Source organism: Mustela nivalis (assembly GCF_964662115.1).
Source record: "Mustela nivalis genome assembly, chromosome: 3".
In the NCBI taxonomy this organism is placed as follows: Eukaryota; Metazoa; Chordata; class Mammalia; order Carnivora; family Mustelidae; genus Mustela; species Mustela nivalis.
In genome coordinates, this window is record NC_139022.1 from 25,797,507 (window position 1) to 25,869,595 (window position 72,089).

The following is a 72,089-nucleotide window of genomic DNA, read 5'->3' on the forward strand; positions in this document are numbered from 1 at the left end:
GCCCCCTTCTGAACACTTTGTTAATAAAAAGCTTTTTTTTTTTTTTTTCCGGCTATGGTAAATGTGGAACAATCATGAGGTATTTCAAAGAGGTGAACCACAGATAAATTTCTCTAAGGGTGGGGTGAGGGTTACTCAAAAAGGAACTTGACAAGGCTTTTAAAGATATCGACAATCATTATAACATAACGTGAATGATTGTTACCGTGCTCTTAACTGGGCAACCACTTGTTGGCTTCCAAGAAAGACTAATATAGTTGAGATGGTTCTAGCGGCCTTCTAGCACAGGGTCTCATGAGGCAGGGATTCTAGCCACTGGCTGTGCAAGGCATGAGGCCTGTTAGTGATTCTATTTTTTCCTCTGCAGAATAGGTCTTTCTACATTCCACGTCCTTTCTACCCCAATAAATAATGTGGCGATTCTCTCAGTGAGTTGTACTATTGGTTTAAACAGCCAACTGTCTCTTTAAAAGGACTTTTGTTTAAATTCCTTTAAAAAAAAGTCCTTTCAAAAAAATCTTTTTTCTTTATTTTTTATTTTTTATCCCATATGTTTACTCTGATCGTGGAACTTTGTCATTTTGACCTTCTCTGCTGGTTAAAATATTCTTCATCATCAGCACCTACTGCTCTCCTCTCCTGGTGGTCTCTCCGGAAGGGGTCTTCTCTAGCTCTTCTAGCAGGTGATGGGCACTTCCCCTCTACCCCTGTTGCCAGACCAGCCTTACCTATCCTGCAGGGTCAGGTCGGCCTGGCCCTTTATCTGTTGTTCTCCTCTGAGTGGTTAGATTTTCATAGATCCCGTGCTTTGCTTTTGTCAGGATTTACCTGGATTATCAAAACCCTTTTCTTGTGCCAGTGAAGCCTAAGAAACAGTCCTAATGAGAGAACCAGGAACTCAAACAGATCATATTTATCCTGAATGTTCTGTCCAAAATGAAAAATTCATTTCAGAGGAGCCTCAAGATCTCTGAGAAGGGAAGTTTCACCAACTCTGTCATGTAGGGGCATCAATTCCGATTCGGTGTCAATTTTCCTACTTTCCCAGCTAGTAATTCTCTCCATCAGAAAGCCCACTCTCAACCGTTTCCTCTTTCAAAGGCAGTTGCTCCTAGAGTCTGCACATGGCACTTGGGGCCTGCTGGTCGTTGGCTACTGCCCTCTGTACCTTGGGTCTAACAGCTGCGGGGCATCAAGATGAGCACGTCTCTTGTTCTAGGACTTAATAGAGTTTGGGGCACATGGTAAGCAATAATCACTTCTTTAGTTGATCCAAGTGTTGGATCTTTCTTAATTATTCTACTACCACAATTTACTTGTTCTAAGATTTGTCCCCTCCCCCCATTTTAATATCTCTTAAGGTGGCACTCACCTTGCACTTGATGACATATCCTACTTTAACTGACAGCATTTCTCTTTCTTAGTCGAACATAAACTATAGTGCATCTTACCCTTGATGAAAGCTAGGATGCAATTAAATACTCTATTACGGTTACGATTCTGATATTTGAAATCCTCCGGTAGCTCCCTGGGCCCCCACAGTGTAGTACCTCACCTCCTCGCCATAGTATACAAACCTTCTCACCCCCAGTGTTAACCCCGGGGCTCAGCCTCCATCCCCAGGTGATGCTGCCAGATCAGCTCTCGGTTGTCATGAACTTGCTGTAGTTTCCCGAATGCACTGTGCTGTCTCCTGGCACTTTGAAACTTGACACACTCATCCTCATTCTTCGCTTTGCCCTTGTCTATCACCTACCCTGAAAATCTGTTCCTAAGTGGCTTTTCCCAGCTCCCACCTACCCTTGGCAGTCTTTTATCTCCCTGTGGTAAAGCCTGTCACACTGCATCATGAACATGCCCGTTGTCCCCCTGAGAAGAGAAAAGGGACAATGAGGGACCCAGCATTTGCAGCTCTAGTGCAGAGCCCCATGCCTGGCTTGCAGGAAATGCCAGATCATGAAGACAAACGGAGATCATCTTCTGGCTAAAACCAGCTCTTCTTTGCCTATCGCAGGATCTGGTCAATAAAGAGCAGCCCGTTATTATTGCTGTTTTTCTAGGGATTTTTACCCCATATATTTCCCAGGTCTTTACTCTTTTTGTAGCACTTTAAATCAGGCTTCAACCACTTCCTAGTTAGATCAGGTGAAATCATTTTCCTTCCCATACCCTCGATGTATTTCACATCTAGTAATTCTTTTTTTTAAGATCTTATTTACCCATTTGACAGACAGATCACAAGTAGGTAGAGAGGGAGGCAGAGAGAGAGGGGGGAAGCAGGCTCCCCGCTGAGCAGAGATCCCAATGTGGGGCTCCATCCCAGGACCCTGAAATCATGACCTGAGCCGAAGGCAGACGCCTAAACCACTGAGCCACCCAAGAGCCCCAATATCTGGTAATTTTTAACCAACGTGGATTTGCTGCATCAAATAGTTCCTTCTTCTTCAAATATAAATATATATATAAAGTGATCAAGTCACTCGCATGTCTTAGGAGAATGTCATACCTTTAGTAGCAATCTTAAAATCGTGGCCATTGGTTTTGATTTTTGTTTTGGTTAGATGTGGTTCGGTTTTTGTCATTTTAAAAATCCCTCTAGCCCTTGGCTCTGTCTGACCTGACTGCTTTCAGCTGTTTCTGCAACAAAATTGTCCCTGCAGCGAAAACTCTCATTGTTTACAGAGGCGCCCCCTTCTGAACACTTTGTTAATAAAAAGCTTTTTTTTTTTTTTTTTCCGGCTATGGTAAATGTGGAACAACCATGAGGTATTTCAAAGAGGTGAACCACAGATAAATTTCTCTAAGGGTGGGGTGAGGGTTACTCAAAAAGGAACTTGACAAGGCTTTTAAAGATATCGACATCATTATAACATAACGTGAATGATTGTTACCGTGCTCTTAACTGGGCAAACACTTGTTGGCTTCCAAGAAAGACTAACATAGTTGTGATGGTTCTAGCGGCCTTCTAGCACAGGGTCTCATGAGGCAGGGATTCTAGCCACTGGCTGTGCAAGGCATGAGGCCTGTTAGTGATTCTATTTTTTCCTCTGCAGAATAGGTCTTTCTACATTCCACGTCCTTTCTACCCCAATAAATAATGTGGCGATTCTCTCAGTGAGTTGTACTATTGGTTTAAACAGCCAACTGTCTCTTTAAAAGGACTTTTGTTTAAATTCCTTTAAAAAAAAGTCCTTTCAAAAAAATCTTTTTTCTTTATTTTTTATTTTTTATCCCATATGTTTACTCTGATCGTGGAACTTTGTCATTTTGACCTTCTCTGCTGGTTAAAATATTCTTCATCATCAGCACCTACTGCTCTCCTCTCCTGGTGGTCTCTCCGGAAGGGGTCTTCTCTAGCTCTTCTAGCAGGTGATGGGCACTTCCCCTCTACCCCTGTTGCCAGACCAGCCTTACCTATCCTGCAGGGTCAGGTCGGCCTGGCCCTTTATCTGTTGTTCTCCTCTGAGTGGTTAGATTTTCATAGATCCCGTGCTTTGCTTTTGTCAGGATTTACCTGGATTATCAAAACCCTTTTCTTGTGCCAGTGAAGCCTAAGAAACAGTCCTAATGAGAGAACCAGGAACTCAAACAGATCATATTTATCCTGAATGTTCTGTCCAAAATGAAAAATTCATTTCAGAGGAGCCTCAAGATCTCTGAGAAGGGAAGTTTCACCAACTCTGTCATGTAGGGGCATCAATTCCGATTCGGTGTCAATTTTCCTACTTTCCCAGCTAGTAATTCTCTCCATCAGAAAGCCCACTCTCAACCGTTTCCTCTTTCAAAGGCAGTTGCTCCTAGAGTCTGCACATGGCACTTGGGGCCTGCTGGTCGTTGGCTACTGCCCTCTGTACCTTGGGTCTAACAGCTGCGGGGCATCAAGATGAGCACGTCTCTTGTTCTAGGACTTAATAGAGTTTGGGGCACATGGTAAGCAATAATCACTTCTTTAGTTGATCCAAGTGTTGGATCTTTCTTAATTATTCTACTACCACAATTTACTTGTTCTAAGATTTGTCCCCTCCCCCCATTTTAATATCTCTTAAGGTGGCACTCACCTTGCACTTGATGACATATCCTACTTTAACTGACAGCATTTCTCTTTCTTTGTCGAACATAAACTATAGTGCATCTTACCCTTGATGAAAGCTAGGATGCAATTAAATACTCTATTACGGTTACGATTCTGATATTTGAAATCCTCCGGTAGCTCCCTGGGCCCCCACAGTGTAGTACCTCACCTCCTCGCCATAGTATACAAACCTTCTCACCCCCAGTGTTAACCCCGGGGCTCAGGCTCCATCCCCAGGTGATGCTGCCAGATCAGCTCTCGGTTGTCATGAACTTGCTGTAGTTTCCCGAATGCACTGTGCTGTCTCCTGGCACTTTGAAACTTGACACACTCATCCTCATTCTTCGCTTTGCCCTTGTCTATCACCTACCCTGAAAATCTGTTCCTAAGTGGCTTTTCCCAGCTCCCACCTACACTTGGCAGTCTTTTCTCTCCCTGTGGTAAAGCCTGTCACACTGTATCATAGACATGCCCGTTGTCCCCCTGAGAATAGAAAAGGGACAATGAGGGACCCAGCATTTGCAGCTCTAGTGCAGAGCCCCATGCCTGGCTTGCAGGAAATGCCAGAACATGAAGACAAACGGAGATCATCTTCTGGCTAAAACCAGCTCTTCTTTGCCTATCGCAGGATCTGGTCAATAAAGAGCAGCCCGTTATTATTGCTGTTTTTCTAGGGATTTTTACCCCATATATTTCCCAGGTCTTTACTCTTTTTGTAGCACTTTAATTCAGGCTTCAACCACTTCCTAGTCAGATCAGGTGAAATCATTTTCCTTCCCATACCCTCGATGTATTTCACATCTAGTAATTCTTTTTTTTAAGATCTTATTTACCCATTTGACAGACAGATCACAAGTAGGTAGAGAGGGAGGCAGAGAGAGAGGGGGGAAGCAGGCTCCCCGCTGAGCAGAGATCCCAATGTGGGGCTCCATCCCAGGACCCTGAAATCATGACCTGAGCCGAAGGCAGACGCCTAAACCACTGAGCCACCCAGGAGCCCCCATATCTGGTAATTTTTAACCAACGTGGATTTGCTGCATCAAATAGTTCCTTCTTCTTCAAATATAAATATATAAATAAAGTGATCAAGTCACTCGCATGTCTTAGGAGAATGTCATAATTTTAGTAGCAATCTTGAAATCGTGGCCATTGGTTTTGATTTTGGTTTTGATTAGATGTGGTTCGGTTTTTGTCATTTTAAAAATCCCTCTAGCCCTTGGCTCTGTCTGACCTGATTGCTTTCAGCTGTTTCTGCAACAAAATTGTCCCTGCAGCGAAAACTCTCATTGTTTACAGTGGCGCCCCCTTCTGAACACTTTGTTAATAAAAAGCTTTTTTTTTTTTTTTTCCCGGCTATGGTAAATGTGGAACAACCATGAGGTATTTCAAAGAGGTGAACCACAGATAAATTTCTCTAAGGGTGGGGTGAGGGTTACTCAAAAAGGAACTTGACAAGGCTTTTAAAGATATCGACAATCATTATAACATAACGTGAATGATTGTTACCGTGCTCTTAACTGGGCAAACACTTGTTGGCTTCCAAGAAAGACTAACATAGTTGAGATGGTTCTAGCGGCCTTCTAGCACAGGGTCTCATGAGGCAGGGATTCTAGCCACTGGCTGTGCAAGGCATGAGGCCTGTTAGTGATTCTATTTTTTCCTCTGCAGAATAGGTCTTTCTACATTCCACGTTCTTTCTACCCCAATAAATAATGTGGCGATTCTCTCAGTGAGTTGTACTATTGGTTTAAACAGCCAACTGTCTCTTTAAAAAGACTTTTGTTTAAATTCCTTTAAAAAAAAGTCCTTTCAAAAAAATCTTTTTTCTTTATTTTTTATTTTTTATCCCATATGTTTACTCTGATCGTGGAACTTTGTCATTTTGACCTTCTCTGCTGGTTAAAATATTCTTCATCTTCAGCACCTACTGCTCTCCTCTCCTGGTGGTCTCTCCGGAAAGGGTCTTCTCTAGCTCTTCTAGCAGGTGATGGGCACTTCCCCTCTACCCCTGTTGCCAGACCAGCCTTACCTATCCTGCAGGGTCAGGTCGGCCTGGCCCTTTATCTGTTGTTCTCCTCTGAGTGGTTAGATTTTCATAGATCCCGTGCTTTGCTTTTGTCAGGATTTACCTGGATTATCAAAACCCTTTTCTTGTGCCAGTGAAGCCTAAGAAACAGTCCTAATGAGAGAACCAGGAACTCAAACAGATCATATTTATCCTGAATGTTCTGTCCAAAATGAAAAATTCATTTCAGAGGAGCCTCAAGATCTCTGAGAAGGGAAGTTTCACCAAATCTGTCATGTAGGGGCATCAATTCCGAATTGGTGTCAATTTTCCTACTTTCCCAGCTAGTAATTCTCTCCATCAGAAAGCCCACTCTCAACCGTTTCCTCTTTCAAAGGCAGTTGCTCCTAGAGTCTGCACATGGCACTTGGGGCCTGCTGGTCGTTGGCTACTGCCCTCTGTACCTTGGGTCTAACAGCTGCGGGGCATCAAGATGAGCACGTCTCTTGTTCTAGGACTTAATATAGTTTGGGGCACATGGTAAGCAATAATCACTTCTTTAGTTGATCCAAGTGTTGGATCTTTCTTAATTATTCTACTACCACAATTTACTTGTTCTAAGATTTGTCCCCTCCCCCCATTTTAATATCTCTTAAGGTGGCACTCACCTTGCACTTGATGACATATCCTACTTTAACTGACAGCATTTCTCTTTCTTAGTCGAACATAAACTATAGTGCATCTTACCCTTGATGAAAGCTAGGATGCAATTAAATACTCTATTACGGTTACGATTCTGATATTTGAAATCCTCCGGTAGCTCCCTGGGCCCCCACAGTGTAGTACCTCACCTCCTCGCCATAGTATACAAACCTTCTCACCCCCAGTGTTAACCCCGGGGCTCAGCCTCCATCCCCAGGTGATGCTGCCAGATCAGCTGTCGGTTGTCATGAACTTGCTGTAGTTTCCCGAATGCACTGTGCTGTCTCCTGGCACTTTGAAACTTGACACACTCATCCTCATTCTTCGCTTTGCCCTTGTCTATCACCTCCCCTGAAAATCTGTTCCTAAGTGGCTTTTCCCAGCTCCCACCTACCCTTGGCAGTCTTTTATCTCCCTGTGGTAAAGCCTGTCACACTGCATCATGAACATGCCCGTTGTCCCCCTGAGAAGAGAAAAGGGACAATGAGGGACCCAGCATTTGCAGCTCTAGTGCAGAGCCCCATGCCTGGCTTGCAGGAAATGCCAGATCATGAAGACAAACGGAGATCATCTTCTGGCTAAAACCAGCTCTTCTTTGCCTATCGCAGGATCTGGTCAATAAAGAGCAGCCCGTTATTATTGCTGTTTTTCTAGGGATTTTTACCCCATATATTTCGCAGGTCTTTACTCTTTTTGTAGCACTTTAAATCAGGCTTCAACCACTTCCTAGTCAGATCAGGTGAAATCATTTTCCTTCCCATACCCTCGATGTATTTCACATCTAGTAATTCTTTTTTTTAAGATCTTATTTACCCATTTGACAGACAGATCACAAGTAGGTAGAGAGGGAGGCAGAGAGAGAGGGGAGAAGCAGGCTCCCCTCTGAGCCGAGATCCCAAATTGGGGCTCCATCCCAGGACCCTGAAATCATGACCTGAGCCGAAGGCAGACGCCTAAACCACTGAGCCACCCAGGAGCCCCCATATCTGGTAATTTTTAACCAACGTGGATTTGCTGCATCAAATAGTTCCTTCTTCTTCAAATATAAATATATATATAAAGTGATCAAGTCACTCGCATGCCTTAGGAGAATGTCATACCTTTAGTAGCAATCTTAAAATCGTGGCCATTGGTTTTGATTTTTGTTTTGGTTAGATGTGGTTCGGTTTTTGTCATTTTAAAAATCCCTCTAGCCCTTGGCTCTGTCTGACCTGATTGCTTTCAGCTGTTTCTGCAACAAAATTGTCCCTGCAGCGAAAACTCTCATTGTTTACAGAGGCGCCCCCTTCTGAACACTTTGTTAATAAAAAGCTTTTTTTTTTTTTTTTCCGGCTATGGTAAATGTGGAACAATCATGAGGTATTTCAAAGAGGTGAACCACAGATAAATTTCTCTAAGGGTGGGGTGAGGGTTACTCAAAAAGGAACTTGACAAGGCTTTTAAAGATATCGACAATCATTATAACATAACGTGAATGATTGTTACCGTGCTCTTAACTGGGCAACCACTTGTTGGCTTCCAAGAAAGACTAATATAGTTGAGATGGTTTTAGCGGCCTTCTAGCACAGGGTCTCATGAGGCAGGGATTCTAGCCACTGGCTGTGCAAGGCATGAGGCCTGTTAGTGATTCTATTTTTTCCTCTGCAGAATAGGTCTTTCTACATTCCAGGTCCTTTCTACCCCAATAAATAATGTGGCGATTCTCTCAGTGAGTTGTACTATTGGTTTAAACAGCCAACTGTCTCTTTAAAAGGACTTTTGTTTAAATTCCTTTAAAAAAAAGTCCTTTCAAAAAAATCTTTTTTCTTTATTTTTTATTTTTTATCCCATATGTTTACTCTGATCGTGGAACTTTGTCATTTTGACCTTCTCTGCTGGTTAAAATATTCTTCATCATCAGCACCTACTGCTCTCCTCTCCTGGTGGTCTCTCCGGAAAGGGTCTTCTCTAGCTCTTCTAGCAGGTGATGGGCACTTCCCCTCTACCCCTGTTGCCAGACCAGCCTTACCTATCCTGCAGGGTCAGGTCGGCCTGGCCCTTTATCTGTTGTTCTCCTCTGAGTGGTTAGATTTTCATAGATCCCGTGCTTTGCTTTTGTCAGGATTTACCTGGATTATCAAAACCCTTTTCTTGTGCCAGTGAAGCCTAAGAAACAGTCCTAATGAGAGAACCAGGAACTCAAACAGATCATATTTATCCTGAATGTTCTGTCCAAAATGAAAAATTCATTTCAGAGGAGCCTCAAGATCTCTGAGAAGGGAAGTTTCACCAACTCTGTCATGTAGGGGCATCAATTCCGATTCGGTGTCAATTTTCCTACTTTCCCAGCTAGTAATCCTCTCCATCAGAAAGCCCACTCTCAACCGTTTCCTCTTTCAAAGGCAGTTGCTCCTAGAGTCTGCACATGGCACTTGGGGCCTGCTGGTCGTTGGCTACTGCCCTCTGTACCTTGGGTCTAACAGCTGCGGGGCATCAAGATGAGCACGTCTCTTGTTCTAGGACTTAATATAGTTTGGGGCACATGGTAAGCAATAATCACTTCTTTAGTTGATCCAAGTGTTGGATCTTTCTTAATTATTCTACTACCACAATTTACTTGTTCTAAGATTTGTCCCCTCCCCCCATTTTAATATCTCTTAAGGTGGCACTCACCTTGCACTTGATGACATATCCTACTTTAACTGACAGCATTTCTCTTTCTTAGTCGAACATAAACTATAGTGCATCTTACCCTTGATGAAAGCTAGGATGCAATTAAATACTCTATTACGGTTACGATTCTGATATTTGAAATCCTCCGGTAGCTCCCTGGGCCCCCACAGTGTAGTACCTCACCTCCTCACCATAGTATACAAACCTTCTCACCCCCAGTGTTAACCCCGGGGCTCAGCCTCCATCCCCAGGTGATGCTGCCAGATCAGCTGTCGGTTATCATGAACTTGCTGTAGTTTCCCGAATGCACTGGGCTGTCTCCTGGCACTTTGAAACTTGACACACTCATCCTCATTCTTCGCTTTGCCCTTGTCTATCACCTCCCCTGAAAATCTGTTCCTAAGTGGCTTTTCCCAGCTCCCACCTACCCTTGGCAGTCTTTTATCTCCCTGTGGTAAAGCCTGTCACACTGCATCATGGACATGCCCGTTGTCCCCCTGAGAAGAGAAAAGGGACAATGAGGGACCCAGCATTTGCAGCTCTAGTGCAGAGCCCCATGCCTGGCTTGCAGGAAATGCCAGATCATGAAGACAAACGGAGATCATCTTCTGGCTAAAACCAGCTCTTCTTTGCCTATCGCAGGATCTGGTCAATAAAGAGCAGCCAGTTATTATTGCTGTTTTTCTAGGGATTTTTACCCCATATATTTCCTAGGTCTTTACTCTTTTTGTAGCACTTTAATTCAGGCTTCAACCACTTCCTAGTCAGATCAGGTGAAATCATTTTCCTTCCCATACCCTCGATGTATTTCACATCTAGTAATTCTTTTTTTTAAGATCTTATTTACCCATTTGACAGACAGATCACAAGTAGGTAGAGAGGGAGACAGAGAGAGAGGGGGGAAGCAGGCTCCCCGCTGAGCAGAGATCCCAAATTGGGGCTCCATCCCAGGACCCTGAAATCATGACCTGAGCCGAAGGCAGACGCCTAAACCACTGAGCCACCCAGGAGCCCCCATATCTGGTAATTTTTAACCAACGTGGATTTGCTGCATCAAATAGTTCCTTCTTCTTCAAATATAAATATATATATAAAGTGATCAAGTCACTCGCATGCCTTAGGAGAATGTCATACCTTTAGTAGCAATCTTAAAATCGTGGCCATTGGTTTTGATTTTTGTTTTGGTTAGATGTGGTTCGGTTTTTGTCATTTTAAAAATCCCTCTAGCCCTTGGCTCTGTCTGACCTGATTGCTTTCAGCTGTTTCTGCAACAAAATTGTCCCTGCAGCAAAAACTCTCATTGTTTACAGAGGCGCCCCCTTCTGAACACTTTGTTAATAAAAAGCTTTTTTTTTTTTTTTTTTCCCGGCTATGGTAAATGTGGAACAATCATGAGGTATTTCAAAGAGGTGAACCACAGATAAATTTCTCTAAGGGTGGGGTGAGGGTTACTCAAAAAGGAACTTGACAAGGCTTTTAAAGATATCGACAATCATTATAACATAACGTGAATGATTGTTACCGTGCTCTTAACTGGGCAACCACTTGTTGCCTTCCAAGAAAGACTAATATAGTTGAGATGGTTCTAGCGGCCTTCTAGCACAGGGTCTCATGAGGCAGGGATTCTAGCCACTGGCTGTGCAAGGCATGAGGCCTGTTAGTGATTCTATTTTTTCCTCTGCAGAATAGGTCTTTCTACATTCCAGGTCCTTTCTACCCCAATAAATAATGTGGCGATTCTCTCAGTGAGTTATACTATTGGTTTAAACAGCCAACTGTCTCTTTAAAAGGACTTTTGTTTAAATTCCTTTAAACAAAAGTCCTTTCAAAAAAATCTTTTTTCTTTATTTTTTATTTTTTATCCCATATGTTTACTCTGATCGTGGAACTTTGTCATTTTGACCTTCTCTGCTGGTTAAAATATTCTTCATCATCAGCACCTACTGCTCTCCTCTCCTGGTGGTCTCTCCGGAAAGGGTCTTCTCTAGCTCTTCTAGCAGGTGATGGGCACTTCCCCTCTACCCCTGTTGCCAGACCAGCCTTACCTACCCTGCAGGGTCAGGTGGGCCTGGCCCTTTATCTGTTGTTCTCCTCTGAGTGGTTAGATTTTCATAGATCCCGTGCTTTGCTTTTGTCAGGATTTACCTGGATTATCAAAACCCTTTTCTTGTGCCAGTGAAGCCTAAGAAACAGTCCTAATGAGAGAACCAGGAACTCAAACAGATCATATTTATCCTGAATGTTCTGTCCAAAATGAAAAATTCATTTCAGAGGAGCCTCAAGATCTCTGAGAAGGGAAGTTTCACCAACTCTGTCATGTAGGGGCATCAATTCCGATTCGGTGTCAATTTTCCTACTTTCCCAGCTAGTAATTCTCTCCATCAGAAAGCCCACTCTCAACCGTTTCCTCTTTCAAAGGCAGTTGCTCCTAGAGTCTGCACATGGCACTTGGGGCCTGCTGGTCGTTGGCTACTGCCCTCTGTACCTTGGGTCTAACAGCTGCGGGGCATCAAGATGAGCACGTCTCTTGTTCTAGGACTTAATATAGTTTGGGGCACATGGTAAGCAATAATCACTTCTTTAGTTGATCCAAGTGTTGGATCTTTCTTAATTATTCTACTACCACAATTTACTTGTTCTAAGATTTGTCCCCTCCCCCCATTTTAATATCTCTTAAGGTGGCACTCACCTTGCACTTGATGACATATCCTACTTTAACTGACAGCATTTCTCTTTCTTAGTCGAACATAAACTATAGTGCATCTTACCCTTGATGAAAGCTAGGATGCAATTAAATACTCTATTACGGTTACGATTCTGATATTTGAAATCCTCCGGTAGCTCCCTGGGCCCCCACAGTGTAGTACCTCACCTCCTCGCCATAGTATACAAACCTTCTCACCCCCAGTGTTAACCCCGGGGCTCAGCCTCCATCCCCAGGTGATGCTGCCAGATCAGCTCTCGGTTGTCATGAACTTGCTGTAGTTTCCCGAATGCACTGTGCTGTCTCCTGGCACTTTGAAACTTGACACACTCATCCTCATTCTTCGCTTTGCCCTTGTCTATCACCTACCCTGAAAATCTGTTCCTAAGTGGCTTTTCCCAGCTCCCACCTACCCTTGGCAGTCTTTTATCTCCCTGTGGTAAAGCCTGTCACACTGCATCATGGACATGCCCGTTGTCCCCCTGAGAATAGAAAAGGGACAATGAGGGACCCAGCATTTGCAGCTCTAGTGCAGAGCCCCATGCCTGGCTTGCAGGAAATGCCAGAACATGAAGACAAACGGAGATCATCTTCTGGCTAAAACCAGCTCTTCTTTGCCTATCGCAGGATCTGGTCAATAAAGAGCAGCCCGTTATTATTGCTGTTTTTCTAGGGATTTTTACCCCATATATTTCCCAGGTCTTTACTCTTTTTGTAGCACTTTAATTCAGGCTTCAACCACTTCCTAGTCAGATCAGGTGAAATCAGTTTCCTTCCCATACCCTCGATGTATTTCACATCTAGTAATTCTTTTTTTTAAGATCTTATTTACCCATTTGACAGACAGATCACAAGTAGGTAGAGAGGGAGGCAGAGAGAGAGGGGGGAAGCAGGCTCCCCGCTGAGCAGAGATCCCAATGTGGGGCTCCATCCCAGGACCCTGAAATCATGACCTGAGCCGAAGGCAGAGGCCTAAACCACTGAGCCACCCAGGAGCCCCCATATCTGGTAATTTTTAACCAACGTGGATTTGCTGCATCAAATAGTTCCTTCTTCTTCAAATATAAATATATAAATAAAGTGATCAAGTCACTTGCATGTCTTAGGAGAATGTCATACATTTAGTAGCAATCTTGAAATCGTGGCCATTGGTTTTGATTTTTGTTTTGATTAGATGTGGTTCGGTTTTTGTCATTTTAAAAATCCCTCTAGCCCTTGGCTCTGTCTGACCTGATTGCTTTCAGCTGTTTCTGCAATAAAATTGTCCCTGCAGCGAAAACTCTCATTGTTTACAGTGGCGCCCTCTTCTGAACACTTTGTTAATAAAAAGCTTTTTTTTTTTTTTTCCCGGCTATGGTAAATGTGGAACAACCATGAGGTATTTCAAAGAGGTGAACCACAGATAAATTTCTCTAAGGGTGGGGTGAGGGTTACTCAAAAAGGAACTTGACAAGGCTTTTAAAGATATCGACAATCATTATAACATAACGTGAATGATTGTTACCGTGCTCTTAACTGGGCAAACACTTGTTGGCTTCCAAGAAAGACTAACATAGTTCAGATGGTTCTAGCGGCCTTCTAGCACAGGGTCTCATGAGGCAGGGATTCTAGCCACTGGCTGTGCTAGGCATGAGGCCTGTTTGTGATTCTATTTTTTCCTCTGCAGAATAGGTCTTTCTACATTCCAGGTCCTTTCTACCCCAATAAATAATGTGGCGATTCTCTCAGTGAGTTGTACTATTGGTTTAAACAGCCAACTGTCTCTTTAAAAGGACTTTTGTTTAAATTCCTTTAAAAAAAAGTCCTTTCAAAAAAATCTTTTTTCTTTATTTTTTATTTTTTATCCCATATGTTTACTCTGATCGTGGAACTTTGTCATTTTGACCTTCTCTGCTGGTTAAAATATTCTTCATCATCAGCACCTACTGCTCTCCTCTCCTGGTGGTCTCTCCGGAAGGGGTCTTCTCTAGCTCTTCTAGCAGGTGATGGGCACTTCCCCTCTACCCCTGTTGCCAGACCAGCCTTACCTATCCTGCAGGGTCAGGTCGGCCTGGCCCTTTATCTGTTGTTCTCCTCTGAGTGGTTAGATTTTCATAGATCCCGTGCTTTGCTTTTGTCAGGATTTACCTGGATTATCAAAACCCTTTTCTTGTGCCAGTGAAGCCTAAGAAACAGTCCTAATGAGAGAACCAGGAACTCAAACAGATCATATTTATCCTGAATGTTCTGTCCAAAATGAAAAATTCATTTCAGAGGAGCCTCAAGATCTCTGAGAAGGGAAGTTTCACCAACTCTGTCATGTAGGGGCATCAATTCCGATTCGGTGTCAATTTTCCTACTTTCCCAGCTAGTAATTCTCTCCATCAGAAAGCCCACTCTCAACCGTTTCCTCTTTCAAAGGCAGTTGCTCCTAGAGTCTGCACATGGCACTTGGGGCCTGCTGGTCGTTGGCTACTGCCCTCTGTACCTTGGGTCTAACAGCTGCGGGGCATCAAGATGAGCACGTCTCTTGTTCTAGGACTTAATAGAGTTTGGGGCACATGGTAAGCAATAATCACTTCTTTAGTTGATCCAAGTGTTGGATCTTTCTTAATTATTCTACTACCACAATTTACTTGTTCTAAGATTTGTCCCCTCCCCCCATTTTAATATCTCTTAAGGTGGCACTCACCTTGCACTTGATGACATATCCTACTTTAACTGACAGCATTTCTCTTTCTTAGTCGAACATAAACTATAGTGCATCTTACACTTGATGAAAGCTAGGATGCAATTAAATACTCTATTACGGTTACGATTCTGATATTTGAAATCCTCCGGTAGCTCCCTGGGCCCCCACAGTGTAGTACCTCACCTCCTCGCCATAGTATAAAAACCTTCTCACCCCCAGTGTTAACCCCGGAGCTCAGCCTCCATCCCCAGGTGATGCTGCCAGATCAGCTGTCGGTTGTCATGAACTTGCTGTAGTTTCCCGAATGCACTGGGCTGTCTCCTGGCACTTTGAAACTTGACACACTCATCCTCATTCTTCGCTTTGCCCTTGTCTATCACCTCCCCTGAAAATCTGTTCCTAAGTGGCTTTTCCCAGCTCCCACCTACCCTTGGCAGTCTTTTATCTCCCTGTGGTAAAGCCTGTCACACTGCATCATGGACATGCCCGTTGTCCCCCTGAGAAGAGAAAAGGGACAATGAGGGACCCAGCATTTGCAGCTCTAGTGCAGAGCCCCATGCCTGGCTTGCAGGAAATGCCAGATCATGAAGACAAACGGAGATCATCTTCTGGCTAAAACCAGCTCTTCTTTGCCTATCGCAGGATCTGGTCAATAAAGAGCAGCCAGTTATTATTGCTGTTTTTCTAGGGATTTTTACCCCATATATTTCCTAGGTCTTTACTCTTTTTGTAGCACTTTAATTCAGGCTTCAACCACTTCCTAGTCAGATCAGGTGAAATCATTTTCCTTCCCATACCCTCGATGTATTTCACATCTAGTAATTCTTTTTTTTAAGATCTTATTTACCCATTTGACAGACAGATCACAAGTAGGTAGAGAGGGAGGCAGAGAGAGAGGGGGGAAGCAGGCTCCCCTCTGAGCCGAGATCCCAAATTGGGGCTCCATCCCAGGACCCTGAAATCATGACCTGAGCCGAAGGCAGACGCCTAAACCACTGAGCCACCCAGGAGCCCCCATATCTGGTAATTTTTAACCAACGTGGATTTGCTGCATCAAATAGTTCCTTCTTCTTCAAATATAAATATATATATAAAGTGATCAAGTCACTCGCATGCCTTAGGAGAATGTCATACCTTTAGTAGCAATCTTAAAATCGTGGCCATTGGTTTTGATTTTTGTTTTGGTTAGATGTGGTTCGGTTTTTGTCATTTTAAAAATCCCTCTAGCCCTTGGCTCTGTCTGACCTGATTGCTTTCAGCTGTTTCTGCAACAAAATTGTCCCTGCAGCGAAAACTCTCATTGTTTACAGAGGCGCCCCCTTCTGAACACTTTGTTAATAAAAAGCTTTTTTTTTTTTTTTTTCCGGCTATGGTAAATGTGGAACAATCATGAGGTATTTCAAAGAGGTGAACCACAGATAAATTTCTCTAAGGGTGGGGTGAGGGTTACTCAAAAAGGAACTTGACAAGGCTTTTAAAGATATCGACAATCATTATAACATAACGTGAATGATTCTTACCGTGCTCTTAACTGGGCAACCACTTGTTGGCTTCCAAGAAAGACTAACATAGTTGAGATGGTTCTAGCGGCCTTCTAGCACAGGGTCTCATGAGGCAGGGATTCTAGCCACTGGCTGTGCAAGGCATGAGGCCTGTTAGTGATTCTATTTTTTCCTCTGCAGAATAGGTCTTTCTACATTCCAGGTCCTTTCTACCCCAATAAATAATGTGGCGATTCTCTCAGTGAGTTGTACTATTGGTTTAAACAGCCAACTGTCTCTTTAAAAGGACTTTTGTTTAAATTCCTTTAAAAAAAAGTCCTTTCAAAAAAATCTTTTTTCTTTATTTTTTATTTTTTATCCCATATGTTTACTCTGATCGTGGAACTTTGTCATTTTGACCTTCTCTGCTGGTTAAAATATTCTTCATCATCAGCACCTACTGCTCTCCTCTCCTGGTGGTCTCTCCGGAAGGGGTCTTCTCTAGCTCTTCTAGCAGGTGATGGGCACTTCCCCTCTACCCCTGTTGCCAGACCAGCCTTACCTATCCTGCAGGGTCAGGTCGGCCTGGCCCTTTATCTGTTGTTCTCCTCTGAGTGGTTAGATTTTCATAGATCCCGTGCTTTGCTTTTGTCAGGATTTACCTGGATTATCAAAACCCTTTTCTTGTGCCAGTGAAGCCTAAGAAACAGTCCTAATGAGAGAACCAGGAACTCAAACAGATCATATTTATCCTGAATGTTCTGTCCAAAATGAAAAATTCATTTCAGAGGAGCCTCAAGATCTCTGAGAAGGGAAGTTTCACCAACTCTGTCATGTAGGGGCATCAATTCCGATTCGGTGTCAATTTTCCTACTTTCCCAGCTAGTAATTCTCTCCATCAGAAAGCCCACTCTCAACCGTTTCCTCTTTCAAAGGCAGTTGCTCCTAGAGTCTGCACATGGCAATTGGGGCCTGCTGGTCGTTGGCTACTGCCCTCTGTACCTTGGGTCTAACAGCTGCGGGGCATCAAGATGAGCACGTCTCTTGTTCTAGGACTTAATAGAGTTTGGGGCACATGGTAAGCAATAATCACTTCTTTAGTTGATCCAAGTGTTGGATCTTTCTTAATTATTCTACTACCACAATTTACTTGTTCTAAGATTTGTCCCCTCCCCCCATTTTAATATCTCTTAAGGTGGCACTCACCTTGCACTTGATGACATATCCTACTTTAACTGACAGCATTTCTCTTTCTTAGTCGAACATAAACTATAGTGCATCTTACCCTTGATGAAAGCTAGGATGCAATTAAATACTCTATTACGGTTACGATTCTGATATTTGAAATCCTCCGGTAGCTCCCTGGGCCCCCACAGTGTAGTACCTCACCTCCTCGCCATAGTATACAAACCTTCTCACCCCCAGTGTTAACCCCGGGGCTCAGCCTCCATCCCCAGGTGATGCTGCCAGATCAGCTGTCGGTTGTCATGAACTTGCTGTAGTTTCCCGAATGCACTGGGCTGTCCCCTGGTACTTTGAAACTTGACACACTCATCCTCATTCTTCGCTTTGCCCTTGTCTATCACCTCCCCTGAAAATCTGTTCCTAAGTGGCTTTTCCCAGCTCCCACCTACCCTTGGCAGTCTTTTATCTCCCTGTGGTAAAGCCTGTCACACTGCATTATGGACATGCCCGTTGTCCCCCTGAGAAGAGAAAAGGGACAATGAGGGACCCAGCATTTGCAGCTCTAGTGCAGAGCCCCATGCCTGGCTTGCAGGAAATGCCAGATCATGAAGACAAACGGAGATCATCTTCTGGCTAAAACCAGCTCTTCTTTGCCTATCGCAGGATCTGGTCAATAAAGAGTAGCCCGTTATTATTGCTGTTTTTCTAGGGATTTTTACCCCATATATTTCCCAGGTCTTTACTCTTTTTGTAGCACTTTAATTCAGGCTTCAACCACTTCCTAGTCAGATCTGGTGAAATCATTTTCCTTCCCATACCCTCGATGTATTTCACATCTAGTAATTCTTTTTTTTAAGATCTTATTTACCCATTTGACAGACAGATCACAAGTAGGTAGAGAGGGAGGCAGAGAGAGAGGGGGGAAGCAGGCTCCCCGCTGAGCAGAGATCCCAATGTGGGGCTCCATCCCAGGACCCTGAAATCATGACCTGAGCCGAAGGCAGAGGCCTAAACCACTGAGCCACCCAGGAGCCCCCATATCTGGTAATTTTTAACCAACGTGGATTTGCTGCATCAAATAGTTCCTTCTTTTTCAAATATAAATATATAAATAAAGTGATCAAGTCACTTGCATGTCTTAGGAGAATGTCAGACATTTAGTAGCAATCTTGAAATCGTGGCCATTGGTTTTGATTTTTGTTTTGATTAGATGTGGTTCGGTTTTTGTCATTTTAAAAATCCCTCTAGCCCTTGGCTTTGTCTGACCTGAATGCTTTCAGCTGTTTCTGCAACAAAATTGTCCCTGCAGCGAAAACTCTCATTGTTTACAGTGGCGCCCCCTTCTGAACACTTTGTTAATAAAAAGCTTTTTTTTTTTTTTTTTCGGGATATGGTAAATGTGGAACAACCATGAGGTATTTCAAAGAGGTGAACCACAGATAAATTTCTCTAAGGGTGGGGTGAGGGTTAATCAAAAAGGAACTTGACAAGGCTTTTAAAGATATCGACAATCATTATAACATAACGTGACTGATTGTTACCGTGCTCTTAACTGGGCAAACACTTGTTGGCTTCCAAGAAAGACTAACATAGTTGAGATGGTTCTAGAGGCCTTCTAGCACAGGGTCTCATGAGGCAGGGATTCTAGCCACTGGCTGTGCAAGACATGAGGCCTGTTAGTGATTCTATTTTTTCCTCTGCAGAATAGGTCTTTCTACATTCCTGGTCCTTTCTACCCCAATAAATAATGTAGCGATTCTCTCAGTGAGTTGTACTATTGGTTTAAACAGCCAACTGTCTCTTTAAAAGGACTTTTGTTTAAATTCCTTTTAAAAAAAGCCCTTTCAAAAAAATCTTTTTTCTTTATTTTTTATTTTTTATCCCATATGTTTACTCTGATCGTGGAACTTTGTCATTTTGACCTTCTCTGCTGGTTAAAATATTCTTCATCATCAGCACCTACTGCTCTCCTCTCCTGGTGGTCTCTCCGGAAGGGGTCTTCTCTAGCTCTTCTAGCAGGTGATGGGCACTTCCCCTCTACCCCTGTTGCCAGACCAGCCTTACCTATCCTGCAGGGTCAGGTCGGCCTGGCCCTTTATCTGTTGTTCTCCTCTGAGTGGTTAGATTTTCATAGATCCCGTGCTTTGCTTTTGTCAGGATTTACCTGGATTATCAAAACCCTTTTCTTGTGCCAGTGAAGCCTAAGAAACAGTCCTAATGAGAGAACCAGGAACTCAAACAGATCATATTTATCCTGAATGTTCTGTCCAAAATGAAAAATTCATTTCAGAGGAGCCTCAAGATCTCTGAGAAGGGAAGTTTCACCAACTCTGTCATGTAGGGGCATCAATTCCGATTCGGTGTCAATTTTCCTACTTTCCCAGCTAGTAATTCTCTCCATCAGAAAGCCCACTCTCAACCGTTTCCTCTTTCAAAGGCAGTTGCTCCTAGAGTCTGCACATGGCACTTGGGGCCTGCTGGTCGTTGGCTACTGCCCTCTGTACCTTGGGTCTAACAGCTGCGGGGCATCAAGATGAGCACGTCTCTTGTTCTAGGACTTAATAGAGTTTGGGGCACATGGTAAGCAATAATCACTTCTTTAGTTGATCCAAGTGTTGGATCTTTCTTAATTATTCTACTACCACAATTTACTTGTTCTAAGATTTGTCCCCTCCCCCCATTTTAATATCTCTTAAGGTGGCACTCACCTTGCACTTGATGACATATCCTACTTTAACTGACAGCATTTCTCTTTCTTAGTCGAACATAAACTATAGTGCATCTTACCCTTGATGAAAGCTAGGATGCAATTAAATACTCTATTACGGTTACGATTCTGATATTTGAAATCCTCCGGTAGCTCCCTGGGCCCCCACAGTGTAGTACCTCACCTCCTCGCCATAGTATACAAACCTTCTCACCCCCAGTGTTAACCCCGGGGCTCAGCCTCCATCCCCAGGTGATGCTGCCAGATCAGCTGTCGGTTGTCATGAACTTGCTGTAGTTTCCCGAATGCACTGGGCTGTCCCCTGGTACTTTGAAACTTGACACACTCATCCTCATTCTTCGCTTTGCCCTTGTCTATCACCTCCCCTGAAAATCTGTTCCTAAGTGGCTTTTCCCAGCTCCCACCTACCCTTGGCAGTCTTTTATCTCCCTGTGGTAAAGCCTGTCACACTGCATTATGGACATGCCCGTTGTCCCCCTGAGAAGAGAAAAGGGACAATGAGGGACCCAGCATTTGCAGCTCTAGTGCAGAGCCCCATGCCTGGCTTGCAGGAAATGCCAGATCATGAAGACAAACGGAGATCATCTTCTGGCTAAAACCAGCTCTTCTTTGCCTATCGCAGGATCTGGTCAATAAAGAGTAGCCCGTTATTATTGCTGTTTTTCTAGGGATTTTTACCCCATATATTTCCCAGGTCTTTACTCTTTTTGTAGCACTTTAATTCAGGCTTCAACCACTTCCTAGTCAGATCTGGTGAAATCATTTTCCTTCCCATACCCTCGATGTATTTCACATCTAGTAATTCTTTTTTTTAAGATCTTATTTACCCATTTGACAGACAGATCACAAGTAGGTAGAGAGGGAGGCAGAGAGAGAGGGGGGAAGCAGGCTCCCCGCTGAGCAGAGATCCCAATGTGGGGCTCCATCCCAGGACCCTGAAATCATGACCTGAGCCGAAGGCAGAGGCCTAAACCACTGAGCCACCCAGGAGCCCCCATATCTGGTAATTTTTAACCAACGTGGATTTGCTGCATCAAATAGTTCCTTCTTTTTCAAATATAAATATATAAATAAAGTGATCAAGTCACTTGCATGTCTTAGGAGAATGTCAGACATTTAGTAGCAATCTTGAAATCGTGGCCATTGGTTTTGATTTTTGTTTTGATTAGATGTGGTTCGGTTTTTGTCATTTTAAAAATCCCTCTAGCCCTTGGCTTTGTCTGACCTGAATGCTTTCAGCTGTTTCTGCAACAAAATTGTCCCTGCAGCGAAAACTCTCATTGTTTACAGTGGCGCCCCCTTCTGAACACTTTGTTAATAAAAAGCTTTTTTTTTTTTTTTTTTCGGGATATGGTAAATGTGGAACAACCATGAGGTATTTCAAAGAGGTGAACCACAGATAAATTTCTCTAAGGGTGGGGTGAGGGTTAATCAAAAAGGAACTTGACAAGGCTTTTAAAGATATCGACAATCATTATAACATAACGTGACTGATTGTTACCGTGCTCTTAACTGGGCAAACACTTGTTGGCTTCCAAGAAAGACTAACATAGTTGAGATGGTTCTAGAGGCCTTCTAGCACAGGGTCTCATGAGGCAGGGATTCTAGCCACTGGCTGTGCAAGACATGAGGCCTGTTAGTGATTCTATTTTTTCCTCTGCAGAATAGGTCTTTCTACATTCCTGGTCCTTTCTACCCCAATAAATAATGTAGCGATTCTCTCAGTGAGTTGTACTATTGGTTTAAACAGCCAACTGTCTCTTTAAAAGGACTTTTGTTTAAATTCCTTTTAAAAAAAGCCCTTTCAAAAAAATCTTTTTTCTTTATTTTTTATTTTTTATCCCATATGTTTACTCTGATCGTGGAACTTTGTCATTTTGACCTTCTCTGCTGGTTAAAATATTCTTCATCATCAGCACCTACTGCTCTCCTCTCCTGGTGGTCTCTCCGGAAGGGGTCTTCTCTAGCTCTTCTAGCAGGTGATGGGCACTTCCCCTCTACCCCTGTTGCCAGACCAGCCTTACCTATCCTGCAGGGTCAGGTCGGCCTGGCCCTTTATCTGTTGTTCTCCTCTGAGTGGTTAGATTTTCATAGATCCCGTGCTTTGCTTTTGTCAGGATTTACCTGGATTATCAAAACCCTTTTCTTGTGCCAGTGAAGCCTAAGAAACAGTCCTAATGAGAGAACCAGGAACTCAAACAGATCATATTTATCCTGAATGTTCTGTCCAAAATGAAAAATTCATTTCAGAGGAGCCTCAAGATCTCTGAGAAGGGAAGTTTCACCAACTCTGTCATGTAGGGGCATCAATTCCGATTCGGTGTCAATTTTCCTACTTTCCCAGCTAGTAATTCTCTCCATCAGAAAGCCCACTCTCAACCGTTTCCTCTTTCAAAGGCAGTTGCTCCTAGAGTCTGCACATGGCACTTGGGGCCTGCTGGTCGTTGGCTACTGCCCTCTGTACCTTGGGTCTAACAGCTGCGGGGCATCAAGATGAGCACGTCTCTTGTTCTAGGACTTAATAGAGTTTGGGGCACATGGTAAGCAATAATCACTTCTTTAGTTGATCCAAGTGTTGGATCTTTCTTAATTATTCTACTACCACAATTTACTTGTTCTAAGATTTGTCCCCTCCCCCCATTTTAATATCTCTTAAGGTGGCACTCACCTTGCACTTGATGACATATCCTACTTTAACTGACAGCATTTCTCTTTCTGAGTCGAACATAAACTATAGTGCATCTTACCCTTGATGAAAGCTAGGATGCAATTAAATACTCTATTACGGTTACGATTCTGATATTTGAAATCCTCCGGTAGCTCCCTGTGCCCCCACAGTGTAGTACCTCACCTCCTCGCCATAGTATACAAACCTTCTCACCCCCAGTGTTAACCCCGGGGCTCAGCCTCCATCCCCAGGTGATGCTGCCAGATCAGCTGTCGGTTATCATGAACTTGCTGTAGTTTCCCGAATGCACTGTGCTGTCTCCTGGCACTTTGAAACTTAACACACTCATCCTCATTCTTCGCTTTGCCCTTGTCTATCACCTACCCTGAAAATCTGTTCCTAAGTGGCTTTTCCCAGCTCCCACCTACCCTTGGCAGTTTTTATCTCCCTGTGGTAAAGCCTGTCACACTGCATCATGGACATGCCCGTTGTCCCCCTGAGAAGAGAAAAGGGACAATGAGGGACCCAGCATTTGCAGCTCTAGTGCAGAGCCCCATGCCTGGCTTGCAGGAAATGCCAGATCATGAAGACAAACGGAGATCATCTTCTGGCTAAAACCAGCTCTTCTTTGCCTATCGCAGGATCTGGTCAATAAAGAGCAGCCCGTTATTATTGCTGTTTTTCTAGGGATTTTTACCCCATATATTTCCCAGGTCTTTACTCTTTTTGTAGCCCTTTAATTCAGGCTTCAACCACTTCCTAGTCAGATCAGGTGAAATCATTTTTTTTCCCATACCCTCGATGTATTTCACATCTAGTAATTCTTTTTTTTAAGATCTTATTTACCCATTTGACAGACAGATCACAAGTAGGTAGAGAGGGAGGCAGAGAGAGAGGGGGGAAGCAGGCTCCCCGCTGAGCAGAGATCCCAATGTGGGGCTCCATCCCAGGACCCTGAAATCATGACCTGAGCCGAAGGCAGACGCCTAAACCACTGAACCACCCAGGAGCCCCCATATCTGGTAATTTTTAACCAACGTGGATATGCTGCATCAAATAGTTCCTTCTTCTTCAAATATAAATATATAAATAAAGTGATCAAGTCACTCGCATGTCTTAGGAGAATGTCATACCTTTAGTAGCAATCTTGAAATCGTGGCCATTGGTTTTGATTTTTGTTTTGATTAGATGTGGTTCGGTTTTTGTCATTTTAACAATCCCTCTAGCCCTTGGCTTTGTCTGACCTGATTGCTTTCAGCTGTTTCTGCAACAAAATTGTCTCTGCAGGGAAAACTCTCATTGTTTACAGTGGCGCCCCCTTCTGAACACTTTGTTAATAAAAAGCTTTTTTTTTTTTTTTTTCGGGATATGGTAAATGTGGAACAACCATGAGGTATTTCAAAGAGGTGAACCACAGATAAATTTCTCTAAGGGTGGGGTGAGGGTTAATCAAAAAGGAACTTGACAAGGCTTTTAAAGATATCGACAATCATTATAACATAACGTGACTGATTGTTACCGTGCTCTTAACTGGGCAAACACTTGTTGGCTTCCAAGAAAGACTAACATAGTTGAGATGGTTCTAGAGGCCTTCTAGCACAGGGTCTCATGAGGCAGGGATTCTAGCCACTGGCTGTGCAAGACATGAGGCCTGTTAGTGATTCTATTTTTTCCTCTGCAGAATAGGTCTTTCTACATTCCTGGTCCTTTCTACCCCAATAAATAATGTAGCGATTCTCTCAGTGAGTTGTACTATTGGTTTAAACAGCCAACTGTCTCTTTAAAAGGACTTTTGTTTAAATTCCTTTTAAAAAAAGCCCTTTCAAAAAAATCTTTTTTCTTTATTTTTTATTTTTTATCCCATATGTTTACTCTGATCGTGGAACTTTGTCATTTTGACCTTCTCTGCTGGTTAAAATATTCTTCATCATCAGCACCTACTGCTCTCCTCTCCTGGTGGTCTCTCCGGAAGGGGTCTTCTCTAGCTCTTCTAGCAGGTGATGGGCACTTCCCCTCTACCCCTGTTGCCAGACCAGCCTTACCTATCCTGCAGGGTCAGGTCGGCCTGGCCCTTTATCTGTTGTTCTCCTCTGAGTGGTTAGATTTTCATAGATCCCGTGCTTTGCTTTTGTCAGGATTTACCTGGATTATCAAAACCCTTTTCTTGTGCCAGTGAAGCCTAAGAAACAGTCCTAATGAGAGAACCAGGAACTCAAACAGATCATATTTATCCTGAATGTTCTGTCCAAAATGAAAAATTCATTTCAGAGGAGCCTCAAGATCTCTGAGAAGGGAAGTTTCACCAACTCTGTCATGTAGGGGCATCAATTCCGATTCGGTGTCAATTTTCCTACTTTCCCAGCTAGTAATTCTCTCCATCAGAAAGCCCACTCTCAACCGTTTCCTCTTTCAAAGGCAGTGGCTCCTAGAGTCTGCACATGGCACTTGGGGCCTGCTGGTCGTTGGCTACTGCCCTCTGTACCTTGGGTCTAACAGCTGCGGGGCATCAAGATGAGCACGTCTCTTGTTCTAGGACTTAATAGAGTTTGGGGCACATGGTAAGCAATAATCACTTCTTTAGTTGATCCAAGTGTTGGATCTTTCTTAATTATTCTACTACCACAATTTACTTGTTCTAAGATTTGTCCCCTCCCCCCATTTTAATATCTCTTAAGGTGGCACTCACCTTGCACTTGATGACATATCCTACTTTAACTGACAGCATTTCTCTTTCTGAGTCGAACATAAACTATAGTGCATCTTACCCTTGATGAAAGCTAGGATGCAATTAAATACTCTATTACGGTTACGATTCTGATATTTGAAATCCTCCGGTAGCTCCCTGTGCCCCCACAGTGTAGTACCTCACCTCCTCGCCATAGTATACAAACCTTCTCACCCCCAGTGTTAACCCCGGGGCTCAGCCTCCATCCCCAGGTGATGCTGCCAGATCAGCTGTCGGTTATCATGAACTTGCTGTAGTTTCCCGAATGCACTGTGCTGTCTCCTGGCACTTTGAAACTTAACACACTCATCCTCATTCTTCGCTTTGCCCTTGTCTATCACCTACCCTGAAAATCTGTTCCTAAGTGGCTTTTCCCAGCTCCCACCTACCCTTGGCAGTTTTTATCTCCCTGTGGTAAAGCCTGTCACACTGCATCATGGACATGCCCGTTGTCCCCCTGAGAAGAGAAAAGGGACAATGAGGGACCCAGCATTTGCAGCTCTAGTGCAGAGCCCCATGCCTGGCTTGCAGGAAATGCCAGATCATGAAGACAAACGGAGATCATCTTCTGGCTAAAACCAGCTCTTCTTTGCCTATCGCAGGATCTGGTCAATAAAGAGCAGCCCGTTATTATTGCTGTTTTTCTAGGGATTTTTACCCCATATATTTCCCAGGTCTTTACTCTTTTTGTAGCCCTTTAATTCAGGCTTCAACCACTTCCTAGTCAGATCAGGTGAAATCATTTTTTTTCCCATACCCTCGATGTATTTCACATCTAGTAATTCTTTTTTTTAAGATCTTATTTACCCATTTGACAGACAGATCACAAGTAGGTAGAGAGGGAGGCAGAGAGAGAGGGGGGAAGCAGGCTCCCCGCTGAGCAGAGATCCCAATGTGGGGCTCCATCCCAGGACCCTGAAATCATGACCTGAGCCGAAGGCAGACGCCTAAACCACTGAACCACCCAGGAGCCCCCATATCTGGTAATTTTTAACCAACGTGGATATGCTGCATCAAATAGTTCCTTCTTCTTCAAATATAAATATATAAATAAAGTGATCAAGTCACTCGCATGTCTTAGGAGAATGTCATACCTTTAGTAGCAATCTTGAAATCGTGGCCATTGGTTTTGATTTTTGTTTTGATTAGATGTGGTTCGGTTTTTGTCATTTTAACAATCCCTCTAGCCCTTGGCTTTGTCTGACCTGATTGCTTTCAGCTGTTTCTGCAACAAAATTGTCCCTGCAGGGAAAACTCTCATTGTTTACAGTGGCGCCCCCTTCTGAACACTTTGTTAATAAAAAGCTTTTTTTTTTTTTTTTCGGGCTATGGTAAATGTGGAACAACCATGAGGTATTTCAAAGAGGTGAACCACAGATAAATTTCTCTAAGGGTGGGGTGAGGGTTACTCAAAAAAGAACTTGACAAGGCTTTTAAAGATATCGACAATCATTATAACATAACGTGAATGATTGTTACCGTGCTCTTAACTGGGCAAACACTTGTTGGCTTCCAAGAAAGACTAACATAGTTCAGATGGTTCTAGCGGCCTTCTAGCACAGGGTCTCATGAGGCAGGGATTCTAGCCACTGGCTGTGCAAGGCATGAGGGCTGTTAGTGATTCTATTTTTTCCTCTGCAGAATAGGTCTTTCTACATTCCAAGTCCTTTCTACCCCAATAAATAATGTGGCGATTCACTCAGTGAGTTGGACTATTGGTTTAAACAGCCAACTGTCTCTTTAAAAGGACTTTTGTTTAAATTCCTTTAAAAAAAAGTCCTTTCAAAAAAATCTTTTTTCTTTATTTTTTATTTTTTATCCCATATGTTTACTCTGATCGTGGAACTTTGTCATTTTGACCTTCTCTGCTGGTTAAAATATTCTTCATCATCAGCACCTACTGCTCTCCTCTCCTGGTGGTCTCTCCGGAAGGGGTCTTCTCTAGCTCTTCTAGCAGGTGATGGGCACTTCCCCTCTACCCCTGTTGCCAGACCAGCCTTACCTATCCTGCAGGGTCAGGTCGGCCTGGCCCTTTATCTGTTGTTCTCCTCTGAGTGGTTAGATTTTCATAGATCCCGTGCTTTGCTTTTGTCAGGATTTACCTGGATTATCAAAACCCTTTTCTTGTGCCAGTGAAGCCTAAGAAACAGTCCTAATGAGAGAACCAGGAACTCAAACAGATCATATTTATCCTGAATGTTCTGTCCAAAATGAAAAATTCATTTCAGAGGAGCCTCAAGATCTCTGAGAAGGGAAGTTTCACCAACTCTGTCATGTAGGGGCATCAATTCCGATTCGGTGTCAATTTTCCTACTTTCCCAGCTAGTAATTCTCTCCATCAGAAAGCCCACTCTCAACCGTTTCCTCGTTCAAAGGCAGTTGCTCCTAGAGTCTGCACATGGCACTTGGGGCCTGCTGGTCGTTGGCTACTGCCCTCTGTACCTTGGGTCTAACAGCTGCGGGGCATCAAGATGAGCACGTCTCTTGTTCTAGGACTTAATAGAGTTTGGGGCACATGGTAAGCAATAATCACTTCTTTAGTTGATCCAAGTGTTGGATCTTTCTTAATTATTCTACTACCACAATTTACTTGTTCTAAGATTTGTCCCCTCCCCCCATTTTAATATCTCTTAAGGTGGCACTCACCTTGCACTTGATGACATATCCTACTTTAACTGACAGCATTTCTCTTTCTTAGTCGAACATAAACTATAGTGCATCTTACCCTTGATGAAAGCTAGGATGCAATTAAATACTCTATTACGGTTACGATTCTGATATTTGAAATCCTCCGGTAGCTCCCTGGGCCCCCACAGTGTAGTACCTCACCTCCTCGCCATAGTATACAAACCTTCTCACCCCCAGTGTTAACCCCGGGGCTCAGCCTCCATCCCCAGGTGATGCTGCCAGATCAGCTGTCGGTTGTCATGAACTTGCTGTAGTTTCCCGAATGCACTGGGCTGTCCCCTGGTACTTTGAAACTTGACACACTCATCCTCATTCTTCGCTTTGCCCTTGTCTATCACCTCCCCTGAAAATCTGTTCCTAAGTGGCTTTTCCCAGCTCCCACCTACCCTTGGCAGTCTTTTATCTCCCTGTGGTAAAGCCTGTCACACTGCATTATGGACATGCCCGTTGTCCCCCTGAGAAGAGAAAAGGGACAATGAGGGACCCAGCATTTGCAGCTCTAGTGCAGAGCCCCATGCCTGGCTTGCAGGAAATGCCAGATCATGAAGACAAACGGAGATCATCTTCTGGCTAAAACCAGCTCTTCTTTGCCTATCGCAGGATCTGGTCAATAAAGAGTAGCCCGTTATTATTGCTGTTTTTCTAGGGATTTTTACCCCATATATTTCCCAGGTCTTTACTCTTTTTGTAGCACTTTAATTCAGGCTTCAACCACTTCCTAGTCAGATCTGGTGAAATCATTTTCCTTCCCATACCCTCGATGTATTTCACATCTAGTAATTCTTTTTTTTAAGATCTTATTTACCCATTTGACAGACAGATCACAAGTAGGTAGAGAGGGAGGCAGAGAGAGAGGGGGGAAGCAGGCTCCCCGCTGAGCAGAGATCCCAATGTGGGGCTCCATCCCAGGACCCTGAAATCATGACCTGAGCCGAAGGCAGAGGCCTAAACCACTGAGCCACCCAGGAGCCCCCATATCTGGTAATTTTTAACCAACGTGGATTTGCTGCATCAAATAGTTCCTTCTTTTTCAAATATAAATATATAAATAAAGTGATCAAGTCACTTGCATGTCTTAGGAGAATGTCAGACATTTAGTAGCAATCTTGAAATCGTGGCCATTGGTTTTGATTTTTGTTTTGATTAGATGTGGTTCGGTTTTTGTCATTTTAAAAATCCCTCTAGCCCTTGGCTTTGTCTGACCTGAATGCTTTCAGCTGTTTCTGCAACAAAATTGTCCCTGCAGCGAAAACTCTCATTGTTTACAGTGGCGCCCCCTTCTGAACACTTTGTTAATAAAAAGCTTTTTTTTTTTTTTTTCGGGATATGGTAAATGTGGAACAACCATGAGGTATTTCAAAGAGGTGAACCACAGATAAATTTCTCTAAGGGTGGGGTGAGGGTTAATCAAAAAGGAACTTGACAAGGCTTTTAAAGATATCGACAATCATTATAACATAACGTGACTGATTGTTACCGTGCTCTTAACTGGGCAAACACTTGTTGGCTTCCAAGAAAGACTAACATAGTTGAGATGGTTCTAGAGGCCTTCTAGCACAGGGTCTCATGAGGCAGGGATTCTAGCCACTGGCTGTGCAAGACATGAGGCCTGTTAGTGATTCTATTTTTTCCTCTGCAGAATAGGTCTTTCTACATTCCTGGTCCTTTCTACCCCAATAAATAATGTAGCGATTCTCTCAGTGAGTTGTACTATTGGTTTAAACAGCCAACTGTCTCTTTAAAAGGACTTTTGTTTAAATTCCTTTTAAAAAAAGCCCTTTCAAAAAAATCTTTTTTCTTTATTTTTTATTTTTTATCCCATATGTTTACTCTGATCGTGGAACTTTGTCATTTTGACCTTCTCTGCTGGTTAAAATATTCTTCATCATCAGCACCTACTGCTCTCCTCTCCTGGTGGTCTCTCCGGAAGGGGTCTTCTCTAGCTCTTCTAGCAGGTGATGGGCACTTCCCCTCTACCCCTGTTGCCAGACCAGCCTTACCTATCCTGCAGGGTCAGGTCGGCCTGGCCCTTTATCTGTTGTTCTCCTCTGAGTGGTTAGATTTTCATAGATCCCGTGCTTTGCTTTTGTCAGGATTTACCTGGATTATCAAAACCCTTTTCTTGTGCCAGTGAAGCCTAAGAAACAGTCCTAATGAGAGAACCAGGAACTCAAACAGATCATATTTATCCTGAATGTTCTGTCCAAAATGAAAAATTCATTTCAGAGGAGCCTCAAGATCTCTGAGAAGGGAAGTTTCACCAACTCTGTCATGTAGGGGCATCAATTCCGATTCGGTGTCAATTTTCCTACTTTCCCAGCTAGTAATTCTCTCCATCAGAAAGCCCACTCTCAACCGTTTCCTCTTTCAAAGGCAGTTGCTCCTAGAGTCTGCACATGGCACTTGGGGCCTGCTGGTCGTTGGCTACTGCCCTCTGTACCTTGGGTCTAACAGCTGCGGGGCATCAAGATGAGCACGTCTCTTGTTCTAGGACTTAATAGAGTTTGGGGCACATGGTAAGCAATAATCACTTCTTTAGTTGATCCAAGTGTTGGATCTTTCTTAATTATTCTACTACCACAATTTACTTGTTCTAAGATTTGTCCCCTCCCCCCATTTTAATATCTCTTAAGGTGGCACTCACCTTGCACTTGATGACATAGCCTACTTTAACTGACAGCATTTCTCTTTCTTAGTCGAACATAAACTATAGTGCATCTTACCCTTGATGAAAGCTAGGATGCAATTAAATACTCTATTACGGTTACGATTCTGATATTTGAAATCCTCCGGTAGCTCCCTGTGCCCCCACAGTGTAGTACCTCACCTCCTCGCCATAGTATACAAACCTTCTCACCCCCAGTGTTAACCCCGGGGCTCAGCCTCCATCCCCAGGTGATGCTGCCAGATCAGCTGTCGGTTATCATGAACTTGCTGTAGTTTCCCGAATGCACTGTGCTGTCTCCTGGCACTTTGAAACTTAACACACTCATCCTCATTCTTCGCTTTGCCCTTGTCTATCACCTACCCTGAAAATCTGTTCCTAAGTGGCTTTTCCCAGCTCCCACCTACCCTTGGCAGTTTTTATCTCCCTGTGGTAAAGCCTGTCACACTGCATCATGGACATGCCCGTTGTCCCCCTGAGAAGAGAAAAGGGACAATGAGGGACCCAGCATTTGCAGCTCTAGTGCAGAGCCCCATGCCTGGCTTGCAGGAAATGCCAGATCATGAAGACAAACGGAGATCATCTTCTGGCTAAAACCAGCTCTTCTTTGCCTATCGCAGGATCTGGTCAATAAAGAGCAGCCCGTTATTATTGCTGTTTTTCTAGGGATTTTTACCCCATATATTTCCCAGGTCTTTACTCTTTTTGTAGCCCTTTAATTCAGGCTTCAACCACTTCCTAGTCAGATCAGGTGAAATCATTTTTTTTCCCATACCCTCGATGTATTTCACATCTAGTAATTCTTTTTTTTAAGATCTTATTTACCCATTTGACAGACAGATCACAAGTAGGTAGAGAGGGAGGCAGAGAGAGAGGGGGGAAGCAGGCTCCCCGCTGAGCAGAGATCCCAATGTGGGGCTCCATCCCAGGACCCTGAAATCATGACCTGAGCCGAAGGCAGACGCCTAAACCACTGAACCACCCAGGAGCCCCCATATCTGGTAATTTTTAACCAACGTGGATATGCTGCATCAAATAGTTCCTTCTTCTTCAAATATAAATATATAAATAAAGTGATCAAGTCACTCGCATGTCTTAGGAGAATGTCATACCTTTAGTAGCAATCTTGAAATCGTGGCCATTGGTTTTGATTTTTGTTTTGATTAGATGTGGTTCGGTTTTTGTCATTTTAACAATCCCTCTAGCCCTTGGCTTTGTCTGACCTGATTGCTTTCAGCTGTTTCTGCAACAAAATTGTCTCTGCAGGGAAAACTCTCATTGTTTACAGTGGCGCCCCCTTCTGAACACTTTGTTAATAAAAAGCTTTTTTTTTTTTTTTTCGGGATATGGTAAATGTGGAACAACCATGAGGTATTTCAAAGAGGTGAACCACAGATAAATTTCTCTAAGGGTGGGGTGAGGGTTAATCAAAAAGGAACTTGACAAGGCTTTTAAAGATATCGACAATCATTATAACATAACGTGACTGATTGTTACCGTGCTCTTAACTGGGCAAACACTTGTTGGCTTCCAAGAAAGACTAACATAGTTGAGATGGTTCTAGAGGCCTTCTAGCACAGGGTCTCATGAGGCAGGGATTCTAGCCACTGGCTGTGCAAGACATGAGGCCTGTTAGTGATTCTATTTTTTCCTCTGCAGAATAGGTCTTTCTACATTCCTGGTCCTTTCTACCCCAATAAATAATGTAGCGATTCTCTCAGTGAGTTGTACTATTGGTTTAAACAGCCAACTGTCTCTTTAAAAGGACTTTTGTTTAAATTCCTTTTAAAAAAAGCCCTTTCAAAAAAATCTTTTTTCTTTATTTTTTATTTTTTATCCCATATGTTTACTCTGATCGTGGAACTTTGTCATTTTGACCTTCTCTGCTGGTTAAAATATTCTTCATCATCAGCACCTACTGCTCTCCTCTCCTGGTGGTCTCTCCGGAAGGGGTCTTCTCTAGCTCTTCTAGCAGGTGATGGGCACTTCCCCTCTACCCCTGTTGCCAGACCAGCCTTACCTATCCTGCAGGGTCAGGTCGGCCTGGCCCTTTATCTGTTGTTCTCCTCTGAGTGGTTAGATTTTCATAGATCCCGTGCTTTGCTTTTGTCAGGATTTACCTGGATTATCAAAACCCTTTTCTTGTGCCAGTGAAGCCTAAGAAACAGTCCTAATGAGAGAACCAGGAACTCAAACAGATCATATTTATCCTGAATGTTCTGTCCAAAATGAAAAATTCATTTCAGAGGAGCCTCAAGATCTCTGAGAAGGGAAGTTTCACCAACTCTGTCATGTAGGGGCATCAATTCCGATTCGGTGTCAATTTTCCTACTTTCCCAGCTAGTAATTCTCTCCATCAGAAAGCCCACTCTCAACCGTTTCCTCTTTCAAAGGCAGTGGCTCCTAGAGTCTGCACATGGCACTTGGGGCCTGCTGGTCGTTGGCTACTGCCCTCTGTACCTTGGGTCTAACAGCTGCGGGGCATCAAGATGAGCACGTCTCTTGTTCTAGGACTTAATAGAGTTTGGGGCACATGGTAAGCAATAATCACTTCTTTAGTTGATCCAAGTGTTGGATCTTTCTTAATTATTCTACTACCACAATTTACTTGTTCTAAGATTTGTCCCCTCCCCCCATTTTAATATCTCTTAAGGTGGCACTCACCTTGCACTTGATGACATATCCTACTTTAACTGACAGCATTTCTCTTTCTTAGTCGAACATAAACTATAGTGCATCTTACCCTTGATGAAAGCTAGGATGCAATTAAATACTCTATTACGGTTACGATTCTGATATTTGAAATCCTCCGGTAGCTCCCTGTGCCCCCACAGTGTAGTACCTCACCTCCTCGCCATAGTATACAAACCTTCTCACCCCCAGTGTTAACCCCGGGGCTCAGCCTCCATCCCCAGGTGATGCTGCCAGATCAGCTGTCGGTTATCATGAACTTGCTGTAGTTTCCCGAATGCACTGTGCTGTCTCCTGGCACTTTGAAACTTAACACACTCATCCTCATTCTTCGCTTTGCCCTTGTCTATCACCTACCCTGAAAATCTGTTCCTAAGTGGCTTTTCCCAGCTCCCACCTACCCTTGGCAGTTTTTATCTCCCTGTGGTAAAGCCTGTCACACTGCATCATGGACATGCCCGTTGTCCCCCTGAGAAGAGAAAAGGGACAATGAGGGACCCAGCATTTGCAGCTCTAGTGCAGAGCCCCATGCCTGGCTTGCAGGAAATGCCAGATCATGAAGACAAACGGAGATCATCTTCTGGCTAAAACCAGCTCTTCTTTGCCTATCGCAGGATCTGGTCAATAAAGAGCAGCCCGTTATTATTGCTGTTTTTCTAGGGATTTTTACCCCATATATTTCCCAGGTCTTTACTCTTTTTGTAGCCCTTTAATTCAGGCTTCAACCACTTCCTAGTCAGATCAGGTGAAATCATTTTTTTTCCCATACCCTCGATGTATTTCACATCTAGTAATTCTTTTTTTTAAGATCTTATTTACCCATTTGACAGACAGATCACAAGTAGGTAGAGAGGGAGGCAGAGAGAGAGGGGGGAAGCAGGCTCCCCGCTGAGCAGAGATCCCAATGTGGGGCTCCATCCCAGGACCCTGAAATCATGACCTGAGCCGAAGGCAGACGCCTAAACCACTGAACCACCCAGGAGCCCCCATATCTGGTAATTTTTAACCAACGTGGATATGCTGCATCAAATAGTTCCTTCTTCTTCAAATATAAATATATAAATAAAGTGATCAAGTCACTCGCATGTCTTAGGAGAATGTCATACCTTTAGTAGCAATCTTGAAATCGTGGCCATTGGTTTTGATTTTTGTTTTGATTAGATGTGGTTCGGTTTTTGTCATTTTAACAATCCCTCTAGCCCTTGGCTTTGTCTGACCTGATTGCTTTCAGCTGTTTCTGCAACAAAATTGTCCCTGCAGGGAAAACTCTCATTGTTTACAGTGGCGCCCCCTTCTGAACACTTTGTTAATAAAAAGCTTTTTTTTTTTTTTTTCGGGCTATGGTAAATGTGGAACAACCATGAGGTATTTCAAAGAGGTGAACCACAGATAAATTTCTCTAAGGGTGGGGTGAGGGTTACTCAAAAAAGAACTTGACAAGGCTTTTAAAGATATCGACAATCATTATAACATAACGTGAATGATTGTTACCGTGCTCTTAACTGGGCAAACACTTGTTGGCTTCCAAGAAAGACTAACATAGTTCAGATGGTTCTAGCGGCCTTCTAGCACAGGGTCTCATGAGGCAGGGATTCTAGCCACTGGCTGTGCAAGGCATGAGGGCTGTTAGTGATTCTATTTTTTCCTCTGCAGAATAGGTCTTTCTACATTCCAAGTCCTTTCTACCCCAATAAATAATGTGGCGATTCACTCAGTGAGTTGGACTATTGGTTTAAACAGCCAACTGTCTCTTTAAAAGGACTTTTGTTTAAATTCCTTTAAAAAAAAGTCCTTTCAAAAAAATCTTTTTTCTTTATTTTTTATTTTTTATCCCATATGTTTACTCTGATCGTGGAACTTTGTCATTTTGACCTTCTCTGCTGGTTAAAATATTCTTCATCATCAGCACCTACTGCTCTCCTCTCCTGGTGGTCTCTCCGGAAGGGGTCTTCTCTAGCTCTTCTAGCAGGTGATGGGCACTTCCCCTCTACCCCTGTTGCCAGACCAGCCTTACCTATCCTGCAGGGTCAGGTCGGCCTGGCCCTTTATCTGTTGTTCTCCTCTGAGTGGTTAGATTTTCATAGATCCCGTGCTTTGCTTTTGTCAGGATTTACCTGGATTATCAAAACCCTTTTCTTGTGCCAGTGAAGCCTAAGAAACAGTCCTAATGAGAGAACCAGGAACTCAAACAGATCATATTTATCCTGAATGTTCTGTCCAAAATGAAAAATTCATTTCAGAGGAGCCTCAAGATCTCTGAGAAGGGAAGTTTCACCAACTCTGTCATGTAGGGGCATCAATTCCGATTCGGTGTCAATTTTCCTACTTTCCCAGCTAGTAATTCTCTCCATCAGAAAGCCCACTCTCAACCGTTTCCTCTTTCAAAGGCAGTTGCTCCTAGAGTCTGCACATGGCACTTGGGGCCTGCTGGTCGTTGGCTACTGCCCTCTGTACCTTGGGTCTAACAGCTGCGGGGCATCAAGATGAGCACGTCTCTTGTTCTAGGACTTAATAGAGTTTGGGGCACATGGTAAGCAATAATCACTTCTTTAGTTGATCCAAGTGTTGGATCTTTCTTAATTATTCTACTACCACAATTTACTTGTTCTAAGATTTGTCCCCTCCCCCCATTTTAATATCTCTTAAGGTGGCACTCACCTTGCACTTGATGACATATCCTACTTTAACTGACAGCATTTCTCTTTCTTAGTCGAACATAAACTATAGTGCATCTTACCCTTGATGAAAGCTAGGATGCAATTAAATACTCTATTACGGTTACGATTCTGATATTTGAAATCCTCCGGTAGCTCCCTGGGCCCCCACAGTGTAGTACCTCACCTCCTCGCCATAGTATACAAACCTTCTCACCCCCAGTGTTAACCCCGGGGCTCAGCCTCCATCCCCAGGTGATGCTGCCAGATCAGCTCTCGGTTTTCATGAACTTGCTGTAGTTTCCCGAATGCACTGTGCTGTCTCCTGGCACTTTGAAACTTAACACACTCATCCTCATTCTTCGCTTTGCCCTTGTCTATCACCTACCCTGAAAATCTGTTCCTAAGTGGCTTTTCCCAGCTCCCACCTACCCTTGGCAGTTTTTATCTCCCTGTGGTAAAGCCTGTCACACTGCATCATGGACATGCCCGTTGTCCCCCTGAGAAGAGAAAAGGGACAATGAGGGACCCAGCATTTGCAGCTCTAGTGCAGAGCCCCATGCCTGGCTTGCAGGAAATGCCAGATCATGAAGACAAACGGAGATCATCTTCTGGCTAAAACCAGCTCTTCTTTGCCTATCGCAGGATCTGGTCAATAAAGAGCAGCCCGTTATTATTGCTGTTTTTCTAGGGATTTTTACCCCATATATTTCCCAGGTCTTTACTCTTTTTGTAGCACTTTAATTCAGGCTTCAACCACTTCCTAGTCAGATCAGGTGAAATCATTTTTTTTCCCATAACCTCGATGTATTTCACATCTAGTAATTCTTTTTTTTTAAGATCTTATTTACCCATTTGACAGACAGATCACAAGTAGGTAGAGAGGGAGGCAGAGAGAGAGGGGGGAAGCAGGCTCCCCGCTGAGCAGAGATCCCAATGTGGGGCTCCATCCCAGGACCCTGAAATCATGACCTGAGCCGAAGGCAGACGCCTAAACCACTGAGCCACCCATGAGCCCCCATATCTGGTAATTTTTAACCAACGTGGATATGCTGCATCAAATAGTTCCTTCTTCTTCAAATATAAATATATAAATAAAGTGATCAAGTCACTCGCATGTCTTAGGAGAATGTCATACCTTTAGTAGCAATCTTGAAATCGTGGCCATTGGTTTTGATTTTTGTTTTGATTAGATGTGGTTCGGTTTTTGTCATTTTAACAATCCCTCTAGCCCTTGGCTTTGTCTGACCTGATTGCTTTCAGCTGTTTCTGCAACAAAATTGTCCCTGCAGGGAAAACTCTCATTGTTTACAGTGGCGCCCCCTTCTGAACACTTTGTTAATAAAAAGCTTTTTTTTTTTTTTTTCGGGCTATGGTAAATGTGGAACAACCATGAGGTATTTCAAAGAGGTGAACCACAGATAAATTTCTCTAAGGGTGGGGTGAGGGTTACTCAAAAAAGAACTTGACAAGGCTTTTAAAGATATCGACAATCATTATAACATAACGTGAATGATTGTTACCGTGCTCTTAACTGGGCAAACACTTGTTGGCTTCCAAGAAAGACTAACATAGTTCAGATGGTTCTAGCGGCCTTCTAGCACAGGGTCTCATGAGGCAGGGATTCTAGCCACTGGCTGTGCAAGGCATGAGGGCTGTTAGTGATTCTATTTTTTCCTCTGCAGAATAGGTCTTTCTACATTCCAAGTCCTTTCTACCCCAATAAATAATGTGGCGATTCACTCAGTGAGTTGGACTATTGGTTTAAACAGCCAACTGTCTCTTTAAAAGGACTTTTGTTTAAATTCCTTTAAAAAAAAGTCCTTTCAAAAAAATCTTTTTTCTTTATTTTTTATTTTTTATCCCATATGTTTACTCTGATCGTGGAACTTTGTCATTTTGACCTTCTCTGCTGGTTAAAATATTCTTCATCATCAGCACCTACTGCTCTCCTCTCCTGGTGGTCTCTCCGGAAGGGGTCTTCTCTAGCTCTTCTAGCAGGTGATGGGCACTTCCCCTCTACCCCTGTTGCCAGACCAGCCTTACCTATCCTGCAGGGTCAGGTCGGCCTGGCCCTTTATCTGTTGTTCTCCTCTGAGTGGTTAGATTTTCATAGATCCCGTGCTTTGCTTTTGTCAGGATTTACCTGGATTATCAAAACCCTTTTCTTGTGCCAGTGAAGCCTAAGAAACAGTCCTAATGAGAGAACCAGGAACTCAAACAGATCATATTTATCCTGAATGTTCTGTCCAAAATGAAAAATTCATTTCAGAGGAGCCTCAAGATCTCTGAGAAGGGAAGTTTCACCAACTCTGTCATGTAGGGGCATCAATTCCGATTCGGTGTCAATTTTCCTACTTTCCCAGCTAGTAATTCTCTCCATCAGAAAGCCCACTCTCAACCGTTTCCTCTTTCAAAGGCAGTTGCTCCTAGAGTCTGCACATGGCACTTGGGGCCTGCTGGTCGTTGGCTACTGCCCTCTGTACCTTGGGTCTAACAGCTGCGGGGCATCAAGATGAGCACGTCTCTTGTTCTAGGACTTAATAGAGTTTGGGGCACATGGTAAGCAATAATCACTTCTTTAGTTGATCCAAGTGTTGGATCTTTCTTAATTATTCTACTACCACAATTTACTTGTTCTAAGATTTGTCCCCTCCCCCCATTTTAATATCTCTTAAGGTGGCACTCACCTTGCACTTGATGACATATCCTACTTTAACTGACAGCATTTCTCTTTCTTAGTCGAACATAAACTATAGTGCATCTTACCCTTGATGAAAGCTAGGATGCAATTAAATACTCTATTACGGTTACGATTCTGATATTTGAAATCCTCCGGTAGCTCCCTGGGCCCCCACAGTGTAGTACCTCACCTCCTCGCCATAGTATACAAACCTTCTCACCCCCAGTGTTAACCCCGGGGCTCAGCCTCCATCCCCAGGTGATGCTGCCAGATCAGCTGTCGGTTGTCATGAACTTGCTGTAGTTTCCCGAATGCACTGTGCTGTCCCCTGGCACTTTGAAACTTGACACACTCATCCTCATTCTTCGCTTTGCCCTTGTCTATCACCTACCCTGAAAATCTGTTCCTAAGTGGCTTTTCCCAGCTCCCACCTACCCTTGGCAGTCTTTTATCTCCCTGTGGTAAAGCCTGTCACACTGCATTATGGACATGCCCGTTGTCCCCCTGAGAAGATAAAAGGGACAATGAGGGACCCAGCATTTGCAGCTCTAGTGCAGAGCCCCATGCCTGGCTTGCAGGAAATGCCAGATCATGAAGACAAACGGAGATCATCTTCTGGCTAAAACCAGCTCTTCTTTGCCTATCGCAGGATCTGGTCAATAAAGAGCAGCCCGTTATTATTGCTGTTTTTCTAGGGATTTTTACCCCATATATTTCCCAGGTCTTTACTCTTTTTGTAGCACTTTAATTCAGGCTTCAACCACTTCCTAGTCAGATCAGGTGAAATCATTTTTTTTCCCATACCCTCGATGTATTTCACATCTAGTAATTCTTTTTTTTAAGATCTTATTTACCCATTTGACAGACAGATCACAAGTAGGTAGAGAGGGAGGCAGAGAGAGAGGGGGGAAGCAGGCTCCCCGCTGAGCAGAGATCCCAATGTGGGGCTCCATCCCAGGACCCTGAAATCATGACCTGAGCCGAAGGCAGACGCCTAAACCACTGAGCCACCCAGGAGCCCCCATATCTGGTAATTTTTAACCAACGTGGATTTGCTGCATCAAATAGTTCCGTCTTCTTCAAATATAAATATATAAATAAAGTGATCAAGTCACTCGCATGTCTTAGGAGAATGTCATACCTTTAGTAGCAATCTTGAAATCATGGCCATTGGTTTTGATTTTTGTTTTGGTTAGATGTGGTTCGGTTTTTGTCATTTTAAAAATCCCTCCAGCCCTTGCCTCTGTCTGACCTGATTGCTTTCAGCTGTTTCTGCAACAAAATTGTCCTGGCAGGGAAAACTCTCATTGTTTACAGTGGCGCCCCCTTCTGAACACTTTGTTAATAAAAAGGTTTTTTTTTTTTTTTCGGGCTATGGTAAATGTGGAACAACCATGAGGTATTTCAAAGAGGTGAACCACAGATAAATTTCTCTAAGGGTGGGGTGAGGGTTACTCCAAAAGGAACTTGACAAGGCTTTTAAAGATATCGACAATCATTATAACATAACGTGAATGATTGTTACCGTGCTCTTAACTGGGCATACACTTGTTGGCTTCCAAGAAAGACTAACATAGTTGAGATGGTTCTAGCGGCCTTCTAGCACAGGGTCTCATGAGGCAGGGATTCTAGCCACTGGCTGTGCAAGGCATGAGGCCTGTTAGTGATTCTATTTTTTCCTCTGCAGAATAGGTCTTTCTACATTCCAGGTCCTTTCTACCCCAATAAATAATGTGGCGATTCTCTCAGTGAGTTGTACTTTTGGTTTAAACAGCCAACTGTCTCTAAAAGGACTTTTGTTTAAATTCCTTTAAAAAAAAAGTCCTTTCAAAAAAATCTTTTTTCTTTATTTTTTATTTTTTGAGAGGAGTCAAGATGGCGGAGAAGTAGCAAGCTGAGACTGCTTCAGCTAGCCGGAGATCAGCTAGATAGCTTATCTAAAGATTGCAAACACCTGAAAATCCATCGGCAGACCGAAGAGTAGAAGAACAGCAATTCTGGAAACAGAAAAACAACCACTTTCTGAAAGGTAGGACCGGCGGAGAAGTGAATCCAAAGCGACGGGAAGATAGACCCCGGGGGGAGGGGCCGGCTCCCGGCAAGCGGCGGAGCAACCGCGCACAAAATCAGGACTTTTAAAAGTCTGTTCCGCTGAGGGACATCAGTCCAGAGGCTAAACCGGGGCGAAGCCCACGCGGGGTCAGCGTGGCCTCAGGTCCCGCAGGGTCACAGAAGGATCGGGGGTGTCTGAGTGTCGAAGAGCTTGCGGGTATTGGAACGGGAAAGCCGGCTACAGAGACAGAGCCGACAGTAAGCTCACAGCTCGGTGTTACCTTGAACCGATCGCAGGCTCGGTGAGCTCGGAGCGCGGCTGGAGGTCAGGCAGACGGGAGTAACTGGGCGCTGTTCTCTGAGGGCGCACTGAGGAGTGGGTCCCTGGGCTCTCGGCTCCTCCGGGCCGGAGACCAGGAGGCCGCCATTTGTGTTCCCGTCCTCCGGAACTCTACGGAAAGCGCTCAGGGAACAAAAGCTCCTGAAAGCAAACCCGAGCGGATTACTCACCCCGGCCCCGGGTAAGGGCGGTGTAATTCCGCCTGGGGCAAAGACACTTGAGAATCACTACCACAGGCCCCTCCCCCAGAAGATCAACAAGAAATCCAGCCGAGACCAAGTTCACCTACCAAGGAGTGCAGTTTCAATACCAAGGAGAGCAGCAGAATTCCAGAGGAGGAGAAAGCAAAGCACGGAACTCATGGCTTTTTTCCTGTGATTTTTTTTTAGTCTTGCAGTTAATTTAATTTTTTCTTTTTCATTTTTTTTTTCTTTTTTTCTTTTTCTTCTCGCCTTCGGGTAAAATTTTTTTTTTTTTAACTGTTACCTTTTTCTTTTTTAACGATTTTTTACTAGTTTATCTAATATATATATTTTTTCTTTTTTACATTTTTCTCAGGTGTTTTCTTTTTTAAAAAAAATTTTTTTTCTTTTCTTTTTTTTTCTTTCTTTCTTTTTGAACCTCTTTTTATCCCCTTTCTCCCCACTCACGATTTTGGATCTCTTCTAATTTAGTTAAAGCATATTTTCCTGGGGTTGTTGCCACCCTTTTAGTATTTTACTTGCCCCTTCATTTACTCTTATCTGGCCAAAATGACAAGACGTAAAAATTCAACGCAAAAAAAAGAACAAGAGGCAGTACCAAAGGCTAGGGACCTAATCAATACAGACATCGGTAATATGTCAGATCTAGAGTTCAGAATGACAATTCTCAAGGTTCTAGCCGGGCTCGAAAAAGGCATGGAAGATATTAGAGAAACCCTCTCGAGAGATATAAAAGCCCTTTCTGGAGAAATAAAAGAACTAAAATCTAACCAAGTTGAAATCAAAAAAGCTATTAATGAGGTGCAATCAAAAATGGAGGCTCTAACTGCTAGGATAAATGAGGCAGAAGAAAGAATTAGTGATATAGAAGACCAAATGACAGAGAATAAAGAAGCTGAGCAAAAGAGGGACAAACAGCTACTGGACCACGAGGGGAGAATTCGAGAATTAAGTGACACCATAAGACAAAACAACATTAGAATAATTGGGATTCCAGAAGAAGAAGAAAGAGAGAGGGGAGCAGAAGGTATACTGGAGAGAATTATTGGGGAGAATTTCCCCAATATGGCAAAGGGAATGAGCATCAAAATTCAGGAGGTTCAGAGAACACCCCTCAAAATCAATAAGAATAGGCCCACACCCCGTCACCTAATAGTAAAATTTACAAGTCTCAGTGACAAAGAGAAAATCCTGAAAGCAGCCTGGGAAAAGAAGTCTGTAACATACAATGGTAAAAATATTAGATTGGCAGCTGACTTATCCACAGAGACCTGGCAGGCCAGAAAGAGCTGGCATGATATTTTTAGAGCACTAAACGAGAAAAACATGCAGCCCAGAATACTATATCCAGCTAGGCTATCATTGAAAATAGAAGGAGAGATTAAAAGCTTCCAGGACAAACAACAACTGAAAGAATTTGCAAATACCAAACCAGCTCTACAGGAAATATTGAAAGGGGTCCTCTAAGCAAAGAGAGAGCCTACAAGTGGTAGATCAGAAAGGAACAGAGACCATATACAATAACAGTCACCTTACAGGCAATACAATGGCACTAAATTCATATCTCTCAATAGTTACCCTAAATGTGAATGGGCTAAATGCCCCTGTCAAAAGACACAGGGTATCAGAATGGATAAAAAAACAAAACCCATCTATATGTTGCCTTCAAGAAACTCATTTTAAGCCCGAAGACACCTCCAGATTTAAAGTGAGGGGGTGGAAAAGAATTTACCATGCTAATGGACATCAGAAGAAAGCAGGAGTGGCAACCCTTATATCAGATCAATTAGATTTTAAGCCAAAGACTATAATAAGAGATGAGGAAGGACACTATATCATACTCAAAGGGTCTGTCCAACAAGAAGATTTAACAATTTTAAATATCTATGCCCCCAACGTGGGAGCAGCCAACTATATAAACCAATTAATAACAAAATCAAAGAAACACATCAACAACAATACAATAATAGTAGGGGACTTTAACACTCCCCTCACTGAAATGGACAGGTCATCCAAGCAAAAGATCAGCAAGGAAATAAAGGCCTTAAACGACACACTGGACCAGATGGACATCACAGATATATTCAGAACATTTCATCCCAAAGCAACAGAATACACATTCTTCTCTAGTGCACATGGAACATTCTCTAGAATAGATCACATCCTCGGTCCTAAATCAGGACTCAACCGGTATCAAAAGATTGGGATCATTCCCTGCATATTTTCAGACCACAATGCTCTAAAGCTAGAACTCAACCACAAAAGGAAGTTTGGAAAGAACCCAAATACATGGAGACTAAACAGTATCCTTCTAAAGAATGAATGGGTCAACCGGGAAATTAAAGAAGAATTGAAAAAAATCATGGAAACAAATGATAATGAAAATACAACGGTTCAAAATCTGTGGGACACAATAAAGGCAGTCCTGAGAGGAAAATATATAGCGGTACAAGCCTTTCTCAAGAAACAAGAAAGGTCTCAGGTACACAACCTAACCCTACAACTAAAGGAGCTGGAGAAAGAACAAGAAAGAAACCCTAAGCCCAGCAGGAGAAGAGAAATCATAAAGATCAGAGCAGAAATCAATGAAATAGAAACCAAAAAAACAATAGAAAAAATCAACGAAAGTAGGAGCTGGTTCTTTGAAAGAATTATTTTTTATTTTTTATCCCATATGTTTACTCTGATCGTGGAACTTTGTCATTTTGACCTTCTCTGGTGGTTAAAATATTCTTCATCATCAGTACCTACTGCTCTCCTCTCCTGGTGGTCTCTCCGGAAGGGGTCTTCTCTAGCTCTTCTAGCAGGTGATGGGCACTTCCCCTCTACCCCTGTTGCCAGACCAGCCTTACCTATCCTGCAGGGTCAGGTCGGCCTGGCCCTTTATCTGTTGTTCTCCTCTGAGTGGTTAGATTTTCATAGATCCCGTGCTTTGCTTTTGTCAGGATTTACCTGGATTATCAAAACCCTTTTCTTGTGCCAGTGAAGCCTAAGAAACAGTCCTAATGAGAGAACCAGGAACTCAAACAGATCATATTTATCCTGAATGTTCTGTCCAAAATGAAAAATTCATTTCAGAGGAGCCTCAAGATCTCTGAGAAGGGAAGTTTCACCAACTCTGTCATGTAGGGGCATCAATTCCGATTCGGTGTCAATATTCCTACTTTCCCAGCTAGTAATTCTCTCCATCAGAAAACCCACTCTCAACCGTTTCCTCTTTCAAAGGCAGTTGCTCCTAGAGTCTGCACATGGCACTTGGGGCCTGCTGGTCGTTGGCTACTGTCCTCTGTACCTTGGGTCTAACAGCTGCGGGGCATCAAGATGAGCACGTCTCTTGTTCTAGGACTTAATATAGTTTGGGGCACATGGTAAGCAATAATCACTACTTTAGTTGATCCAAGTGTTGGATCTTTCTTAATTATTCTACTACCACAATTTACTTGTTCTAAGATTTGTCCCCTCCCCCCATTTTAATATCTCTTAAGGTGGCACTCACCTTGCACTTGATGACATATCCTACTTTAACTGACAGCATTTCTCTTTCTTAGTCGAACATAAACTATAGTGCATCTTACCCTTGATGAAAGCTAGGATGCAATTAAATACTCTATTACGGTTACGATTCTGATATTTGAAATCCTCCGGTAGCTCCCTGGGCCCCCACAGTGTAGTACCTCACCTCCTCGCCATAGTATACAAACCTTCTCACCCCCAGTGTTAACCCCGGGGCTCAGCCTCCATCCCCAGGTGATGCTGCCAGATCAGCTCTCGGTTGTCATGAACTTGCTGTAGTTTCCCGAATGCACTGTGCTGTCCCCTGGCACTTTGAAACTTGACACACTCATCCTCATTCTTCGCTTTGCCCTTGTCTATCACCTCCCCTGAAAATCTGTTCCTAAGTGGCTTTTCCCAGCTCCCACCTACCCTTGGCAGTCTTTTATCTCCCTGTGGTAAAGCCTGTCACACTGCATCATGGACATGCCCGTTGTCCCCCTGAGAAGAGAAAAGGGACAATGAGGGACCCAGCATTTGCAGCTCTAGTGCAGAGCCCCATGCCTGGCTTGCAGGAAATGCCAGATCATGAAGACAAACGGAGATCATCTTCTGGCTAAAACCAGCTCTTCTTTGCCTATCGCAGGATCTGGTCAATAAAGAGCAGCCAGTTATTATTGCTGTTTTTCTAGGGATTTTTACCCCATATATTTCCCAGGTCTTTACTCTTTTTGTAGCACTTTAATTCAGGCTTCAACCACTTCCTAGTCAGATCAGGTGAAATCATTTTTTTTCCCATACCCTCGATGTATTTCACATCTAGTAATTCTTTTTTTTAAGATCTTATTTACCCATTTGACAGACAGATCACAAGTAGGTAGAGAGGGAGGCAGAGAGAGAGGGGGGAAGCAGGCTCCCCGCTGAGCAGAGATCCCAATGTGGGGCTCCATCCCAGGACCCTGATATCATGACCTGAGCCGAAGGCAGACGCCTAAACCACTGAGCCACCCAGGAGCCCCCATATCTGGTAATTTTTAACCAACGTGGATTTGCTGCATCAAATAGTTCCGTCTTCTTCAAATATAAATATATAAATAAAGTGATCAAGTCACTCGCATGTCTTAGGAGAATGTCATACCTTTAGTAGCAATCTTGAAATCATGGCCATTGGTTTTGATTTTTGTTTTGGTTAGATGTGGTTCGGTTTTTGTCATTTTAAAAATCCCTCCAGCCCTTGCCTCTGTCTGACCTGATTGCTTTCAGCTGTTTCTGCAACAAAATTGTCCCTGCAGCGAAAACACTCATTGTTTACAGTGGCGCCCCCTTCTGAACACTTTGTTAATAAAAAGCTTTTTTTTTTTTTTTCGGGCTATGGTAAATGTGGAACAACCATGAGGTATTTCAAAGAGGTGAACCACAGATAAATTTCTCTAAGGGTGGGGTGAGGGTTACTCCAAAAGGAACTTGACAAGGCTTTTAAGATATCGACAATCATTATAACATAACGTGAATGATTGTTACCGTGCTCTTAACTGGGCATACACTTGTTGGCTTCCAAGAAAGACTAACATAGTTGAGATGGTTCTAGCGGCCTTCTAGCACAGGGTCTCATGAGGCAGGGATTCTAGCCACTGGCTGTTCAAGGCATGAGGCCTGTTAGTGATTCTATTTTTTCCTCTGCAGAATAGGTCTTTCTACATTCCACGTCCTTTCTACCCCAATAAATAATGTGGCGATTCTCTCAGTGAGTTGTACTTTTGGTTTAAACAGCCAACTGTCTCTTTAAAAGGACTTTTGTTTAAATTCCTTTAAAAAAAAGTCCTTTCAAAAAAATCTTTTTTCTTTATTTTTTATTTTTTATCCCATATGTTTACTCTGATCGTGGAACTTTGTCATTTTGACCTTCTCTGCTGGTTAAAATATTCTTCATCATCAGCACCTACTGCTCTCCTCTCCTGGTGGTCTCTCCGGAAGGGGTCTTCTCTAGCTCTTCTAGCAGGTGATGGGCACTTCCCCTCTACCCCTGTTGCCAGACCAGCCTTACCTATCCTGCAGGGTCAGGTCGGCCTGGCCCTTTATCTGTTGTTCTCCTCTGAGTGGTTAGATTTTCATAGATCCCGTGCTTTGCTTTTGTCAGGATTTACCTGGATTATCAAAACCCTTTTCTTGTGCCAGTGAAGCCTAAGAAACAGTCCTAATGAGAGAACCAGGAACTCAAACAGATCATATTTATCCTGAATGTTCTGTCCAAAATGAAAAATTCATTTCAGAGGAGCCTCAAAATCTCTGAGAAGGGAAGTTTCACCAACTCTGTCATGTAGGGGCATCAATTCCGATTCGGTGTCAATTTTCCTACTTTCCCAGCTAGTAATTCTCTCCATCAGAAAGCCCACTCTCAACCGTTTCCTCTTTCAAAGGCAGTGGCTCCTAGAGTCTGCACATGGCACTTGGGGCCTGCTGGTCGTTGGCTACTGCCCTCTGTACCTTGGGTCTAACAGCTGCGGGGCATCAAGATGAGCACGTCTCTTGTTCTAGGACTTAATATAGTTTGGGGCACATGGTAAGCAATAATCACTACTTTAGTTGATCCAAGTGTTGGATCTTTCTTAATTATTCTACTACCACAATTTACTTGTTCTAAGATTTGTCCCCTCCCCCCATTTTAATATCTCTTAAGGTGGCACTCACCTTGCACTTGATGACATATCCTACTTTAACTGACAGCATTTCTCTTTCTTAGTCGAACATAAACTATAGTGCATCTTACCCTTGATGAAAGCTAGGATGCAATTAAATACTCTATTACGGTTACGATTCTGATATTTGAAATCCTCCGGTAGCTCCCTGGGCCCCCACAGTGTAGTACCTCACCTCCTCGCCATAGTATACAAACCTTCTCACCCCCAGTGTTAACCCCGGGGCTCAGCCTCCATCCCCAGGTGATGCTGCCAGATCAGCTCTCGGTTGTCATGAACTTGCTGTAGTTTCCCGAATGCACTGTGCTGTCTCCTGGCACTTTGAAACTTGACACACTCATCCTCATTCTTCGCTTTGCCCTTGTCTATCACCTCCCCTGAATATCTGTTCCTAAGTGGCTTTTCCCAGCTCCCACCTACCCTTGGCAGTCTTTTATCTCCCTGTGGTAAAGCCTGTCACACTGCTTTCCCACTAAGGGCGGGGGGAAAACTAGTACCTTGAATTTGTGGCTATTCCATTATTCTTGCTATTTTTCATCACTCAAATGTATTTTTCAAGAATGAGGAAATTATTCTCAATAAATAAAGTGATGGTTCCCTGAAAATTTGTAACCAAGTAGGGAACAGTCAGAGTCTCTAAACAGATTGTTTTGATTTGACTTAACAATCACACAAAATAGACTGTAAAATTTATCAAAGAGTGGGGCTGAGTTTCTTATATATGATTTCATGAAAATTTTTGTCTACCTGATGATTTTTAGTTTTTGTCTACAGGGTGAGTGAATAAAGGTGTCTCAACATGGTCCAGAACGAATGGTGTTCCCTGGCTCACTATGAAATCCAGGGTCATTTCTGTTTCCTTTTCCATGAACTTCTCCTTCCTCTCATTTGGTCTGTTTTTCAATCGGACCGTTTGTCTTCTTCTCAATTTGTAGGCACGTCAGAGACCTGAAATCCTTGAACAGCTGAGGTTACAGATGCTTTTCACAGCCTGTTGCCCACATGCAGCTTTACTCGTTTTTGATATACAAATCTTTTTCAAATTTTTAAAATAAAGTGGCATGTCATTTCTTCTATGGTCTGTGGGTCTTATCTCTACCTAAGGTAGTCTACCACTTCCCAAATTTTTACATGCCCCTAGATTGTCTCCAAATTCTTTATCCTTTTGTTTGTAGAGTTAGAACTTAAACCAATTTACAAGGTTAATCAATCTGACATCTGCTTACATATGTGATAGGAAGCAAGAGTTCTAAGAAAGAGAGTTCTTTCAGCTCTGAGGGATAGAGCTTAAAGTCAATATTCAATGATACTCTGTCTCATTTTCTAGAAGGAACTGGTGGTTTCTGTTTGGAACTCTGACAATTTTTTCTTAGTCCCTGAAAGTCAAAAAGGTTTACGTCTGTTTTGGTTTGAGTCTGTTCAGCTAATTCTCCCTGGGACTTGAAGGCTTTATGAACTGAAGGCATGACTGTTTTTCAGCTCAAGTAAATGCTGCATTAGTTCAGTTATAACTTCTGTTATTTTCTCCTTTTGTCCTCAGGGTACTTGCAAGGTAGATTTGGACCTGACCGCAGATCTTACTTATTCGTTTCTCATTTCCATCTCTTTGAAATTTTCCTCAGTGTTCTGGGATATTCCTTTGGAAAATCAATTTTGTGGGGCACCTGGGTGGCTCAGTGGGCTAAGCCACTGCCTTCAGCTCAGGTCATGATCTCAGGGTCCTGGGATCGAGTCCTGCATTGGGCTCACTGCTCACTGGGGAGCCTGCTTCCTCCTCTCTCTCTGCTTGCCTTTCTGCCTACTTGGGATCTCTCTCTGCCAAATAAATAAAATCTTTAAAAAAATCAATTTTGTTCTCAGCAGTGATCATTACTGTTTGCAGGGTTCCTATTACATGTTACAACTAGTGAATTTAAGTTTCAAATCTTTCTTGTATTTTTATGTTTTAAAAGATTTATAAAATTTATTTGACACAGAGAGACAGAGAGAAAGTGAGCACAGACAGGGAGAGTGGCAGAGGGAAAGGGAGAGGGAGAAGCAGACTCCTCACTTAGCAGGGACTCCCCACCCCCCACCACAGGGTTTGATCTCTGGCAGACATTAAACCAACTGAGCCATCCACGCACCCCAAAGCTCCCTTTCAAAATCTTCAGTAAGTATTTTGCTGCTCTTTACTGTAACTGTATCCCCCTCAGACTTCTTGACAATAAGTTTGTCTAGCTCTGTAGTCAGTTCTTAATCAATGAGGACACGTGCTCTGGACCTCAGTTTGGTGCTCCTCCACCAAGATGCTACCTGCCACTCAGGTGTGTGAACTCTTGCAGCTCAGGCCTAGTCACACTTTTGGGAACTCTGGGGCATCACCGAAGCTACTCTAAGGGTACCATGCTTTGTGCATAAAAGCAGGCCCCTGCCATGAAGCAGCCCCTCTCAAACCTCCCCAAGTTGTCCTTCCTTACACAGCACAAAGTCTCTAAGAAACTCAACCTGCTGGGAAAGCCCATTTCTCTATGACCAAGGACCACAAGAGAGGGAAGGTATACCATGGGCCCCACACAGAAAGAGGTCTTCACTGAAAGCCTTCTAAAGAGAGTCTGCCTTTTCTTCCAGGCATTCCATCATGGCACCTCAAAATCCTGAGATCTCTTCCACTGCTCCCTCTGAGATGCCAAGAGGCACTTGGCAGTCAAATAGGTCCTTCCCACAGCCCACCTACATGATTATTGAGGGCCTGCCTGGTGCTGGGGATGGGTGAAGGCAACACGGGCCCCTGGTCTTATGCTCTGATGTCACTGGCTCTTGAGCAAATGAAGGAAAATGAGAGGGTCCAGGAGACTGCACACAACATCATGTTTTCAGAACATCTCCCTGGCCCCCAAGATCACCTTGTCATGGCAATGTCAGCAGGGCATGGCAAGTGCTATCTCAGAAGTCCCTCTGACACCTCAGCAACAGAGAGAGAGCCCACCCATAAACATAATCCCTAGAACCAGCATCCTTTAGGAACCAAAACCCCTATGAGTCAATTACTTTGGTATGTGTTAGTGTATTTTTACCTATGTAAAATAGAAGAAAAAGAGGAATGACATACCTGTATGATTTGGGGCAGTACAGCAACTCGATTTTGAGTGTTTTGGATTATAGCTAGATACTTTTTTCCAAAAAGAAATTTATAATCCACTTAATAAAAACAATGTGAATTGCCATGTATGAAATTTTTATACTATAAATGTTTTCATTGTCTTGAGTTGTAGTAATGTACATACACTGGCGCTGGTCTCAAATGGGGGATGTCTGGAAGGAAACAGAATACATGATTAGGGGAGTGAGTGTAAGCCACCACCCTAAACAGTTCAATTTCTCACAAACATATAACTCAGCTATATATTTGATTGGATGAATATCAACTAAAACTTTAAAATTAAAGTACCAGAAATTATTAGGGATGACATTTTTTGGTAGACTTGTTTCTGATTCTGCCTTGTGACCTGACAAAGGTGGGATGGTGACTCCTGTTACTGCTTGCTTATTATAGCTATGGCATACAGCAGTGGAAGTACTAAGTACTAAGCCACTAGAAAATTTGAGAAAGGATAAGCAATTCTAATAGTAAGGATATTTTCACATACATTATAACTAATTTAATATTTTAGGACTGAAACAAATCTAGAAGAATGTACAGACATTCTTCATCATTTCAGGTACTATAACATCCAATACTACCCTAATCAAATCCATGAGGCTTTAGTTTTATAGCCTTTTCCTTGTAGATGAATCTGAAGAATAGAATCAGTATAAACTACTTAATGTCTGAAAAAATTCATCTTTGAATTTTGACTTGACCAGCTCCACAGAATTAATAACAAGTCCCTTTCTTGGTGCAGCCACATTGGGAAACAGTGTGGAAATTCCTCAAAAAAATTAAAATGGAGCTGCCCTATGACCCTGCAACTGCACTCGGTATATACCAAGAAGATACAGATGTAGTGAAAAGAAGGGCCATCTGTACACCAATGTTCATAGCAGCAATGGCCAAAGTCACTAAAGTGTGGAAAGAACCAAGATGCCCTTCAATGGATGAATGGATAAAGATGTGGTCCATATACAATATGGATTATTATGCCTCCATCAGAAAGAATGAATACCCAACTTTTGTATCAACATGAACTGGTCTGGAAGAGATTATGCTGAGTGAAATAAGTCAAGCAGAGTCAATTATCATATGGTTTCTTACTTCTGGAGCATAAGGAATAACACAGAGGACATTGGGAGATGGAGGGGAGAAGTGAGTTGAGGGAAATTGGTGGGGAGACAAACCATGAGAGACTGTGGACTCTGATAAGCAAACTGAGGGCTTTAGAAGGGAGGCAGGTAGGGGGTTGGGTGAGCCTGGTGATGGGTATTATGGAGGGCACATATTGCATGAAGCACTGGGTGTGGTGCATAAACAATGAATTCTGGAACACTGAAAAGAAATAGAATAATAAAAAAAGTCCCTTTCTCCTTTAAATTTCATAATCAATACAAAAAGTTACATGGTATTGGACTTGAGCTACTACTTGCTGTATGTCCAGCTCTCTTACTTTCTTTTTTTTTTATTTTCAGCATAACAGTATTCATTGTTTCTGTACCACACCCAGTGCTCCATGCAATCCATGCCCTCTATATTACCCACCACCTGGTACCCCGACCTCCCACCTTTTATATACCTGGAGGCACTTGCATGAGGCAGACAAGTTCTCAATAAAGAACTTTAATTCAATATATTAAAGTATACTATGTTTTCCACAGTGAATATAGACTATTTATCAAATCAGAATCAAGTTCTGAAAAAAATACCCATATACAGATAGCTAACAAATACACAGCCCGGTACCTCTAAAGGTTAGTACTTCTACATATTTCAAAAGGCATCAAGTTTTTGCTGCTTTCCCCTGATCCAAGCATGCACATTTGTGTGTATGTAAGTAAACACCCAAAGACAACTGAATTAGTAGTCCACATTCACCACATGGATTAATGCCTGTTGTGATCTCTTTCCCTCCCAAATTGTTTCTGATTATTCACTTTAACTAATTTTGCCTGCTTTCCAATAATAGGGAGAAGAAAATTTGCTTCCCCACCCCAGCACCAATCAAAGGGATACTTGTGTCCTGTGAGCCTTCATTTTTCATAGGGGAAAACAAACAAACAAACAAACAAAAACCCAAAAAACCCTGAGCAGTGAAACTAGAAATTCCCTCATGTTTCCTTCCTTTCTGGAGCTTACTGCCCTTAGGTTTCACAGTTGCCCAAATATTGGCCCCTCCATAAGAAGCTGTAAGTAGCACGTAGTGGATGAAAGATCCAGGATATAAGGAAGGGCTACTCTGGGCAGTTGCATGGCCTGGGATGGTCTGCCTCACCACTGGGCAAGGTCTGGGGTCTGGGGTCACCGTACCTCAACACCATTAAGAGAAGACTTCAACGAGAATGTTTATTTCAACATCTTTGCATGAGAAAATAAACACTGCCTTCAATAAACAGTTTCAATTAAAAATTAAAATTTTAAAACTTAATTTTAAATATAATTATACCAAGAAGAATCATGACACATGTTGAATTATTTTAGGAGCCACAGTCTTCCTGAGGTACAAATAAATAGTTTGTACAAATAGGTAAAATCATTTATTAGGAAACTTTAAACCTCTTACAATAAAGTTACCATTAAATATAAGAATAAAGTGACTATTTTGCTTAAAAATAAACAAAGGTCACTTTGAAAGAGAATGGCAGCTTCCCTGTGGACATCCTCTATACCCAGCCCAATCAGTACTTACCAAGTACAAGTTTGTAGATTTTGCTAACATGGTAAATGATGGAAATAAATGAGGAAGACAATATTTTCAAAACAGTGTAAAAAGAACTTTAAAACAAGTATCTTGATTCTCCTTATTCTTCCACTCTAATTTATAGCCTTTGGATAATATGTGGGAAAGAACATATATACATTTAAATTTTAACTTAAATGTCTACTGAAATAAAATGCTATCTTATTAAAATTCCTATCCGAAATTAAAAAAAAGTCATGGTGACAAATAATGTTGACAATCATGTAATGTAATCCTATCTTAAAACTCAAATTATGCTAAGAATGAATATTTCAAAACTAAATGGTTCACTTTGTTAAAAATATTCTTACTGAGTATTAAAAGTCACCCAATGGTATCATGTTTTTAAACTCATTCTACTCATCATGCCTGTATTTTATCCTACCAGTTCTCTCTAATGACTTAGCATTCTTTCTTGTCTGCTGTCCTCTCTCATTTCCTTTCACCAGCACCAAAACCACAAAGACTCCAAAGTCCTGAGAGCAGACTGGAGTATCCCTTTGCCTTCTAGAAGCTGTGCATTTTGACCCTACTGGTCCATTCCACCTGCCCAATAGGCAAGATTGAACAATAGGACAGTGCAGTCAGGAAGGGAGGCAAGGACAGAATCTTGAGGGATAGCAGAGAGAAAGAATCACCTTAAGAAAACTGGCAAGAATTCCTATCTTACATTGAGGTCTTCCATCCATTTTGAGTTTAATATTTTGTTCTAATAACACAACTCTGGGTGGGCTCTGAGATGGCTCCTCAGTGGGGACACATCACCAGGAAGACAACACCATGATTAGAATTTAGAATCTTCGGCACCCCCACCCCAACCCCTACATTCCCCCAGAGAGGGGAGGGGGCTAAAAGCAGAGCACATCTATGTAAGGAAGCCTCCATAAAAATCCTCATAGCAGGGACGCCTGGGTGGCTCAGTTGGTTAAGCAGCTGCCTTCGGCTCAGGTCATGATCCCAGTGTCCTGGGATCGAGTCCCACATTGGGCTCCTTGCTCAGCAGGGAGCCTGCTTCTCCCTCTGCCTCTGCCTGCCATTCTGTCTGCCTGTGCTCGCTCTCTCCCCCTCTCTCTCTTTGATAAATAAATAAAATCTTTAAAAAAAAATCCTCATAGCAGGGGTTTCAGGAAACTTCCAGGTAAGTCAACATATCCAGGTACCAGGAGGGGGATAAAACCCAGCTCCACAGGAATAGACATTCCTGTGCTTGGGACCCTCCCAGACTGTGCCCTTTGTGTCTCTGCATCTGACTGTTCATCTGTATCCTTTATCATATCTTTCATAAATTGCAAATGAAAACAAATGTTTCCCAGAGTTCTGCGAGCCACTCAGTTGAACCGGAGGAGGAGTTGAAGAAACCTCTGATTTGTAGCCAAGTTGTAGAGAAGTTGTGGGTAACCTGGGCTCCTCCTACTTATGACTGGCACCTGAATGTGATGGAACAGTCTCACGGGACTGAGCCCTTAACCTGTGGGATCAGATGCCATATCAAGGCAGACAGTGTCAAAGCTGAGTAAAACTACAGGACACCCAGCTGGTGTTGCAGAGTTGCCTGGTGAGGGAAAAATCCACAGCCTCAGCCACAGTGTTAGAAGTGAAGTGTTCTGTGTGAATATGGTAATATAAAAGCCGATGGGAGAACTGAAATGTTTGCTTGACATACACTCTCACACAAAATATTATGTATGCCAGGTCTTTGCTGATGTGATATAGCACATATTCAAGTTCTAGTGAAATATCATAAAGAGTCAACTCAAAAAACAAACAAACAAACAAACAAACAAGCAAACATACAAAATATGGATGAGCTGGGAGAAAATAAGCAATGTTTCCTCTTTCCTATCAAGAGAAAGACCATTCCTGAATTATCCAAGATTTTGCTTTTACCTGAATAACCATACAGTTCAATAGTACTTGAAGGAAAAAGCATGTTTGGTCCTCAGTGATCCTTTCCCCTGATATGGCCGGCAAGAGTGGAGTGATTCTTGTGGATATATCTTTGCTCCAGAGTGGGGAAAAAAAGGAGTTCTTTCACCAACGTTCAAAGGGTTTTTAAAAAATGGCCTTCATTAAAATACATCTGCCCCTCCTTTGGAACCTGCTCACGCTACACTCCAGGCCAGCGAGCATCAAGGGGTTGGAAATACGGTACAAACTCCCATGAAGCCACCTCTCCCTCTAAACGATTCTTCTCTCTGCCAAATTCTGCTTCGGTCAGCCTAAGGATCAAATACCTGTCTTTGGGCAATAAAGTGATGTGCATTAATCAATCATTGGCCCTAACTGGCAAGTTCCTTAAAAACTCATGGGACACAGATGGTTGCCATGACTTTCCCAGGAAGCAGCTACTGTCTTTCCATGAATGCGGCATGAAAATACAGGGCTGGGTGAGCAGATGAATGTCCACTCGTGAAACAATCATGCTGAGGACAATAAACAGTAGTTTTGGATGGCAGATTTAAATTTCATTCACAGCCAAGAAAACACTCCAGATACATGATGTGTCTCCACTTCCTGTTGTTTCCAACATCTGAGTCCTCCCTTCCATTCCTGTTTCCACCACTTCAGTAAATGTCTCCCATCCTCATTGCATATAAAAAAGGCTCTGATTCTTTCTATTCTAATGTCTGTAAAACATTACTGTGAACAAAAGCAGGGGATAATTCCTCCTCCAAACCCATCTACGAAATAAAGGGTTCTATTCAGGATCATGACAAGCTGAGGAATCCCTCAAGAGAACTTCCAGAGTCATTTCAACCTGTAAGGCTGGCTAAAATGTTCATCACCATCCGCCACACCAGGGCTAGGACTGATGAGTGTCTCCACCATGCAGGTCCCTAAGGATGACATGATCGCTGGGAAACCAGGCACGAGGCAAGCAAAAATAAGCACCTGCTCTTCTGCAAAGTTTGTCTGAAGTGCTTGAAGCCACAGAAGAAACAGATTGACTCCTTCAGATCTTACCTAAAAACAAAATTAAAGGTGACAAAATTAAACACATGTTTATGCAGAGATGCACTGCAATGCAGATTCAGTTCTGAGAAAGAAAAACTAGAAGTTAAAGGTACCGTTAAACTTCTGCACCAAGTTCTTAGTGACAAGAAATCAGGCGTGCTGCAAGAAGCCCAAGGGTGAAGAGTTGGGGTCTGGAGCCACAGTGCCTGGTTCCAATGCAGGCTCTGCTTTTTGCTTTTTGCTTGCTTAGCTGTGGCCAGTGGAGAACCACCAAACTTCTTCCTTTGCATCAGTCTCTACCTCTGAAAAATAAGGATGATAAAAGAATTTACTACAAAGTGTTTGCACAGGGATAAGTGACTTACAACAGTGCCTGTATCATCAACTGTCATTTAATCACAAAAATAATGCAAAGACAATCATCCTCCAAATTTACAGTGTGCTTTGAATAGGGTCTTTTCTATAATATGCTTATGTATCATGGAAAGTTCTTGAAAAATCTCCGAGCTAAATAAGACCTTAAAGACCTGGCTCAGTTATTTGACCTTGAAGCCCATTCATCAGGCATTTCTACACCAGCCCTCCTTTTTTTTTTTTTTCTTTTTTTTTTTTTTTTTTTTTTTTTTGCCTGTGCAGGTAGCTACCTTGAGGGCTGCCGCCAAATCATCACTTCCACAAAGAACTATTCAGAAATTTCTGGAACTCATATCATTGCTGGACTTCTGGCATAAGTCCATTGTTCCTGGTGGATGCTTCCAGTAGTAGGAAATGGAACATGCTCAATGAGGGCAGGGGGTTGTGTTTGACTTGCCCACTGCCATATCTCCAGCACCTAGAAAGGTGCCTGAAACACATAGCTGGCATCCAGTAAATGTGTGCAATAAATGAGTGAACTAGATAAAAATAGATATGCACTGGTAGACGTGGCCTGTGGAGTACAGCTTCAAAAGCAGGAGAGTATTGAGAGTCCTACATGGTAGGTTGCATGGCACTGAGTTAAAGAAAATGGGTCCTACAATCAGACCAAAGGTTAAACCTCGAAAGTTGTGCAATCTTGGACAAGTCACCTACAAGAACAAAGACCCCTGTCTTCTATTGATAACAGCTGGGAAGAGAGAATCCATTTCAGAATGAAAGGGGACACAGGACGGCTGTGTACGACACTTATATTGTGGTCAAGATGGCAGTGTAAATTCACTTCATGGGGTCCCACACCATCATCCCTCACTACCATTTGAAATACATGGTAATAAGAGATGAAATATATATATATATATTTTACAGTGTAACAGTATTCGTTGTTTTTGCACCACACCCAGTGCTCCATGCAATCCGTGCCCTCTCTAATACCCACCACCTGGTTCCCCCAACATCCCACCCCCTACCCCTTCAAAACCCTCAGATTATTTTTCAGAGTCCATAGTCTGTCATGGTTCACCTCCCCTTCCAGTTTCCCTCAACTCCCTTCTCTCCATCTCCCCTTGTCCACCATGCTATTTGTAATGCTCCACAAATAAGTGAAACCATATGATAATTGACTCTCTCTGCTTGACTTTTTTCACTCAGCATAATCTCTTCCTGGAAGAGATTATATATATATTTTTAAAAGATTTATTTACTTACTTATTTATTTGACAGAGAGAGATCAAAAGTAGGCAGAGAGGCAGAGAGAGAGAGGAGGAGGTAGAGGGCTCCCTGCTGATGCAGGACTCAATCCCAGGACCCTGAGATCATAACCTGAGCTGAAGAAACAGGCTTAACCCACCCACTTAGCCACCCAGGTGCCCCTAGATTAAACACATATATTTTTTAAAGATTTTATTTATTTATTTGGCAGACAGAGATCACAAATAGGCAGAGAGGCAGGCAGAGAGAGAGGAAGGGAAGCAGGCTCTCTGCTGAACAGAGAGCCTGATGTGGGGCTCAATCCCAGGACCCTGGGATCATGCCTTCAAGCCGAGCCGAAGCCAGGCACCCCTAGATTAAATATATTTTTTTTAAGAGAAGAGAAAAGTTAGCAAGTGAACCTCGGTAAAAAAACAAAACAAAACAAACAAAACCCAAAACTGACAAACATCTCCATGAAGCAGCAACCGCAGAAATTCTCAGTGATGCACAGATGTGTAGCGACAGGAAAAGATGTCTGGAGGCTGACTTCAAGGAGGACAAGTCGCTCCCACTGGAGATAAAGGCAGACAGAAAGGCCTGCTCACTTGCTGCCTGAAGCCACAACTTCAACTGGGCTGCGGACTTGATTGCACACCACTTGCTTCACCAGAACACTGTGAGGTTTCCAGTAGCTCATTACATCTAAACACTACTGCCTCATTTAACAAGGTTTCCCTTCCAGATTGCCCCTGACTTACAGGGATAAGCAGTAGGTGTCCCTCCACGTGCTCCTTCCAAATTCTCTCCTCTCTCTGCTTCCTTCTGATCCACTTTTTATTTATGGGCTAGCTTTACAGGATATCCCTTCTGTGATTAAACAGGTCTTAATAATTCTACCTTTTGTAAAGGAAGCCTTCCCCAATTATTTAGATGTTGATAAATATTTACCTCTGAATCTCCATAAATCATCACTTTATATGGCACCAACATGTAGAAAATAAGAATGAAGTTACCCAATTTTCAGAATGAACCATACAAATGACAACCTACCATCTAAAGCCAGAGACAGAAAGAGAACATCTGCATAAACTAAAGTAATGCGGGTTCCTTATTCATTCATATTTATTATGCAAAATGGAAGTTTTAGGAAGATTAGAATAATGCATACTTGTTCTATTATATAGGCAACTAATCCTCTGTAGATGGTAATGTATCCATAACTCCATCTCCAATCTAGAATTTCTGAACACGAGGAGAGTGTATTAAAATTTCCTCTGTGGGAGGCAGAGCATTACAGTGTCTGGCTCTGGCCTTCCTGCTGCAGGATGAGACTTGCAATTAGTGATGGCAAATGGAATTCACAAAACATTTCTGGGCTTTAGAAGACATCGGAAAACTAGCAAAGGACTTAGAAAATGGTAGGAAAGGAAGCAGGAAGAGGGAGGTGGCAGAAACAAGTGAGCCAAAACCTGATCTGTAAGCAACAAGCTCAAGAGAAACAAATCAGGGTGCCAGAGAACAAATGCCATTTTCACTGCAGGATCTCTACAGGCCTGTGCCCTCCAGATCCCGTTCCCACCACACGGTAAGTTGGGGGAACTGAACCTGAGATTTCCTTAATAAACCAGGACCCTCAAATGGAACCAAAGTGATCCCAACCAAGAACACTCCCAGCCTCCTGGCAAAGGAAAGACAAACCCTCCAGGAAAAAACAGACAAACAAACAAACAAACAAAGAAACCCACCAAAGAACAGAATTAAAAGAGATTACATCTATGTTCCAATAAATCTGGTCTCAAAATCCCTTCACAGAGCATGCAAGAAATGAGGCCACTGTGAGAGACAGAAGACTGAGGGAAAATGAAGACTTTAGACACTGGAATGATCAGATACAGAATAGAAAATATTACATGTTAATTGTTTAAGAACACAAAAGAGGTTTAAAAATGAAGAAGGATCAAGAGCCTATCAAAAGCAACAGGCCAAGTGTGAACATGGAACTGAAGGAAGTTAAACAGGGACCAAAAATCACTGAGACATAAAACACAACAGAAAACACACCAGAATGGTGGGGCAGTAGATGAGCCCCGAATGAATGACTTCATAACACTGCACCAAGAAGTGAAGACATTCCCCAGAATGCAACACAAGGAGGCAGGAGAAGAGGATGAACGCCAGCTTGAGAGACACGAACAACAGACGGGAGGTTTAAATAAGAATCCTGGGAAGTACAGCAGAAGGACAGAGTCAAAATTTCAGAAGAAATCAGCTGAGGATATTACAGAAATGATAAATCCAGAAATACAGGAAATGCACAGATACCAAGGAAGATGAGAAATCTTCAATTAAACATTTTGTGGTAAAGCTATAGAACACCAAAAACTAAGAAAAGGTTTTAAGGAAAAGGCATTTAAAGGAATGAACAGGGTGGAAACAGGGTTTAAAGCTGCTACAGTGGTAAGGAGATGCTAGTAAAATGGTACCTGTAAAGGGTGACAGGAGTATTTTTACTGCCACTACTGCTAATACTGTGTCTAATGCACATAACAACTGAAGACTGCGAAGGTTAAGCTGGAGCAGAAAAAAATTAAACGAATTATGACCCTCAAAAGAAGAATCATGTCGGGGCGCTTGGGTGGCTCAGTGGGTTAAGCTTCTGCCCTCAGCTCAGGTCATGATCCCAGGGTCCTGGGATCGAGCCCCGCATCGGGCTTTCTGCTCTGCAGGGAGCCTGCTTTCTCCTCTCTCTGCCTGCCTCTCTGCCTACTTGTGATCTCTGTCTGTCAAATAAATAAATAAAATCTTTTTTTAAAAAAAAAGAGGGATTATGCCAATGAATTTCACAACTCTGGTGATCACTTTAAAAGCATCTCTTCTTTTTATCATAGCATTTGTATCATGTCCAGGATGAGATATTACAGCACACATGATAGAATATTTTAAAGCAATAGTCCATTTTGCTCAAACTCCATGTTGAAAGCAAACGACTCTGTCAAACACTTTGAAGAAGGTAAAAGTAGTGGAACCATGTTTTGTCAAGAAAGCCCAGGGAGAAAAGCAGGTAGTAAAACCAAGTAGCAGTATCGAGGAAGGGCAGCCTCAGGAAGAAAATGAACACCGTTTTCTTCTGCTTTGTTCTCTTTTTTGTTTTCTTGTTGTTGGTATCTTTTTTGGTCTTTCCCAGAAATCACTTCATATATATACATTTATCTGTTCAACTTCAGTGAAAGTTGGGAGGAAAAGGTGCCAGAACTTTTGAATGGTTGTCTTCAGCTGAGTGCTTATTTTCTTCCTTCAGTTTCTCTGGGGTTTCCCACTATTCTTCAATAAACATGTGTTGCTTTCTGGCAGGGTAAAGCCAAATGCATTTTTAAAAGAAGTAATGGCAGGTCATCCGTCCATCCAGATCAGGAGAGAGTCCATACCAGAAAAGGCAGAGAGGGTAGTAGACTCCCCTCGGTGAGTTCCTGCCCTCTTGGTCTTTCCTCAGCCCTTGCTCTCTGCTATGTCTCTCCAGTCACACCCCAAACCCAGAGAAACAAAAGGACTCTTCAAAACTTAAACCCTGTGAGAAGGGCCACGCGGAGGCAAGGAAAGCCCTGTAAGACTCTGAGCCATGTGGTCTGTATCTGAGACTGCACATCTCCTTGAGCCACGTTCCATTCCCTCCATGCCTAATGTTGGCCTTGTGTTCTACAGAAGCAGTCAGGGCATCCATACACTCCTCTCTGTGTGCTTTTCTGTATACCTGATCCCATCTCAACCCACAACATCCAGCAGCATGCACCATCTGTCATCTCCCTTCAGTCAACCTGCAAATAGGTAAACACAGCCTGTAAAACCCACCCTTGTCCAAGCTATGTCTGGAGTTATGATCATCTGTGTCTTTACCATCAAACTTTCTAAAAGGCTATTCTTGTGTGTGACCTCCATGGTATCACGCCCAGTCACTCTATCTCTATGTCTGGCTTAGGACTCCACTACTCACTTCCCATTTTCTTTCAGTACTCAGTGACAACCTCCTCGATCTACCCCCACCCCCTAATCAAGCTGCTTTGCAACTTTTCACATCATCGAACATTGCTGACATTTCATTCCTTGAAATCTCTCTTCTCTAGACATCTGTGCAAAAATGCCTTCCTGGCATCAAAGCCACGTCCCTCCCCTTCCATCCACTACTCCTTTATTCTTCCCCTTTATCTGCCCAAGAAAAGAAGGAATTACCCTAAATCCTTAACTGTCACTCTCTCTACAAGGAATATATCCCTTGGCAACAGCATGATTGCATCTCTCTTCCCCCAAGCACCCATTCCTACATTTTGACTGTCCAACCAGAACCTACACCTGCACGTCCAACAGACACCTCAACTCAGATTGCCTAAAGCTGCACTCCTCCTCTTACCTCCTGCACCTGGCTCCCTTCCTGAGTTGCCACGACTGTTGTGGCAGTTGACACATCAGACTCAACATTCTGAAAGCACAGAGGCACCCCTAAGCCTACTGCAGCATTTATTTTTCCATAGCCGAGATATGGAAGCAGCCCAAGTGTCCAGCAACAGAAGACAAAGTGGTACATACACACAATGGTATATTACTCAGCCATCAAAAAGGATGAGATCCTGATATTTACAACAGTATGGATGTACCTAGAGGGTATTGTGCTAAGCAAAATAAGTCAGACATAGAAAAACAAATACTGTATCTCCAGGGATGAATCCTTAAAAAATGCCCTACATATTCAAGTTTTAAGGCAGGACCAGAAGCAACAGTTTTAGCATATATCACCACGATATAAAATAAAATCTTTAAAAAAAAAAAGGAAATAATAGGACAACAGCAATTAGGGTAAAAAGACTTAACAACTGTCTTGCTCAACATCACCAGCACCACACCAGCTACACGTCTGACCCCCAGACCAGCATAGCAGGTGTGAGGACAGGTCCAAGCAGAGAAAGTGCTACTTGTCACATTTTTTGAAAAATGATAAACAGAAGGGATGCCTGGGTGACTAGGCTGGTTGAGCGGCCAACTCTTGATCTCAGCTCGGATCTTGATCTCACGGTGGTGAGTTTGAGTTCCACACTGGGCTCTGCACTGGGTGTGGAGCATGCTTTAAACTAAACTAAACTAAACTAAACTAAAATAACAGCTCTGTCAAAAGTACGTGAATTCACAACTTACATGTAAGTCAAGTTCTACTTGTTCTAAGACAGCATGAAAACCAAGATGTCGTTATCAAGACAGGAAGCAAGATAAATTGTGTATTCCATGTGCCGTGAGATGACTCCGACTGCATCCAAGTCAGCCATGGCCCTCCACACATCTGCAAGAGAGGGTATATTATCCACATTAGCACAGAGGAAACCAAGGCTCAGAGAGGTTAAAAAAAAAAAAAAGAGTCCAAGATCATAGCATCATTTAGCAGCATAGCCAGAATGTATAGGAATTACCTCAAAACAGGCCACACTAGTGGAAGAATACCTTAGTGTGGAGTTAGGAAATCCCAGGTAGAACGCTGCCTCAGAAAGGCAGATAATCAATAAAGGAAAAATAAAGAGGCGCCTGGGTGGCTCAGTCGGTTAAGCATCTGCATTGGGCTCAGGTCATAAATAATCCTGGGATCTTGCCCTATGTCAGAATTCCTGCTCAGCAGGGAGTCTGCTTCTCCCTCTGCCTCTGCTCCCCATTCATTCTCATAAACAAACAAATCAATAAAATCTTACCCCAAAAAAAGAAAAAAATAAAGATTATAAGCTTACAAAAAGATATGAATGATGAGTCAAAGCTTTCAGTGACACACCCACACCTTCCTACAGTTCTCTGGCTAAAACATGGGTGGAATTGATGGGGTTAGAAGAACAGGAGGCACATAGGCCCGGACAGCACAGCCCCAGCAGATGCAGAATCCTGGTGTAGGTTTAGCTAGCTTTCATTGTCCTTTAAAATGTCAAAGCTAAAGAAATCTGGTAGGGTTATTGAAGTCTGATCCTGGGGGATGCCTGGTTGGCTCAGTCTGTTAGGCAGCAGCCTAACATGACTCAGGTCATGATCACAGGGTCCTGGGATCAAGTCCGACATCAGACCCCTTACCCAACCAGAAGCCTGCCTCTCCCTCTGCCTGTTGCTCCCCCTGCTTGTGCTCTCTCACTGACAAATAAATAATCTTTAAAAAGAAAGAAGAAAGAAAAAAAAGAAAAGAAAAATAAAATCTGATCCACAGTATAGAACAACTCAAAGGATGGTACTTTCTTGGGCTGATTTCTGTTTGTTTGATTTTAAGTAGGTTCCACAGCCAGCACGGACACTAGTGCAGGGTTTGATCTCAGGACCCTAAGACCATGAACTGAGCCAAAGGCAGACAATCGATTAAGCCACCCAGGCACCCCACTTTCTTGGGTTCTAATGGGACTTTTCCTAGGTTCTAATCCTAGCTGTACTGGCTGCCAGGGGGAATGAAGTCCAGCACCACAAGAAAAGCATCCCAAGGCAGCAGTCCTCTGCAGAAGATTTGCTGGTGGCTGCCATCATCAAAGAGTCAGTGGGTGAAGTTGTTGAAGCACAGTGGGAACAATGATAGCCACTGCCTTTTGGGTGTCACTGAATCATCCTACTCATCTTCAGGAAGCCTGGCCCTTCTCCAGTCAACGCAGCAAAAGAAAACTTGTTAGAAGAACAGGGGAGGGGGTCATCTCCCTCCCTCCCAGAAACTGAAGCAACCAGCCAAACAGTGCAGCACTGGAGTAAAAATAAAAATATGAAGGAATGTGGCTGTACCTGGGTAGCTCAGTCTGTTAAGCATCTGCCTTTGGGTCAGGTCCTGATCTCAGAGACCTGGGATCTGAGACCCACATCAGGCTCCATGCTCAGTGAGGAGTCTCCCTTTCCTTCTCCCTCTGCCCCTGCTCCTAGCTCATTCTCTCTCTCTCTCAAATAAATAAAATCTTTAAAATAAGAAATTTAAAAATGAAGGAATGAATCAAAATGCAGAATTCAGAAACAGAACTACAGATATAAAAACTACATATAAAAACCTGAAATATGACCCGGTAAGTGAGGAAGGATTATTAAATCATGATACTGTATGAATTGATTGCCAATTTTTTCTTAGAACATAGAGCACACTGCACTACATGAAAACGAAAACACAAAATTAGGATTGAATACAAAAACAAAATTATCAGTGTTATTCCATCAAGTGTTTCTCTAACCTACTGATCAAAACCTCAGTTCATCCTCCAAAAGAATCTGGGCACCACCTCAGCACACATGAACACATTTTCAGGCCACAGTTCACACTGCTCCAGTCCCCACTCTAAGTCCTGAGCCATGGGCTCCTCCAGGCAAAGCCACCACCAAATAGGCCCCGGCCCTAGAAATCCCCAAACCCAACCACTTCACAACAAGGAGACTCAGGGAGATTCAAATGGGCAGAAACGTGGGACTTTGACTTTTTTTTTTAATTAAAAAAAAATACAGCAAGAAACATTTCTAGCACAAAGTGAAGAGCTAATCTTTCACAATGTCGAGAGTATTAGAATTATCAATACACCATCAGTAGTTTGATAGGTCAAACAGGCCAAAAGCTGGAAACACAAGAGGAAATGCTCACAGCAAACAGACCTGAAAGCCAGGGCCTGGACCGGCTGACATGGCTCTGCCGCTTACCACAGCGAGAAAGTGTAACTTTCCTGGGCCTCAACTTCCCTCCTGGCCAGCAGGAAAGTGGCAACACCACAAAATTCATATCTGGTCGGGGATTACGTGAAAGGAGAATGCTCAGTGAGAGCCCCGCCACACCGCCCGTCCAGCCACAGTCTGTGCCCAGTGAATGGGAATTTCCTCTACTGCAGCCACATGAAGAGCTGAAGGATCTGCACAGGATGCCTGTTTATTTACCAGTTACAAAACCACGTTCTGCCATAAACAGAGAGGGCAAGAGACCCCAAGAGATGGGAATATCCCTCACTCTTGCCTGGATCAGGCTTTCAAGACAAGTTGGAAAGCCCACAGCAGCTCTGCCACTGACTCTGAATGAGCCTTTGGAAGACAATACCATCCCAAACAACAGTTTAATTTACTTCTCTTTAAAAAGCAGTGAGACAAGGTCTTGGACACATCTTCATAAATTAACAGCTTAGGAGGCTAAACCCCAATGATTTAGTTATGTCCCCAGCAGGCACACCTCCACTCGTGGGCAGCTTCAGGGAGAAAGGGTGCCTCCCCATCCATGAGGACACCCTCTGACATTCATCTGAAGATGCTTCCTACCCATGGGCATTTACTCCCTGGAACCCCCCATCTAAGTTCCTCTCTGGATGCTGCACGAGGCAACTTCCTCACACCCCCATCACCACTGGTGACACCGCAGCTACCCCATAGCCTTCAAGCAGGGTGCACCTGTCTTTGCTGCCAAGCGTCCCATCAGCCCAGCTCCATCACTGATTTCTGTACCCATAGTTAATTAACTTATGCATGTATGTATATATTTATTTTTACAGCTTCATTTATTTTAGGGAGAGATAGACAGAGAGAGAGATACAGAGAGAGCACACACACACAAATACAGGGAGATAGAACCTCCAGCAGATTCTACACTGAGAGCAGAGCACACCTCAGGGCTCAATCCCACCACCCTGAGATCATGACCTTAGCTGAAACCAAGAGTTGGATGCTTCAACGACTGAGCCACCAGGCACCCCTCTGTACCCTTAATCTTAAGAAAAGACAGACACCGCTTCTTTCTGTCAGCCACGACCTCATAAGCCATCTGTCACACAGCCAAAGTTTCCAGAGGGTAGGACCAGGTCTGCAACACCAGTGATGCCAGAGTATCTCCATAAAACTACAATCTAGTGAGTACCAGGCTCTGCTCTAAGCTCCTAATATGGCCTTCTATTTTGTACCCCTCACAGACCTACATGCTAGGTATTATACACAGTGCACAGAGGAGGACACTGAGGTCCATGGCTTACCCAAGCGATCTACTTTTATGTGGCAGCAGCAGGGGCCTGAACCCAAGTCTGTGACTCCAAGGCCCCTCCGTCAACTCTGTTACTCATGCAGCCCCAACACAGTCATCAAATACCTCCCTAAACCCTCATCCCTCCTGTGAAAAAGCATGGTCTTCTGCCATTTCCCAGATGGGAAGAAAGCCGGCGTGAGCCAGATATAGTGACCTGCCCATGATGGTACAGGCGATGTCCCCTCTGTTCTCCCCCCAACACCCATGTCATTCTGCACGAGGCCCCATGGGGTCCTTCATGCTTCCAGTGGAAAACTCTGGTGAGACCACCAGTCTCCTGGCAGGCCTTCAACTTGACCCTGGAGGACAGGACCAGTTAGCAGAAACCGGCTAGTTAAGCCTCTGAAATGGGGTCCTACCACCCAGGAAAACCCCCTTATCTCCAGGGCATCGCCCGTGTGAATTAGCTGGATTTGTAGAGGGCTCCACAAGCACCAGCCTTGCTGAGTCACTTTCTCTAAGGTGGTGGCTGAGACAAAAAGGACCCAGGAAAGAAAGGCATAGGCTGTTGTGGAACTCCAGTGCCTTGGCATCAACAATTAATGTGAGCAGCTGCCTCTGCTCACCAGATCTGCATTTTATGTGGGGCACACTGTTCAAAGTTTACACCCCCCATCTCTGTAACCTTCACGACAACCCCTGGAGCTCCCTGCACCATCATTACCACCTCACAGACAAGGAGACAAGGCATGAGGGGTGTGTAGAATGATGCAGCTCTGTGCTGGGGCCAACCGGGGTAGGACTCCCACAGGCTTGCTCTTCCCACTGCTGCAGAAGCAGCTGAAAACAACGAGTTTTTCAGTTTGCATTATGTAGAGTGGAAAAGTCAACCATAAAGGTCATTCAATTTTTAAATGGGTTAATCCTCAGGATAAAAACAGTTCCAAAAAATAATTTCCGAGAAGTTCAACATATTCCTCCTTCCAGGTGCCTGGAATGTGATGGAATGTTGTTAAAATAAGTTCTGGCCCATCAGTATGCCAGACAGAAACTGGAAGTAAGCTGTTGCAGGTCCCCAAAGGCTCCGTCACAACCCTAAGGAGAAGACATATAACTTTCACTGTCCCAAAGAGGTTATGTTTAAAAAAAAAAAAAAGGTACAGGTGGAACATTTTAAATTACAGACTTTCAATGCAGGGGCAGTGGGGGCGGGGGGGGGTGTCCCCCAACTACCCCCAAATGTTTCAGCTATATATAGTGACTTACAAAAGTGACTCATCACAAGTACCTACAAGGCGACTGACAGGCAACTGACCGATGAGGAAGGTATTCGGACTGCTTACCAAAACCAACACAACTTAGAATTTTCATTATTAAGAAGAGAAAACCATTTATTAAACACTCGCCAGGCACCAAACCCGCTAGGCACTGTCACACGCTCTACTCATCACAAGGCTGCCAAACTCAGTGCAGAAACTGAGGCTGAGTAAGTCACCTAAGATCATGCAGCACCAGAAACTGGATTCCAACCAGTTCTGACATCAAAGCCCACCGCAGCTTGCTGCAATGCTTCAGAACCTAAGCTTTGTGATGATCAATAAACTACATGCTTAAAAATGTTTACACATCTCTGTTAGAACTAGAGCGTATCATGCTTAGCGAAATAAGTCAAGCAGAGAAAGACAACTATCATATGATCTCCCTGATATGAGGAAGTGGTGATGCAACATGGAGGCTTAAGTGGGTAGGAGAAGAATAAATGAAACAAGATGGGATTGGGAGGGAGACAAACCATAAGTGACTCTTAATCTCACAAAACAAACTGAGGGTTGCTGGGGGGAGGGGGTTTGGGAGAAGGGGGTGGGATTATGGACATTGGGGAGGGTATGTGCTTTGGTGAGTGCTGTGAAGTGTGTAAACCTGGTGATTCACAGACCTGTACCCCTGGGGATAAAAATATATGTTTATAAAAAATAAAAAGTTAAAAAAAAAAAAAAAAGAATTCAAGGTAAGGTTTTAAAAATGACATACACAAGGGGAAAAAATAATACAGTTTCTGGAGGCAGGCTGCCCAGGGTTCAAATCTTGGCTCCTCCACTTGCAAGCTGTGTGACCTTGGACTCCTTTAGCTCCCCTGTGCCCATATTTCCATGCATTAAAATGGTAGCCATAACAGACCCTATCTCCTAAGGCAAATAAAGCATTTTGGTGTTGTTGTTCTTGTTTTAAGATTTTATTATTTATTTGACAGAGAGAGAGAGAGAGACAGGGTGAGAGGGAACACACACAGGGGGAATGTGAAAGGGAGAAGCAGGCTTCCCACTGAGCAGGAAGCCTGGTGAGGATTAGATCCCTACACCCTGGGAGCATAACCTCAGCTGAACAACTGAGCCACCCAGGTGCCCACAAATAAAACATTGAGAATCATTCCTGGCATGAGTTAAACCTCAGAAGGTGTGGGCTGGTGTTACTTCTTGCTGGCCACTAGATAGAGTCATCAGCCTCAGGCCCACTGTTTTAGCAACTCATTTGCATAAACAAAGCCCAGGCTCAGCCACTTTGTGCTTACCCTATGATTTCTTCCTGTCACTAACATCTCTCCTCACTCCTGCTCTGTGGCACTAAGCTCTGGGCCTCAACTTCCCATCTGTCAAATGAGGTGAGGAGCCCAGCTGATCTATCTGAGGTCCTTCCAGCTGGGCAACCTAGGGTTCTTGGTAACTCAGGGCCCAGAAATTTCAGAACCATCCTAACACAAACATTACCAGATGACACTCACTCAATTTCCTCAAATCTTCTCTTCCGTGTTATGTATAAATGCTTATTTTCATGGCAAATCTTCTCCAAGATCCCAGAGCTCCATGAGCACCCAGAATAGGCTGGGCAGGCATCCCCAGTGCTGAGGTTGGGGACATGATGGTCAGAAGTTCTGACCTCCAGGGGAGATGGATTCCAAATCAAGCTGCTCTGATAAGCAGGTCTTCCCTGTTATAGAGGATTTCAACAGAGCACAGTTAAGAGGAAGTGCAGGTAAGAAACTCAGAACTTGGCCCACCGGACAGAGGGCAGTAGGACAGTGGGCCGGAGGGGTGACAGAGGGATTGAGAGGAATGGCACGATCAACAGAGGCCAGCCAAGGCAGCACTGATGCTCAATGTGAGAGGGTGGGCTGGGGATACACTGTGAAAATGGCTTCAAAGGCAGGAAGCAAGCCCAGCTCAGCACAAAGCAAAGTCCTGAGCAGGAACCTTCTGGGACCAGGTTGGACACTAAGGTGAGCTGAAAATGGCTGTGGCACCCAGTGCAGTCTGAATCTCACCCATGCCTCTCACAGGCTGGGTGACCCCGGACCAGTTATGCTATGTCCTTTAATGTTTCCTAAAGGGTATATTCACTCCATAACCCTGAGCCATGTTCTCATTTCGGTGAGTGTGGGAGGCCGCAATAAGGCTTGAGACGAGAACCAAACCAGACCCTGACTTGTGCCTCCTTTAAAGTCCAAATAACCTAACAAAAGGTTTAGGACGGGAAAAGTTCAGGAGCACTGGGCAAGAGTCTGTGCTATGTGTTGTGCGCTCGCCTACGTGACTTCCCACACGCTTACTAAACAAATGAGAACAATTCGGTTGGGCTAAAAAGTTCGTTGCTGGTCCTTGCTGCCTTAGTACAACCCATAATTTACTTTCAGGTTTGCTGTATTTGTACTGGTATCAGCCATTTGGCGTCATGAGGAAACATAGTTGCTTAACTAAACACAGATGTAATGTCACTATATATATGGCCTTAAGGCTTTGAATAAACTTAGCACTGTTGGACATCCTCCTCAGTGCTCCTCCTGTCCCCCATCTCTTTGCTTCTCGAGTTCTTTTCTTCATCCTCTTACCCTCATGTTCCTGGTTGATTTGTTGCGCCGGCCACGACAGGTGAGGATCTGATGGTGCCCACTATCTACAGAGATCCAATATATACAACTCGGACAGCCTGGAGGGGGGTGGGCAACCCAGGCTGGACAGGGAGTTAAGAAGGAGTCAGGAAGGGCGCCTGGGTGGCTCAGTGGGTTAAGCCGCTGCCTTCTCTGCTCAGCAGCGAGCCTGCTTCCTCCTGTCTCTCTCTCCACCTGCCTCTCTGCCTACTTTTGATCCCTCTCTGTCAAATAAATAAAATAAAATAAAAAATCTTAAAAAAAAAAAAAAGGAGTCAGGAAGAAGTCATTCCCACACTTGAGGCATGGGTTTGTACTGACCAGAGACACTGGGCAAGAGACAGTGTCCTAGGACTGCTGTAAGACTAGCCGGGTCCAGGCAAAGCGCCTAACAGTGTGTAGATGTAACCCATCTGTAAAAGGTGGACGGGGGGTGGTGGTTGCAGCTGGTTGAGCATCTGACTCTTTGTTTTGGCACAGGTCCATTCACCTGGCCCATTCACCTGTGCCTGCATGTGTTCTGTGGTGTGCTCTTTATCTCTCTCTCTCTCTCTCAAATAAATAAATCAAAAAAAAAAAAAAAAGGAAGTCAGGAAGGATCAGGAGACCTGCTGTTAAGGTCCCAAAGACTCCACCCTCCTCAACTAGCCTCCGGAAATAAAGTAAGTGGATGCCCAGGAGCCTCCTGGACACAAAACTTTCCAAAGCAAAGCTTTCAATTTCATACTGGAGAAAAGGTTGCTGTGCAAATTCAAGACAAAAAAAGACGGCCATGGTGGGGTGGGTTTGGACAGGGTTGGTCCTGTAGGTCTCTGGCCACTAAATGCCCACTGCCCAAGCCAGGAGCCTGGAGTCTGTGCAGCCAGTGCTTCCTGAGGCTTCCACATCATAGCCTCACTCTGAAGTTTCCTCCTGGAAGCTCCTTACCCAGGGAGGCCACCTGTGAGCACCCCCTCACACACACCCCAGATTCTGCCCCTCCATCCAGCTGGAGTGAAGGATCCCCAAGCCTGCT